Below are 72,089 nucleotides of genomic sequence, written 5' to 3'. Positions count from 1 at the left end.
GTAAATGGGCCTGTCTCTAAAGCACTTTCATTCAAATTCTGTTAAAATGTGCTACAGGCTACACATAAAATAGATGTGACAGTCAACACAAAAAGGTTCCGGCATTGTTCATAGTGCATGTTTGATGTGTTTTTTGTGTTTTTCATTAAAAAACTAGTATTTTACACATATCGCTGAGCTGCATTTTGATTTTAGAGGATAGAAACACAGCTGCATCAATATGATGTCAATTGAAATCGGTACTATCGGTATTTGGATCAATCTTCCCCGTGGAGTGTTTAATGCTCTGGTGCGATACATATAACATGCACGAAGGAGCTTTTTAAACTTCTTTTGTGGCAAATTCAGCAAACTTTTTAGGCATTTTTAATCAGATTTGATTGGTGATTCACCACATGCGTTTTTTTCAGGTTCCACAGACTATTGAAATTAAAGTTATGCCTCTCTCATTGTTCATTTTGATAGAGGATTGGTCTTGGAAACCCACAATAACTGCTCAGGCATTGTCAAGATGACCTCTGAAAAGCAGGACATGCTTCTAAAGGAAGTTTGGTTAATTCATTCTAATTTATTCATATAGCGTCTGTTGCAAACATTGAAGCATCACTAAGGCATTTGACTTAAATCACTCATACAGTTTGTATGAGGCTTAGGCCTTTGGAGAATATTTGTACTTTTAAACTAGCATCTTCCTGGGTCATTATGCTACAGGTGAAAATAAAAAGGAAATTTTTTATTGGCCATTTCTAGAGGCACATTGTGTAAAGACTCTGTGATACTGGCCTGTGCAATGTTTCTGAGTACACTGGCAGATGGAGAACAGAGCCTGGAAGGGAAGCAGAATCAGATGTTATCGGATTAATAGACAAATATTACATCTTTCCCCAACTTGTATGCGGCGTGCACTTCAAAAGTTTGATTTCCTGGCACTTGATGCGAAGAACGTAATCATCAAACAAAAAAAAAGGTTTTTAAAAAGTCCCACACACGTGACATGAACCGCTAATTCTCATTATAAATGTATTAGATATTCTGTAACATTAGAGTATTAGTGTGTGAGCAACATGTAGAAATGGCTGTCAGATTTCTGAGACATGCTTTATGTCTCACAGTGTGAATTCACACTCAGCTGCAGCCATTTCTTAAGGTGGCAGAAAAAAAAGTGTCATTTCCACAGTCACATGGGCAAGTTGGAACAAAAGTTGCTGTGTGTGTGTGTGTGTGTTTGTGTGGTGTGATGGTGAATGTCGATTTGTGTGTGTGTGTGTGAGAGTAGGGGGGATCCGAATGAACCAATGCTAAAAGCATGTCTGTCCAAGAAAGTCAACCACCTACACATTCTAGCATCCACACACACACACACACACACTCACAATAAAGACAAAGGAAGAGAAAAATGCACACATGAACAATCTGTTAATCAAAGTCAGTCTTGTTCACTCAACCCCCACCACACACACACACACACACGCACAAAAGACAAAACAGGAAGGAAGTAAGGAAAGTTGGAGCATTCAGTTTAGGCTTGGACCCCCTACAACAGTTTCTCTTTAGTGGTTTTCACTTTGTGGCATGCATTGTCCCGTGTGTGTGTGTGGTGCCTTGTGTCCTGCACGTACGTCAGTGTGAATGGATGAATAGGGGAGGTGCGACCAAGGACAAAGTGGGCGGCGCTGGACACACAACAGCCTTGCTCTTTGTCTTTTTTCCTTTTTTTTGTATCATTATCCCGCTCCTCTCACTCTGTCTGTCACCTTTAATTATCGTGCGTTCACATTTCTGGCTTTCATCTCTGTATTTTGTGTCTTTATTTCATCTGTTTATTCATTCACAGTTCCCCCTTTTTGTTCTTGCTGTCTTTTTTTCCAGAAAGCTCAGTGGTCACACTGCTTCAGTCATTATTTCTACTCCCACTGGGGCTACAAATGGACAAAGTCTTATTCCAGCAGCCACCAGCCAATCAAAGAAATGCCTGGAGCGTGCGAGCGCCGCCAGCAGACACACACACAACAGGCTGTGCCTGGAACTGTGTAGGGTGTTCTGTAGTTTCTAGTTTCATGCAGGGATGAATAATTAGCTAAAAATATCCATAAATGCTGGAGTGCATGTTAGTGAGCAATTCTGATCTGTAAAACTGGGGGTGGTGACATAAGATGTGAACTCCCTATTATGTAAAATCCCCTACTATGCCTAAATGAATTATACAGCCAGGATTTGCCAACAAGGAATTTTATTCAGTGTAAAATCGTAAAATCAAGAATATTTTTTCCTTTTTATATTGTAATGAAGTTTGTATAAATTCCTGCTGAGAAAATGAGTAAATGATAGACTGTGAATTGGTGTGTGATTATTTGCATTCTACATATTGGCTTTGTTCATCAGAGCATCAATATACTAATTGGTGGCTGTGAGGAAAAAGCTTCAGAATGAGGCCAGGTACCACTTGAAAACACAATAGATTATTTAGAAATCCACTAATTAAATGGTGAACCTTCTTTAAAAAGGAAACCCTACCCAAATTAAAAAGCTTACATTCAAAGCTCCTAAAGCACCAGATCCAGATGTAGCTGAGCAAGGTTGGCCATATTAAAGCAAACAAATATTAAACAGCATATCCAAGCACACGGACACACTTTAGTACCTTTAGTTCCCTCCCTCATTAACGTCATGAAAGTGTGAAGACATATGGTCTCCCCAGATGGTCCCTCAGTTTTACTCTTCAAGGTGAAAGACAGATTTAAGATTTATGTGGCCAGGCAAGTTCATTATTCTTTCTTAAACATAATTTCTGGTAAATATTCATTTTGTTAAAAAATAATCAGCCAACTTTATTTCTTAGAAAGCAACAGGGGAACCATGCATGGGATAGCTGAGCCATTAAATACATTATTATCATATTTCTGAATGCCACTTGACAGTTTATCTATTCTACAGCTGCATATATTTGAAGTTCTAAAGCTGGATCTAATACTGTATTTTTAGCAATGCTAATATAGTGGTTTAAACATTAACTGAACACGGTTAATGCTGCTCCCCAGTTCAAGAACAGAAGGTGACAAAAACCTCTTGGGGGTTGCATGAGGAAGGGCATCCGGCGTAAAAATCTGTCAAATCAAATATGCAGAGCTACATGCTGTGGCGAGCCCTTGTGAATAAGAAAGCTGCCAAAAGAAGCTTCTTCTAATTTTGTCTCTATTCATTAGGGCTGCACGATTAATCGTTAGAAAATCGCGATCTCGATTCATACTTATGTGCGATCTCATTTCCAAATGACAACGATTAAAAAAAAAAAAAAAAAAGACGACGACGATTGTACCGCATTTTGATCCGGGACATAATCTGCATGAAAACAAGCGCTCACTCTTCCTGCTAAACAAATGACAAGGGTGGAGCCTTATACCACGTGATACAGAAGCTGTGCGATGCTAAAATTAGCAGGGAAAAAACAATGAAGAGCACGTCAGGGATGACGAGAAAGTGACAGGAGAAAATCTGTCCCGGTCAACCACCCAAACATCAATAACGGGAACCTTATACAGCGCTTCCCTATACCCGTCGAACTCCCGCAGGCACAAAGAAATTACGGAGGCTATCACTTATCACCTGACCAAAGATATGGCTCCCATCAACACTGTGCAAAACGAGGGATTTAGGAAAATGATCAACACCCTAGACAAACGCTACACAGTGCTGTCCCGCAACTATTTTCTATTGTTGCACTACTTGCTCTATACACGCAGTGTCGAGCAACGGTGGAGACGGAATTTCAAGCAGTACAACATTTTGCGGCAACAACAAAACGTGAGACATTTGTTGTTTTTATGTTTATTTATTGTTTTTATGTTCAGTTTCAACTGTTACGAAGTTGATGTGCAGTTAGATAAGTGCAATAAATATTTATACTGGAAAAGAGAATCGTGAGAGAATCGTGATCTCAATTCTAAGCCAAAAAATCGTGATTCTCATTTTATGCAAAATCGTGCAGCCCTACTATTCATAGTTTCATGCCACATGATCAGTACTGGAGGCCTTCAACATGCCAGCCAACAATGGACACTCCATCAAACTACAGAACAGGTTGGTCATTATTTTCTCTGTTGCATGGCTTGAAAATTTACCACACAAAAGAAGAAAAACAAAGATATGTGACTGAGTATTGGGAACTTGCAATCTCACTTTAAGAAACCAGCTATAGTATTAATATAGTACTAAAAACACTAAAGGACTATCACAGCATGCAAATTAAGGATAGCTACCCATATTTTTCTGCCATTTGGGAGATGCGGATGAAGAAGGCCTCAATTATGGTAAATGGCCTGTATTTGTATAGCACTTTACTTAGTCCCTATGGACCCCAAAGCGCTTTACACTACATTCAGTCATCCACCCATTCACACACAAATTCACACACTGGTGATGGCAAGCTACATTGTAGCCACAGCCGCCCTGGGGCGCACTGACAGAGGCGAGGATGCCAGACACTGGCGCCACCGGGCCCTCTGACCACCACCAGTAGTCAACGGGTGAAGTGTCTTGCCCAAGGACACAACCACCGAGACTGTCGGAGCCAGCGCTCGAACTGGCAACCTTCCGATTACAAGGCGACCTCCCAACTCTTGAGCCACGATTGCCCCGTATTATGGGAAAAGAAAGTGCTAATCAGCAAACATTAGATACCTGATGTTGATCCATTGGGTTAGTTTCTATCCTATTTCAGCAACAGCTCACCAAAGCAGAGAATCTGTGTTTCAAAAAGTGCTTATAGTTATAAGTCAGCTGCTTTTCTATTATGATTAGGAGCTTCTCATGCTATCCTCTAAACACTTTTCAAGCACCACAAGCTTCAGTGTTAGGGCATTTATTATTTGCTTTGTATATAATCTTTTGAGGGCTTATTTTACAAAAAAAAGTATTATTTTGCTGTTATGCTGATAATACACTGATATCTCCCTTTGATTCCTGAAGACTCGACCCAAGTGGGAATGTCTGAGTGAATTTAGTACTTTGGTGCACCTGAAATATCTCAAAAAATAAGGATAGCCATGGCATTTTGTGCTGGAATTCTTAATCATAAGTCATTATGATTAAGAGATTAATCATATTGAAATTCTATGAAATTTGAAATCAATAGACCTTAGCTCTTCAAAAAATCCTTCATCACTTCAAAATTTCCATTTGCTGTCAATCTGTGCATGTATCCATAAGAACACTGCCAAAGCCATCTGCAGGGATGATTTTCAAGTTGGTTGACGTTGGATTTCAAGTAATTTCTGATAAGCATATGGCCTGGACGTACTATAAATGGTTTTGTTCCAGAGTGAAGCTTCAAATTTGGAGCACTTTAAACATTAAAGCTCAATTCTCACTGAAGATATCTGGAATAAAAGTGAAGTAAATCACAAGCTTCGGTTGAATTCAGGAGTCATTTCATGATGGTAGTGGAGGAGTACAGGGAACAGAACAGAAGAGCGGCTCATTTTGTTTTTGACAACTAAACATGTAAGTTTCTGGTTGAGAATTGTCTCCGTCCTTCAGCAGATACGACAGAGCCCTCTCTGCACTGACAGGTTAAAGACTGTAGCATGTCTCATTTGGGTCATGTTCACAAAATTTCCAGAAGCCTGAAAGCCTGGCTGTAAAGGTTTCACTGTCTGATGTGCCCTTTTGTCTTACATCCCACCTAGGCAACAGACAAAGTGAGTCATCTTCAGTCTTTTAATAACACAGAATCTCCTTTAGGAAAAAGAAAAGACTTCTACACATGCACAACTATCTTTTTTTTTAAATGTGACACACAGTGGATAGAGCAGTTTACCTTTGAAGTTTACATGAAGATGTATAATTTCTTCGCAGTGCCTGAACCTTACATGCTAAAAACAAGTCTGACAGTTACATGAAAAAGTATATGTTGCATTCAATTCATTGCTTAGTAAAATCCGCTTCAGTGTTTAGTATCAAGTGAAAAAACATTTTTGATCACAAGTTTATTTTGTTTTCCAAAAAATAATTCAGCAGCATCTATTCAAATTGTTATGTATTTAATTATTTATACACTGTTCCTGTAATGAAGTCATAATAAAATATGTGTTGTCAGTTCAAAGCCAGTAGAATTATAAGGATCATTTTAAAAATAATACATGTTAGGAAAGTTTGACCTTGAAAAAGAGGTCAAAGGTCCAAAGTCTATATGCCTTCTAGCTGTCAGTGCAAACAATGGCAGTAAGAAACTGTTTTGTAAAGCTCTATAAAGCATTATTATTGTTTTAACATTTACATCAATCTGTTGACCTTGAAGGAAAGATCAGACATGACGTCGAATATTACATATTTTAAATATTATACTGTACTTTCTATATGTTGACAATAAACACCACACTTGTTTTCATCCATTTTAAACCAATAAATAATCAATTTGACCTTGATTGTTAACATGACCCCACTCTACACCCCTACAGAATTTTATCAGAATTCATGGTTTATGTCCATGATTAAAGACAGAATGCTACCAAAACATAATCTGTAATAAATGCTGGTGTCAGAAACACTGACAACATTAAGACTCAAAAATATATATTCATTTTAAAATTAACCAATTTTAAGATTTACAGATTGGCTATAACACTGTTTTGCATCAGATTAAATGTAGATAGATAGATAGATAGATAGATAGATAGATAGATAGATAGATAGATAGATAGATAGATAGATAGATAGATAGATAGATAGATAGAAACCACTGTCAGGTGACATAAATAACACAGATCATTTTGTTACAGTGCAGTCTACTAATTAAAAAAAATCTTGGGACCTGGCAATCTGGTATATATTAGTTTGGAATGTACCACACACCTGCAGCAGCAAGCTTGATCCATGGAGCTGCACACCATAACCCAGATGTCACACACCTCGGCACACACCCCGGCACACACCCGGAGGTCCTTTGTCCTTCCAAACACAATTCAGAGACACCTTGGGAGGCTGAACAGTATTAAGAGAGTGTTTTAATATTGCATCTGAACTGTTTTGCCATTTTATACCCCTTTTTGAACAGGCATAAAGTCTTACATGTCCGCAGTCCTCACTGCAAAGTACCACAAAGCTATATTTCAGTATCTGTGTTTTGAAATCTACTAGTTTAACACCATAGTAGTAAAAGAAAGCCTTCACAGGTTTAGAAATACACCTTAATAAGAGACATGGGTTCAAATATAATTAGAACTTTATTTTAAAAAACATCTTAATTGTCAAAAACAAATGGGAAGAAAAAAAAAACAATGTGGCACATTATCTATAGGTCTAAATGCTGCCCTGAAGATTAAAAAGGCAATCGGATGGGACCTACCAGCAGTGCAGAGACTGTGAAAGTAGGGGGGGGGGAAACGACACACACACACTGCACACCAAATTTTCTACCCAAGGTGCTGTAAAATAAGGAGGATTGTGAAAAAGAACCACCACCAAGACGGTAGCACTACAACTAGTTGTCTACCCCAGTCCCATCCAGCAACAGGGAAAAAACATGATTAGTTATCAGCTGAATTCAGTGGTTTATGATTTCATGCATGACAGATAATAATAAAAATAGCCCTCATAACACAGGAGAGAAAGGTACATATCTGCACAGCAGTAGCCACAATAAAATGTCAAAATGTGTATCATTGCCAAAGCTAAAGATGATGCCAGCTAAACCAACACTTATCTGTTAAAGCAAACCACCCCACTGGAGAAATGGCCGACTGCGTTACAGAGGGGCAGGTGAAACAATAACCCAGTTCAAGTCCACCATTAAAACGCCAGGTATATTCACCACACGGGACAGTTTCAGGCCAGACAGCAGCAGGCACGCTACGTCAGACAAGACAATGGCTGGCAAACCCACATGAGGCAAGACAGCAGATCTTTGGGGAAGTCAAGCCGCAAGTATAATGGCCAGTGAAGAGTTCTACAACCTTGGATGAGTGCAACCACAAGCCTGAAGGCATGAATGAAACACTGACTGAGGCGTGGCGTAACGGCAAGCAGAGACCTAGAAATTAAATTTACGTATTAGATAAAATGTAGCAGGCTGCACAAAGTAGGCAAAGTGCCTCCAAAATCAGCTCACCTCAGAATAAGTGGACGTCTTATTGCAGTGGTATGTGTCTGCTTCCTCTGCAACAGCCAGGGAAAAAATAGCCGGCCACAGGTTGGTGAATATCATACTACTGTCAGCTTACAAAGGCTGGCTATGAGTAGGACAGGATATGTAGCATACCTTGTTGTTGTATGTAAATGCGATTAAAATCACGTTAGATTGCACTGAAATTTACCCAGTCACGTGACCACCAACCACTCGATGTTAACTTGTCCACCAGATTAAATGTGCAACAATGTAAGGTCAAGTGAATAAGATTAACCAAAGCAATCGCAGGGAGGGTTTTGGTGTAAAACCATCATTGTCACAGATCTTACACACTGACAGCCACCAAGCTCAAGAAACCACTCGCCAGCCATTGACGGATTACAAATTTTTCCCTTGCAACTGATTGTTGTATCATGTGCAATGTGGCCACAATATCATGCGAAAAACGTTCATTCTCCACCTTATAAACTTACCTCGGAAAAAAAAAAAGGAATAGCATGGAGCGATGTATGCCTCACTTTTAAATATATGACCCTGTGTTATTGCAGTCTGATTGGGTGTAGATTCTGTCTCGATTTTTGCAAAAAACAGTGTGTGTGCTCATGAGATAAAAGTAATTTCATAATGCATGTATATTATTTGAAGATGGAATTTGTGTTCGTGCACATGTATTTGTGTGACAGAGAAAGGACAAACCAATACAACATGTTAAAATTAAAGGTCACAAATCCACAATTTTCAGAGGTGTTCACAACAGGCTCCACTTACAATATTTAGTCGTAGGCTGGTGGTGTGTGTATGTCCCAAAGCAGTGTAACAGTAACAAAGACACAGTCTGAGAGGGCACAGCTAAGCGTATGTGTGTGTCTGTGTAGAGTTGATGAGCTCTCAGCCCAGGTATAATTACATGGAGACGTGCTGAATCTGGCTGCATTTATCAGGAATTTATCACATTCATTTAGCCGTCATTGCCATAGTAACCAAAAAGCCTCTTTTCGAACATTATTCTTCAAATGATTCCACGCTACCGAAACCAACGTCATCAGATCTCCTTATAGACCAGAAAGGGAGTGACTGTGTGCGCCAGTGCCAGTATACCTGCATGTGTGCATGTAAATTAATCTCCAGTATACCCGGTCACAGCATGGGTGGGAGAGTTGGAAGAGAGACAGGCAATGAGAGAGGAGAGGGGGCAGATTTGAGAGAAGAAGAAAAAAAGAGTGAGAGAGAGCATACTGTGCAAGAGTGCAATGCTGTTGCTAGGTGGAGCAGGGCTGGTGCTTTGAAGCAGAGATGTTTTTGACTGCACTTAAAAAATCCCTCTTTCAAATGCGCAAAGATGTGCACAACATTTTTTTTTTTTTTAAACGGAAAACACACTTTTCCATACACTCACTGCCACTGCATTCCTAAAACTAAATAACACAAATACACAGTGGCTTGTGGAAGTTAGAGCTCGCGTAGAGAGACACAAAATACCAGAACATGAGATGAGGTTTGGAAAAATAGATGAGCAACAGAGCCAATAAAATGCTAGAAGGCAACAATAAGCATAGATAGAAAGATTATGTTAAAGTAGACAAGCCATGTTAGTTGATTTGGGGCAAAGATAAAAATAGAGGGAGCATGCTAGGAGATGGTCACAAAACAGGCAAAAGAAAAAAGTACTGGGGAACAAAAGACTAAAATGAGATTAACAGAGTAAAGGGAGATGAATGGGTTCAGTAGCAGCGCCACTGTACAGCTGCTCTCACTCCATTATAGCAAGGAAGTAGAGACACGTAAAATTGAATTTGCAGCTATACACGCTAACATTTGCATGGCACTGGTGGGAAACACAGGGTCAACACCCAACTGTTTTACTGCTGGTCAGAACAGTGATAGCAACAAGATGTTTAACCCTTTGTCAAAGAGCATGGACACCGCATCCATGGCTGTCCTTCTGCCTCATACATTCTTTGGAAGAGCTGCTATGGACTGTTAGCAAACAAGCTAGGCCAACTAGTCTTTAGCTATGTCCCAATTCAGGGGCTGCATACTTCGGAGGACCCAGCCTTCTCGGCCTACGTCCTTCGAAGACCGAGAAGGCCGGAAGTGCGAGGCTCTGAACTGGGACAGTCCAGCCTTCAGATTTCCATCACCAGCTGTTCTCGGTGGAGTTTAATAAACTCATCCTGCTCCTTGTTCCCTAAAATATGACAGGACATTGGAGTAAATTGTCTACCATCAGTTTTCTGTTTGACGTTTATTCGGCCGATTTACTCAGGAACAAATAAAACACTGCAAAAAGCTAAACAATAACATTTTTTAAGTTATGTAAGTGACTTACATATCTTGTTTAATCTGAGACTAAGACTGCGATGTGCCGGGAGTTTGCTGTTCTTGCCGGCTCTAGTGAGCCTTGACCACCCGGTCAGCTATTGAGCTAGTGGGGTGACAGACGTCTCTGAAAACGTCGAAGCACTTTTGTAAATATGTCTTGATAAACCGAGCAGATATTTGAAGTTTACGCAGCTACATTCTCGCCTGAAAATGTAGCTGGCCACATTTGGAGCAGTCATCAAATTGGGATAGCCTTTGTCGCCTAGCTGTGATGTAATCAGCCTTCAAATGCAGCATCTGAAGGATGCAGCTCCTGAATTGGAACATAAGCTAGTTAGGGTGAATGTTCTGGTATTGACAGTGAATCTTACTAAATACTAACTAGTCGTAGAAATATAGCTTAAAATCAATCTTAAAAATGTTACATATTAACTCATTTTCAGATTCGTTCAATTATTTTTCTTTGCACTTTTAAACATATTTATGTATTTGTGCTAACCATTTCATTTTAGGTAAGTTACCTACCACATCTTTCTGAGCTGGAGTAATAGTGAAGAAATGCATTTTGTGTGTAAAACTGTTTTAATTCTTGATGCATTTGATTAAATCTGAACATGTACAACCCATTACTTGAGCTTTTTTTTTATTTTCCAATTATTACTGACCTCTTGTATTTGGTGAGTTTTATTATTTTAGGCATCCTCAAAATATTCAGGCATGGCCAGCCTCTGCTTGATATCTTCGGTTATGCTTTTCCTAAGCACCTCAAAGTAATTCTGGGTGTTTGTTGATAATGCATAAGCTCACTGTGTTCTCTTATCTGAACAGAAGAACAGATGCAGGACAGGCGTGTAAAGAAAATCCTTAACCTTCAGAACAGGGATGCCCATACCTGCTTCACGTGTTTGTTCTCATTTCTTATCGTTTATATCAAGTGTTTACCTTATAAAGGTATCTTTATTTTTATGTTTGTCTGAATGCAGAAATCATAACTCACTGTCTCAGTTAATAATAAAATATTTACTCTAAAATTATATACACTTATGGGCTATTTTTAATTTATGATAATTACCTCTTTGTGATGTGAATTTAACAAGGAGCTGGAAACATTCCTTAGAGATTTTGGTTCATATTAGTATGATAGCATGAGACATTTACCTGCTGTACATCCATGATGCAAATCTGGTGACTGTGGAGGCCATTTGAATACAGTGAACTCACTGTTAGGCCATTAGAAGATGGGTACTTTATTAGCATAAAGGGATAAACAAGGTCAGTGACAATACTTAGCTAGGTTGTGGTGTTTAAACAATGCTCACTTGGGAATAAGCAGCCCAAAGTATGCCGATAAATATCCCCAAACCATTATAACACCACCAGCTTGAACCAAATCAAAATCAAATCAAATCACTTTTATTGTCACATCACATGTGCAGGTACATTGGTACAGTACATGTGAGTGAAATTCTTGTGTGCGAGCTTCACAAGCAACAGAGTTGTGCAAAATACAATAATGTAAACAAGCAAAATACAAGAATGGCTACATCTGAAACTAATAAATATATGTACAATATATAATAGTATATGCATTTCTGGATGTGTATGCTAAATATTTTTCTACGTGTGTGTGTGTGTGTGTGTGTGTGTGTGTGTGTGTGTGTGTGTGTGTACACATATTATACAAATTAAATACAGTAAACAATAAATAAAATATATAAAAATAAAAAATATAAAAATATACAGAGTTGATACTGATACTGAACCACTGGTGCTAGGCAGGATAGATCCATTTGTTTAATGTTGTTTATTCAAAATTCTGACACATATATTTCACAGCAAAAATCCAGAATCATTAGACCAGGCAATATTTTTCCAGTCTTCTCTGGACTCTGGAGTGGCACCCAGCATGGTCTGCTGCTGTAGCCCATCTGCTTTGTTTCCATGTGTTGCATATTCAGAGATGCTCCTAGGCATACCTTAGTTGTAACAAGTGGTTATTTGAATTACTTCTGCCTTCCTAGCTGAAAGAAGTCTGGGCATTCTCCTCTGACCTCTGGCAGCAACTGGTATTTTCGCCCAGAGAACTGCGGCTCACTAGATATTTTCTCTTTTTCAGACCATTCTCTGTTAACCCTAGACATTGTTGTGTGGGATAATCCCAGTAGATTAGCAGTTTCTGAAATACTCAGACCAACCTGCCTTGTACCGACAACCATGCCACACTTAAAGCCTCTTAAATCACCTTTCTGCCCCATTCTGATGCTCAGTTTGAACCTCAGTGTGTTGTCTTGACCTGTCTACATGCCTACACATTTGGTTGCTGTTGTGTGATTGGCTGAGTAGATACGCCAGATGTGCTAATTTGAAAGTCGTGCATCAAAATTTTCTTTTTTTAAAGAAAATAATTGGCAGTCAATAGTAGCTTGTGAGTACTGAAATATTGATCTGAAGTGAGATGATGGCTCTCTGAAATGATGAATCAGTGAAAAATTATCATGATTGTCTGATTGTGCCACACTTTGGTGAGAAACTATTTAACAGCCACTTCTTCGAGCTCATTTCCTGATAACAGCTGTAATTGGTCACATGGTAGAACATACAGGTTTTGCTTTACTGGGGGTTTTTTCATACCATGCTTTTCATAAGAGCCTGTGAAGAGATATTATTTGAAAAGTGTCCAGAAGAAGGTTGGAGAGACAGGGAGAAGCATCTGGATGACAAAGCGCTTGACTAAAAGAGGACAAGGACCTCTTCCTCCCACCATCTCTGTGAGTCATCGTACCCCTCCTCCCACATCTGTCTCAATGCTTAATCTCAGAGGACACGTGCCCTCAATAAAACACAGACTCTCATGCTGTGCACACATACACGCACACCTATAATGTGTCCACATACACATGCAGGAATGGCCACACAAAGAGCTACATAATATCCTGATATATCAACATGCATTTACATGTAAAGACACACGTGCTTGCATATAAACATGTTTGTTTTTTTAAAGCAGAGCAGGAAGTTGCACACATAGAAAGACACACATAATGTGCACTTGCTGTAGGCCAAAGGAGTTCACCATGGCAACAGGAGAGTGGGGCAGCAGCATGGAGTCTGTGGCTGACACAGGTGTGTGAACAGATAACAAGTGCATGTACATACACACACATAAACACACATGAAATGCATATCCACAAATACACAAGCTTCATGAGAGGTATTAACTCCCAGCTGCAGCATCAGCTCCCAGTATCTGAACAGCAAAAGCCTTTTTTTAATGCTTTTTTGTTTGTTTTATTCTGAGTTACAACCAAGTGGCCACCCCTTGGGCTGAAAAATAAGGCCAAAAATAGAAGTGCCAAAGCCTGTTCCTCAAGTGGCCACTTGAGGCTGGGACAAAAGTGAATCGTCTAAGTTTAAACATTCAGCTTTTGAGCAGAAAGAAAACAAGTTTACAGCCTGGTGCCGAGCACAGTCATCATCACTATAGTTAATTTCCATCTTCATAAAAACTGCACGTAAGTGGTGTTTTTTTATACTTTACTAATGCTTTTAATTGAGTGCACTGCTGCTTTGATTACCAGGTAGATGCTAAGCTTCAACTGTGCTCACATTCACACCTATGGGCAATTTGGATTAATCAGTTTTAACCTATCCCCAAAAACTGCATGTCTTTGGATGTTGGGAGGAAGCCGGAGAACCCGGAGGAGGAAGCTGAAGTAAACCCACACAAACACAGGGAGAACATAAAAACTCCACACAGAAAGACCCCGGCCTGATGGTGGAATTGAACTCAGGACCTTCTTGCTGTGCAGCAACAGTGCTAACCACCGTGCTGCCAGAATGCTTGTTTGGTGCGTCGAGCTAATTAGCAGGTATCAGTGTCTGTGGAATCTAGCTGTGTCATTTATGGGTCCAGCTTGTTGGCCGGGGTTGTTATGTTAGCTGATAAGTGAGTGCTTCACCTTCTCATACAAATATGGGCACGTCTGGTTCTAAACAGCATAGTGGTGTCCAGAATGTAAAACAACAATTGATGTCCTATTGGCTAGGCACATCTTTTATATACAGTCTATGGTTAAAATCATTAAAATGGCTTGTTCTGAGACGCAGGTATATGGCCCAAATAAGCATGTCTGCCACATGCAGTGAGCAAGTTTTTACTAAAAATACATTACAGCCATAAAGCTTCTGTTCATGAGTGTGTGCTGCCAATCAGGAGCCTGTGAGCTATAAATGTCCCACAACACAACGTCACAGATACGTAGCAGAGCTGTGTATTGGCTTGCATCCAAAATCATCCATACTGAACCGATTGTGCTGTCACTCTGAAGCCATCTATCAAATTCGTGGAAGATTATTTGTTTCATATGTGAGGGAGAGCTCAGTGAAGATAAAAGGAGCAGTCTGAAAGTCAAATTTACATCATTTAAAACAGGGAATATGATTTTTTTTTTAACTGTTCCATACTCTTGTGTTGGATGCTGTGATTTTGCGCACAGAAGAAAATGGAATAAATGCACGTGCTTTAAATAGTTCAAGAAAATTATGGTGCATTCTAAAGGGATAGTCTGTGAGAGCTGCCAAGGAAATGATGCTGACTTCAGCTCCTTTTTGGTAGGATTCTTCCTGCAGTCACTTAAGTAAAGAGTATGAATCCATGTTAGTGGCATTATTTTTTCTCACCACAGCTGGAAGTTCAGAAGAAAATAAGTTCACTAATATAAAGTACCTAGGTGTGTTTTCCAATTCTCTTTCTATTAAGGAACACTCCTCAGAGGAGAGCGTTCACTTCAGAATTTATTATCCCTGAGGTATTAACAGTAATACGATAAGATAAGCTTAAATTAATGGAACCTGTAGTAAATATGATTGAGAAAGAAACAGAAAATACTGTTTGGTCACGTTGCTGTGAGGGGGAAATGGATGTTAAAGTGTTGGCACTGCATGAATAAGGTATTCGTGTACTGCTTGGACATTACATTAAGCATCTGTTTAAAATAAAGCCTTGTGGAAGTATTTGCTAGTTATGGTGATGGATGTGTTGGCACGTTTGTAACTGTGGATGCATGAAACATAATTTTGAAGCATGTTGCAAAAAACAACAACACTAAATTCTGAATTTTTTACTTTTCACATATATACTGTATATATGTACACACCAAGGGTAAAAAACGCAAAATGTCAGTGGTGCAGTTTGATGTCTTTTAGGCAAATTTGGGACTATGTCTGAGAAGTCAGAGCTGACTGACCTGGAGAGGCATCTAGCTGTGTGTCTGAAGCAAAATAGTATTATTTCGCATTTGTTGTCAAATGGAGTCTGATTGGTCAGATCTGTTTATTCAATGTGAAAAATCAGAAAAATTGAGCTTGAGCTGAAAAAATAAATGTCTCTGTGGCAGCATTAAATTTGTCATGAGAAAATACACAGTCGATGTGAAGCACCACATTAAAAGTGGGTGAATATGAAAAAATATTTCCAACACACAAAACATTTGCACAGATCATCCGGGGTGTAAAGGCCTTAAGTTGTAGCTCTAACTGGCTCCTGATGGGAGGTGTCACAGCCACAGTCATTGATTGAACTGTCCTTGGTAAGAAGAACGCCGTGTGCACATTCAATTGAGTGGCGTTCCACTGAAATGCAGACAGGAAGATGGGATATGATGACAGAGGGAATCCATTACAACCACAGAATGACTCGGAGACGCACTCAAAAAATTGGGTCACCGGCTAATTGGACAGGAATACATCACACACACACACACACACTTACTGTTCACAGACCCATATCTGTTAAAACGTATTATATTTGCGTATAGATGCAGAGCAAACACACATTCAAACAAACACACACACCAAAGAATGGCTGTATAGACAGCATGTATAATCGTAGATCATCATAAAGTAACCATTTAATCAATTACACCCAATCACAACGGGGAAGTCCAGACAAGACCGAGGGATTTTCATTATGCATGACCAAGTGTGGCACACAGAAAGCCTCTCATGCATACAAAGGTACTCACATCGATTATGACCACGTGTGCACACACAATGGAGAGGGCCAGCACACATGCAGAACATATCTAGGCACTTCGACTTACAGTACAGTAAGTGAAGGTGGCTATAAATAGAGTGTAGCATTGTGAAGCTGAGTAAACTGCTCAGTCTCGATTTTTTTTCTCTGTTGCTGGGTGCAAAATAGAGGTTTGGATGGACTGTAGAGAGCTACAGAGCAGAAAGCAGAAGAGAAAGGAGGAATAAATAAGGGATGAAGGGAATGGTTTGAGGCATTTTGCATTTTTTGCTGTATCATGGACTGAAGAAGTAGGTGGATGGTTGGAAGGAGAGAGAAACGAGAGTGGGCGCACACGCATGCACACAGACTCACGCTTAAGCCTTGATTTCATCTCCAGGTAACAAACAGGAGATGAGAGAATGATACTTTGATTTATCAGATTTCTGAGGCTTGTAAGATTATAAGCATGGCTGCTGGAGAGACATTGAAAATGGGATCACCCTTTTTTCTGTCTTGTCTGAATTTTTTTCTTACATTCTTCATCCTGTTTTCCCTTCTTGCTTCTCCTTTGTCTCCTTCCATCCAGACATAGCATTGATAATCAATTCAGAGCACAATAATATTCTTTGAGGCGAGAAATAATATTTATTGCAGTTAGAGTTAGATACGATTTTTTCTAAAACAATAGAACTTTAACGGAATTTAGATACTCATGTTTCTGTGAACAGACTGAATAAGCTATTTATATTTTTTAATGTGAATATTACCAATGCTCTATTTAAACCCTAAAAGCAGGTGAGGTTAACAAAATGAAGTGCAAATGTTTCTTTATAAATTTTCTTTATGAAATGAAAATGAAAGAAAAGTGAATAAAGGGGTAAAAAGATAACAAAGCAAGCCTATGGAAGCAGTTGTGGCATATTAGCGTTAGCTTAGCTGTGAGTAGTTTTGCTACTATGTCAACAGACCTCTATAACAATTAGTTAGTACATTTTCATTATATCATACAGGCCTGCTTTGCAATATTTGATAACAATATTCAAAATTGTTATGACAATGTGACAAATAATGACCTGTAACTACAGCCGCCTTTATTTTAAGAAGATTTCTTTGCTAAGGCTCCAGTCACACAGTTGAACTGGTTAACCATCGGTTGCTAGCGACAAATATAAATTCCCTGACCAGTTGGCAAACGTCAGCTGCCAGTCATTAGAAGAAATGACCAGTAGATGGTATATAGTGCTGAAAAACGTCTTGTGATTGCTTTGGTTGCTAGAAAGTTGTCACAGTCACGTGTATTTTGTTAAAAAAAAAACTATGCCAACTTTTCTGCAAACACTTGCTAAGCACTTGCAAGTGGTAATAAAACTTTGAAGTGTAAAGTCAAAGTAGAAAGTAATTGCCATTAAAAATGAAAATTGTCTTTTACCGCTTTTAAACCAATACATTTCAAAAGGTGCAACTCTTACTTTGAAGGCAAATGCTCTCAGTTCCCGATTTTCGTCACACTTTTTTCAAGTATCACTACCACACAGTGCTTGGTTAGTAACTCTTTACAGATAATTGAGCATCTTCCAAGTATGGGTGACCATGACAATCCAATCGACCAAACCAATGACCAGGTGGTTTTAGGTCTAGCGCCTTCTAAATGGCATAAAGGTCAGATTATAATAACACATTATCAGATGTTAAGTGTAAACTAGAAGAAGAAAAAGCATTTATATAACAATATATATGGACACCAATGCGAAATATGAAAAGATAGCTCTCTAAATTAATTCTTCTGCTAATTTGTCTTACTAGAAAAAACACATAACTTATTTCTGGCTCTAATCAAATGAATAGGGATAAGGATACCAGAAGTTAACTCATTTGTACCAAAGAAGAAGAAACCTAAAGAAGGAAAATGGCAGACAAGACAGCATAAACAACAGAATAAATCAAAGTGTTATTGAATTAAAGGAACTCATCATAAAAATGGAAAAAAAAATGCTATAAAACACATACTGAATTTGCAAACAGCCGTGGTTTCCTATCCAGTATTAAAGTTTTGTGACCTCTTTTTATTGAATTGATATTAATTATGGTGTTCCCTCTGTGTTAGATTTCTTATCTTCCCTTTTTCCCGCTTCCCATTTTATTTTGAAAATTACTTGTTTCCCATAAATTCTGATTGTCTCTCCTAACCCTTTACTTGTGTTTAGATGCTGCTTTTTGGAATTGTCTTATCAAACTGTCTGTTTGGTTGTCATGAGCACACACAGCTAATCGTGATAACATTGTATCGAATCGTGCGTTACTCTCATTCCCACCCATGATTGACACTGTTGTGACTGCACAGTATCTTTAAATAGCATCATTTTTCCTATCCTTTCCACCTTTGTCAGTCTTCTGTGACATGCGTGTCACACAGCCAGGTCTCCTTTCTTTGTGGCTCACTTTCCAGACCACTCAATTATGCATCTTTAAAGCCTCAATGAAGAACTTTCGAGGAGAGAAAAGTGTTTCCTTGCTTCTCATCTATGCATGAGAGAGGGAGATGGTAAAAAGTCAGGTGGAGGCATGAAAGCAAAACAGAGGAAAAGAGATGTGGAAAAAGATGAAGCAGAAAAAGAGAGTAAGATAAAAGAGAGCAGATAAGGGGGGTCAAAGAGACAGCAGGAAAAAAAAGATGCAAGTACAAAACAAGAAGGGCAGCCGAGATATCTGCAGTTTTTTTCTTTCTTTTTGGCATGTCTGGTACAAATTATCAACATGGTTTGTCAGCACACACCCGGCGCCACTGGGAAGGCAAATTTACGTATGTGTGTGTGTGCATGAACCAGACTGAATTATTCACTGAGCAAACATTAAGCCGACATAGAAACGCAGATGAGCACACAAACTCCTGCTCGTTTTCAGTGAGAACCTCCCCTCCTCTGGGTCATGCAGACAGATGGGACGGGAAGTGTGTCACTGGGTCAACCTCAAGACTGTTGCGGGCGGCCATCTTGGAACAAATGGGAGGCTTCCAGTTCTCCTGCATTTGTGGTGAAGTGATGACAAACGGAATCTGATGAAGCGTGTTTAATCGAGATCAGCACTTGCCATCAAGAGCAATCGCTATTGATGTGGAGAGGATTCACTGGCTTGAATTTGAACCGACTTTCAGAGTTATGAGGGCGAAGTCAACAAGACATATACGGATTTTGAGCGAAGAAGCAAAACTGTAATAAATGTGCCCTCCTCTACTTTACTTGGCAATGTGAGGCTAATTAGGGACATGGTGTACTGTTCTTCACAGCCTATTAATAATGACTTTTACCAAAGGAATTGTTCAGCGTTACAGAAAATACACCTGGTGGTTTATTTGCTGAGATTTAGATGAGAAGATTCAAAACCAATTCTCTGCACATCACGTAAAGCCAGCGCCAGGAGGAAAAATTACTTTAGAGTAAAGACAGCCAGCCTTGCACTCCACTCCAACATCTCTAAAGCACACTAATTAATTTCTTTATCACATTTGGTTTAAAAAAAAAAAGAGAGAAAAAAACAGCAATTTGTGGTTTGAGAGTGAGTTGGCAGTTTTACAGTTTGTTTTTGTGCGGTGCAACCACATCGTGACGGCAAGACCCTGGGAAGTCTTTGCTGCTTTCACTAGGAAATATACGCTTCTCTAATGCAACAAATTATTTTCACGTTTCTGTTTGGGATTAGGGAAATGAGACATAACAACTTAATTAGCGAGCTTTAAAGTGACTGCAAGGTGTATTTAAAGAACTTTGTACCGAATACATTTTTGCCTTAGTGGTAAATTGTTCTTTTAAGAAAAATGTGAGCCCAAATAATCAGGGTGTGGAGAACTGGCAATTGACAATCAGTGCGTGGGGGCTAATAAAAGCAATGGAAAGCAAGATTTCTTTCATTTTTAGAACCGTCTCCAAACTTTTTTGACTTCGAGAGAGCATGAAGGACAAAAATTATTTTATTACTGGACTAATGCATTCATGCACTAAAAACCTATTACAGACATGATTCATCTTAAAAACATGGTCTGCATGTTTCATAATGACTCATGAACCATGAACTGGCATAGCATATGACTGTTTGCTATAGAGGTTCTCGATGATTTGTGAAATGATACTTCCTTGTTGAAGTTGTGTATCAACATGTTTATGTTCATGAATTTCATTGTGTTTTGAGCCAAGATTTGGCGAAATGAGCAGCTTACAGGGATGAGAGTGAGAGTTTTAAACAAAGCCTTAATATATGCTTTAATTCTTCCTTCGTGCATGAGTGCAGCAAAAAATGAACACCGTCGCCAACAGTGGAGTGCATTTTTCGTTGACCATTTTCCGAGGAATGTTTGTTTATTTGGTTCTTTGTTAACCACTTAAAACTTGCTTGTTAATGATTAAAAAAATAAAAGTGCCTAAATCCACAGATCCACGGTTGAGTCTACACATATCAGATAACTTAGCAATGAAGCAATTTTAAATTGTATATTTGGGCAGTTTGTTGCTAGTATAGTGTCCCAAAAACACATATTTAGTTTCTTTAATTATGAGAAATGTAAAAAAAAAAAAAAAACACCACAGTTGGCAGGGATATGATAATAATTTTGGATCAAGAAGGTACTAAAAACTTGGACCTTGGTGTGTAGTGTATCTTATAAAATTTGAGGAAACTGAAAAAGTTTCCTCAAATTTGTCGCATTTGTTCTCAGATGATGAGAACAAATGCGACAAAGACCTGAAAACAGGACTTGAGCGATGCAGCTGGACCTCCAGTCGAGTCGTCTACTGTTCACTGAAACTGCATCAGAAATCGGTGGAAGGGGGTCAAGAAGTCAGGGAAACAGAGAGAAAAGGCTGAAGTATGCAAAATTACACAAGAACCAGACTGTAGATCAGACTTAACAGGTCTCATGGAGTGATGAATTCAGATCTGAAATCAACAGAGAAGCTCAAGAGAGAGGTGCAGCAGGGAGTGTCTACAGACATCTGTAAAGCACGATGGAGGCTCGATGGAGGTTTGAAGCTGTCAGTCAGTAGTGATAGAATTTATGAACACAGACTCAAACATCATGTTATACCATGTTCACCATGACAGTGTTCCCAAAAGGTTTATAGACTCTTTTTTTGCCTGCATATTGTATGTCCATTTACGTTTGCACATGTTTTGATAAATTCATTCACCTATTTCCCATTTTTCTAGCAAAAAAGAAAGCACTCTGAGAGTGCAAACCTTCAGCGAGGCAGCTCAAAATCTGCCTTGGTGAAGGTTTAAGGGGATAGTATTGTATTTTGTAAATAGTCTTGTTTCTTTGTTCTTTTAAAAATACTTTAAGGAGTTTTTAGTGCAGTAAAAAATCAAATAGCTAGGCAGCTCGTTTTTGTTCTCTTGACAATACTTTCTTTATAAAGATAAAACACATTTTTGGGGAAAGAAATGCAGTGGTAGGTAAAAGTGAGGTCAGAGCTCAATTGTGACATCATATTTGGATGTAAACTATCATGTGATGTTTATAATCTTTATATAACAGTGTCATTTCATATGCTTATCACTTTGACCTTCAGATCAGTCTATTGACCTTGAAGGAGAGGTCAAAGGTCAAATGTGACATGACATTTTAAGTCTTAATACGGTACTTTTCGCATGTTGACAATACACACTTTACTTGTAATAACCATCATGTAAGTTATATGGCTTTTTTTGTTAATTTTCCACCAGTAATTCATTAAGGTGACCTTTTTATTGGACTGTTAACATGACCCCACTCTACACGCCTACAAAGTTTTATCAGAACTCATTCAAAGTGTTTTGCAATATCATATTTACAGACAGACAGAATGACACACATACAAATGCTGAAAAAGAAAAAGATAACTTGTCAGCTTGAGTAGTGACTCAAGATTTTTGCACATTACTGTGTGCGCTTATAAACCAGAATTAACATTTTGATTTATTTGCAATGTATTATCCTGTAATAATTATTTTTGTTCCTTCCACTGTTTGTCTTTTAATTTTACATGATCTCAATTTAATCGTTCACTTCACAGCTCGAGTTTTCCTTCCAGAATTTGTTTGACTCCAAGGATCAATCATCAGCGCTTCTTTATCCCTCGTTTCTTGCATTCTACTTCTCCTGCATGTTTGTTTGCTCCGCTCTGTCGGTGGAGCAGCGGAACACGGGATAGCTGTCTAACCCCCCGTCACCTGTCGAGATATGCTGGATGAACGCACCCCGTGGAAATTAACGGCAGGATTATGCAAATCCAAATTGAACTGTGAAGTTAAGAGGCTCGGCCCAGTGACCTCGTCATCTCGAGCAGGCAGGGAACGGGTATGCAGACAGATCGACGTGCGGTATGCGCTCCCGTACTCATACTAATGCATGTGCACACACGCGCACTCACAAACATGGGCGAACACTGAGTCGCACAGTTATATCTGAGTGTGCGTACGCTTCTGAGACCATGTGCCTCTCCTGCCTGTGTGCATGAGCTGAATTATAATTTAGTCATTAGAGCTGTCCTAAATTACCACCCACAAACAGATGCATTCATGCAGAGGCCACTGGCTTCTCCAGCTGTGACTGCTGAGTCTACTTTTCTTTGTTGGAGAGGAGCTCCTGTTCCAGAAACCCAGACTCAAACCTTAAATCATTTAATGAGGGATTTCTAGCTTAAAGTAACGTACATCTAGGTATTACAGACGTTTGTTAAATATCTGCCAGAATTCCCATTTTCCAAAGTTTGTGCTGTATTTCATGGTCATCTCCTGGTGCTTCAGCTATTGTGTTTTTCCACAGTAATTTTCAACTGAAATCTGGCAAGTCACAATGCAGTTGTGTAATGCACCTATAAAAAGCTCATATGTGTTTGCAAATTTTTACACTTGGAATAAATCCTGCAGAATCACCAGTGGCCTGATTCTGGCTTCAGCACATTTTCCTATCTACCTGTTTTCTTGTTTGCTGCCTCGACATTCACTCCCTGCGGCAGTTATCTCAGCTGCAGTATTTTTAGCATTCGTTTTTTTACTGTCTGACTTACCTGGCTGTTGCTCCAGTTCTTTGTGGTTTGGCAGAAGAAGCGGCTGAAGGTGAAACCTGCTGATATAAGAGGCTCAAGGAAAAGGGGGCAATAACATTGCAGGAATTAATGTGTGGCATATAGATATAGTCAACATATGCTACTGAAGTTCAAACCAAGCATCAGAAGGGGGAAGAAAGGTGAGTTAAGTGACTTTGAAGGTGGCATAGCTGTTGGTGTGAGTATTTCAGCCACTTCTGGTCTGTTGGTACTTTTCTGCCAACCCAACTGCAGAGTTTACAGAGAATAGTCTGAAAAATATAAACTACCCAGCCAGTCGCAATTCTCTAGGAAGAAAAATGCCTTGTTGATGTCAGAAGTCAGAGGAGAATGGCCAGATGGCTTAGCAACATCGGCTTGTTGCAAAAACATCTGGAGAAGAGCATCTCTGAACCGTGAAGAAGATGGGCTACAGCAGTAGAAGACCACAGCAGCTAAGAACAGGAAACTGAGGCTACACCTCATATAGGCTTGCCAAAATTGGACAACAGAAGATTGGAAAAACGTTACCTGGTCTGATGAGTTTGTATTTTTGCTTCAAATGGTAGGGTCAGAACTTGGCATCAATCCATTTCACCTTGGATCAGCCATTCAGGCTGCTGGTGGTGTAATGGTGTGGAGGATATTTTCTTAGCAAACTTTGGACACTTTAGTACAAACTGAGCATCATTTGAAATGGCAGAGCTCACCCGAGTGTCGCTGCTGACCACAGTGTACCCTTCTTCGGATGGATAGCATTGTGTAAGAAATGTGCCATCCGCCTGCCTTCATTGTGATTGCATTAGCAATAGAAGAACACTTCCCATCCTGCTATGATGCAAATATCTTAAACAAATTAATTCCAGAATCTAAATTATCTTTATGACTAATTTCTCAAGAAGACAGATCCTCACTAGTAAAAAGGTTTACCGGTTGTTCTGGTTTCCCCGGCAGTGAAACATTAGAGCAATCAGATTTATTTTACACCTGTGACATGCACTGGATCATTTCCAGTTTATCAGCTGTCACATGTCAAGAAGCGAGAGCCAAGGCAGATGGAGATCAGAAGACACTTAGCACACGTTATTCATGACAGTGCTTATATTTTTTAATCAATAATAAGATTTAATTGTCTACCAACTTGAAATTTAATATAGTATGAACGTCAAATAACATAACATCTAAAAATACTTCATTGGATACAGTATATGTGCATTCCCACCTTATAAAATGGTTGTGCTACACACAGATGTTTTATCTCTGTCGCATGAAAAACTAAAATAACTCTGTGGATCTGTCCCTACATTTTGAAGTTTTACGATCTACTGATTGCACAGAGGGCAACATGATGACACCACTCTGGTAATTTTGGTATATCAAACAAGAATGCAGATTTCTCAGCGCATTCTTTTCTTTTCTTTGAAGCAGGGCATCACCTGGGGAAATACTGAAATAAAGAATCATTCTGACCATTTGAAAGGAGGAAAAGAAAAAAAAAGAAAAAGATGAGTTCAGGGACTCAACACATCTTTTGTTTCTCATCTCTTCATCCAACATTGCGTCCTTCTGCCTCTGACCTCCATGACAAATATGATAGATGATGGATGGCAGATATTAATATACACATAATACATTCATACATCCACACACCCATGGGCATTTTCTCACAGGCACAAACAGACACACACACATGCATCCTTATCATATTTTAGCTTATGTGCACACTCATATGGTCAGCCAGTTTCTGAATGCTGGTAGAATCTAATGGTTGGCATTAGCTTAGCAGTCCCCTGATATTTCACTGGAAAAGAGCTTCAGCTGCTGAAAGTGTGCGTGTGTCTGTGTGTGAATATGTGCGAGTGCTCACAGGGCCTGAACAGACAGGCAGACAGCAGTGGGTGTGGGTGGTGTGTGGGAGAGGTCGAAGCAATGCAGTAGAGGTGGCAGAGCTGGAGACGCCAAGAGGAGGGGAGAAAGAGGGAGAGTTACAGGCCGAAAGCAAAACAAAGAACCATAAAGAGCAAAGGTAGAAGTCGTGGAAGGAAAGAGGAAATTGGACACAGAGATAAAGAAGTACCTAACGTTATTCTCCCAGCAGAAGCCCCCCAGCTCTAACTGGATAAGCCAAAGGCTTCTTCATCAGCCAGGATGAATGGATTGTAATCCAGTTGCCTTCGCATGTCTTAAATATTCATTGATTCTCCTTTGTAGCCAAGTTGTGTATCTCATTAAAATATAGGTTCCAGTATTGGTGATTTTGTTTAGACTTTGCTCTATAAGTTCACTTGGTTCTGATTTTAAAATACTGGCATTTTTTTTTCAAACCTGCTGATATCAGACAGAGATTCGCAGGGTGTCCTTTGGAAGCTGCAGTGGCCATCTTAATAACAGTTCTTATTTTATCCTATGATTAAAATAACCACAGCAGAGACGGGCAAGCGACAGCAGTAAAACCACTGTGTAGCTCCACGCAGACTTTCACAATAAAATTCAACTACCTGTTGCAATTTGGTTAGGCTAAATTTAACCAAACAGCACGTGAAAGCAAAAGTAAAAAGAAATGGAAAAACAAAAGTTTCCATATGGGGCATGAGGAGAGTCTGTTGGCTGACTCCGGCTAAGGATTTGGACACTGTAAGAAAATGGACCGTGGGTTTTAAACATACAAGAATGCTGTGGCTGGGGTGTCAAGGTTCCAGTGTCAAACTACAGCTTGTGTTTGTCAGAAGCTCCAGGCTTCACTGAGTTAAAGTGTATTTGATGCCCTGAAACCATAGTACAATGACCCTAAGAGGTCAAACACACACACACACTGCAGTTTAAGAAAACACCAACAATCAGAAATATGTTGCAAAAGCGTACAAAACACAGCTGACATTTTCTCCCTAATAACACTTCTGTTGTGTTTTGGGAGGATTTTTACCTCTGCCAAAGCTGTTATGTGTTTAGTAGTGATTGCATGTTTGCGTGTGTCATTTTTTTCTGCTTGTAAACTCAATAGCTCAAAATTTTTGGGGAAAAATCTGGCAAAACTTTGAAGGGGTGTACAGTGGGATCTTGTTAAAAATCCAATAAAATCTGGCTAACACCCTCCAAGGTCTTTAGAGTCAACGTAATCAAATTTTCGTCAAAACTGACAAAAAGCCTTACAACTTAGAAACTCTGACATTTACAAATGTGGTGTGTATTGTCAACATATAGAAAGTACCATATAAAAATTTTGTACACGTGTATATCATGTCACTTTTGACCTCTGACCCCTCCTTTAACTTCAATAGATTGATCTGAAGGTCAAAATGATAATAATCGTCTAGAGAGCTAATCAAAACTTTGTTTCTTACTGCCATTGTTTGTACATAAAAGAAGAATCCATTTCTTTTATCTTTAGAACTGTGCTTAAAACACTCCTACTTTTGAAGTTTGTGATCCCAGATACTGATGTTTTCTTACGTTGCAGTGCATTTGACCTTGTAGGACCACTATATATCCTTTCATCCTAATTTTCTTCTTCTTTTTCTTCTTTTTTTCTTTTTTTTTTCACCCTTACCCGTTTGGTTCTTTTGCCATCAGAATTATTGTCTAAAGGCCAAGAAAGATGCCCAATGGATTTACTTTACCAAATGCCATCCCAGCCTTGCTGTATTGGTCCATTTGATTGACCTTTGTTTTTATTGTTTATTTTATTTTATTTTCACTTGCTACACACGGGACAGACATGACTCAGGGAAAGAAAAGGGAGAAAGAAAGAGAGATAGGGAAAGAAAAACAGCAGGGAAGAGGAACGGTGATAAAGGGCAAAAAACAGACAAAAAATACATATATCAGTCACCTGGATCACCTGTTGAGAAAGAAAAAAGAGAAAACAAGCAAGAAAAGAGAGCAATATAATAAACAATATCATCGCAATAATCTATGTGAATATAACAGTAAATACTAAATATTAAATATTATTGTGCAGCACGTAGGATCGACAGCGCACAGTGTGCTCTGAGGTAGGAGCCAAAAAGGGTGTAGTTTGTGTCTGTGAGCACTCGTGTGTACACCTGTGAGCATGAGCGCGCTCGTATTCAAAAGGTTCCTTCATGTAATGATCTGCTAGAGGGTGTGGGGAGCCACAGCCCCATCATGAAGCAGGTATGGAGGAGATCCGGCTCGAGACATCCAGAGACCCTCCTACTCATCCTACTTTTTAAAGGGGATTTATTGCTCTGTGTTAAACTGATACCATGAGAAACCAGCAAACTCATCTGAATTCTTACAGTAAAAGCTGATGTCCGCATTCTTAGAATGGAACTACACATCACATCGACGCAGCTACCATCGATTATGATTGGCCTGTTAGGTACCATCATATCCTCCTATGCATGGCAGGCCATATAAAACTCTAGGACACAACCACGAGGTAATTAACACATACATGTAATTGCTATAACAGTCCAGCATGGCAGGAAAAGGGGTGATGTAAAAAGCCAGATTTTCAAAATGCATGTTAATTAAAAGCAAATGTGACTGAGACTGAGATCTGACGTATAAAGCTTTTTTTTTAAAAGACGCAACAATCTGTGCAAAAATTGTGCCAGTTTTCTTCTCGGGGGATTTATGTATATTTTCTGAAGCTCGTTCTGTCACTGTCTAGGACTCCCTGTGTTTGTCTGCCTTTTTCTGTCATACCTCATATGGAAGCTCCCTCTTTCTCCACTCTAACATATCTGCTGTTTCTCCTCCTCCCCCCACTACTTCCTTTCACCCTTCATTTTCCAGTGACACAGAGGATCATATCCTCTCTCAGGGGAAAAGGATGGAACTTAATGCGGGTCAGGGATACACATTGAAATGCCCTGTACCCACCCCTAACCCACTTAGTCACTGAGATTGTAGTGAGCGTGGTGCTTTGGGTGGGATGGGGGTGGAGGGGGTCGGTGTATCAATATACTGTATGCATGCTAGAATCTATATGATTCCTACCAACCCCCCCAGCAACAATCATGGGTAGTGCTGTCCTCACAGTTGTCTCTTGCAGCACGATAACAGGGCCATTATGGCTTAAATGCACTTGCAGACCTCTACTGCACTTCTTTAAATTCTCACAATAATGACAGGAATGATTATGATAATGAAAGCTTCCCACTTCTTTAGCATTTGGAATGAGAACATTTCTAATTCATTATGTCAACAAAAAACAACACGACCTTGTCGGTGTTCTTCACAGGGGTCAGGGCTTTGTGCAGAGCAGCTGAGCAGGCTGATGACTTTTCCTATTAAGACACGTCCCACTTACCTGAAGGTAATTGATTGGTATATGAATTATATTTTAATATTTTTTCTCCTTTGGGTCGCTTGTGTCATTTTGTGCTAGAGGCACAACACCATGCAGCCACTGCATCACTGGCCTGCATCGATAGTGGGTGCCAATCAATCAGCGTAATCAGTGTAAATCCCAACCGTATCATTCCTATATTTCCATTGTTTCTTGTTTTATTTTGAAAGCCTGTTTCAGTCTTTACGCTGTGCTCCTGCTATTTTAATATCAGTCAGCCAGTTGCTATATTTAATTTTTTTGTTTGTTGTTGTTGTTTTATTCCACAGCAGTCACTTCAAGATAAAGTATAAAGATGGGGAGAAAAGCCAGTAATCCGCGAGTCCCTTGTGAGCAAGCAGTGGCAATAGTGGGAAGGAAGACCTCTCTTTTGACAGGAAGACACCAGGCTCAGGGAGGGACAGCCATCTATACTGACCTCTCAGTCATTTCTTGTGTTTTTTGTATATTTTAATTAAATAATAAAGATATTTATTTATGGTGAAAGTTGGGAAATTACTGAAAAAATAATAAAATGGGAAACAAAACATATGCAGCCAAAGATCTTCCGTGAGTATGTTTATCTCCAGTTGTTGAGAAATTGTACCTTCCTATACACAGATTTTACTTGTTCAAGCACTTTTCTTCAAATGTTTTTGCCACACTCTATGGCCCCTGGACAAAGGCTTGTCACATTTTTCCTCAAATTGGATTCAAAAACATTCTCAAATGACAAACTCCAGTTTTATAGTTCTTGTTGTAAAGCAAGGGCGAGTTTTCTCGGAAGAGGTAATATCCTCAAGAGGAAGATTTCTCAGCAGGAGCTCTGCCAGAGAAGAGTGAATATGTTACAGTAGGAGTTGACCTTGGTGAGTATGAAGAAATAATGCTGAATTTGCAACTTGATTCAAAGGCCTTACTTGTCTTTTTGGGCGGAGGCTCCATAGGAGTTATTAGCAGTCAGGTGGAATTTCAAAATGGCTGGAAGTTCAACGGTGGAGAGTGGGCAGGAGGATACGTTTCAGGTAAGCATTCTCCTTTGCAGGTATGGAGATCAGCAGTTAGGCTCAGGTAAGAGTAGCTGGTTAATGTAAAACTCCTCAGAGAAACTGGATCCAAGAGAACAGGCTTGTCAAACTGGCTTCAGATGGGTAAAAAGGAAAGCAGATGGAGAAAGAGAGTTACAGAACGAAAAGCACAAAAACCTGCTGGTTTCAAAGTGGTCCTGATTACCACCATATTGGCACTAACAATCTGGCAGAGAGCAGTAGCACAAGCCAGCTTTTAAATATCATGAGCCTGGAAAGTTAATCAGAGTAGTTACTGGAAGGAAATCCTGGGAAGGAGAAGCTCTGCCCACAGGCAGATCAGTGAGAAAATGCCAATCCATGACTTCACCTGAAACTCTGTGATAGGCTTCAGAGGGAAAGAAAAAAAGATAAAAGAAAAACAAAGGAGGAAAAAAATGCCAGGGATACCAGAGTTTTGGACTTTTGGATTGTGATTTACTGTGGGTGCTTTTTTTGTGCTTAGACTACAGATGTGTTTTTTTTCCTCATTGATAAAAACAGCTAACAAAGAGATAGCTAAGCCTGCCTTTAAGCATTTCCTGAACTTTTCTCTTAGCCTAAACATTTTATCCAGTCTGTCAAGCTTCAACAAATGAGGATGTCATATGGAAAAGTGTGCTAATTACTGTTTTGCCTCAGCTGGAGTGGCCGCAGGCTGAGACTGCGGCCAGAGGTCAAGTAACCATCTGGGGAAGTTTTTCACAGAAGGCTGGTCAATGAGTTCAGCAACATATTTTTTATATCAGTACTGTAGCATAGCAACATGTCAGTGCTGTCAGTGGAGAGGCCATAAGTTCATCTTTCTGGTTAAGAAAACTTTTCACATATTTTCACATGCTACATTAACAGGGATTTTTCCTGCATTCATATGCTTATCCACTGGTTTCCTTGTTTCCTTCGCAGACAAGGAAACCAGTGGAACAGCACTAAGCTGGGAGCTTAGTGCTGTGCTGTTGTGTTTAATGAAGCAATCAAGTTAATGGGTCTGTTATCATTTTATCATCATCAACATAAGATGTTTGGATATTGTGCATTATGAGCTGCTCACCGCATGTTTAATCTCATTCATGAGCATTAAACATGCCGGAGGCTACACTTGAGGAGCCTCCTCAAGTGTAGCCTGCGGTCACCCTCCAATCAGAGCGTTTGGTCATATTTTGGTGAGTTGCTACATTACCACCTGGTGGCGTTGCAACAACATTGCTCATTACTCACAAAGTAATCTGATCTTGTATTGATCTAACTATGACTCAGTATGTTTCAAATGTAATACTAATGAAAAACAATGTAAAATATTATATTGTTTGAAATGTCAAGCGGTCCCCTTTAAGGAGATACATGTAGAAGGCCCTGTAGTATAACTACCTTCTGATGTAGACTGAAGTCAGGCTGGACGCCCTTTTGCCTTAAGAATTTCCTTAATTCTTCATGGCTTACATTCAACAAGGTGCTGGAAGCATTTATTCATTTTGGTCCATATTAACATGATAGCATTGCACAGTGGCTACAGATTCGTACACCGTGCATCCATACAGAGGCTCCTGTTTCTCCACAATCCAAAGGTGCCCGTTTGGATTGAGGTCTAGTCACTGTTGGAGGCGATTTGAGTCCAGCGAACTCAATATCATGTTCAAGAAACCAGATTCACATTTGTGAAATGGTCTGTATCCAGCTGGAAGCAGGAAGAAGATGACCAGCAATAATGCTCAGGTACACTGTGGCATTTAAATTATCATTGGGTACTAATGTGCCCAAAGTGTGCCAAGAAACTCTACCTCACATTATTACGCTGCCAGCAGCTGTCTATATATGTTTGGACCGTCTGAATGTCGCAAGAAAAATCGAAACTCATCAGACTGGAGTAATGTTTTGCAGGCAACATTAATGAGTGGTTATTTGAGTGACTGTGAGTGATGGCCTGGCCATTCTCTCCTAAACATCAAGAAGGAATTTTTACCTGAGAACTGCTACTCACTGGATATTTTCTCTTTTTTTCCAATCTCTGCAAAGCCTAGAGATGATTGCATGGTAAAATCCCAGCAGATCAGCAGTTTCTGAAATATACAGGCTTGGCTTTGAGCACCGATAACTATGGTCCATTCAAAGTCACATAAATCATCTTTCTTCCCCATTCTGATGTTCGCTTTGAACTTCTGTCAGAAGTGTTGGTCATGTCCATGTGCCTAACTGAATTGCTACCAAGTAATTAGCAGATTACACATTTGTGTTAACAGGCAGTTGAACGGGTGGACTTAATAAAGCAGCTCGTGAGTGTACGACCAGCTGTGTCTATCACTGATAAAAGTTTGACCTGAAAAAAGGAAGAAAAAATTGGAGTGCGATGTGTTGATTTGTTACCTTTTCGTCTTCTCTTTCTGCAACTCTAAATTTGGATAAGCAGAAGAGAATGGGTAGATGGATGGACATTTAATTAAAAAAGCAACATCACAAGGCAAAAGAAATAAAAAAGAGATTTTTTTTTAATTGATGACGCCCATACAAATTGTATGCAAATACAGTCATGCAGCATTTGCATCTTCTTAAACATTCATCTTCTCTGGAGGAAACAGTAACAAAGGGGAGGCTGAATTTCACAGCTGACCCTCAGGAGCAAGAGAGGGAGCGAGTGACAGAGCAATAAGCAGAATGAAGAGAAAAACAGACACAGTGGGAGAGGTGGGGGTGGTGATTGAGGAGTTGTTGGTATCTGACAGAAGAAAGAAGGGTGACTGGAGGCAGAAGGAAAGAAAGACAGATGAGGAAATGAGTGTGCTTCTCACAGGCAGATACATTGCATAAACATTAGCTCCTTGGGAACAGGGAACGCTCAAGACACGTCACGCTGATTATCTGTAAAGTGGCAGACTCCTTCAGGAAATCACCTGTAAGGAAACACATTAGAGTGCAGCTTGCGTGATTTACATTCACTTTGAAGCAATCATTTTAATGACAATCATTTTGTTATACCAGAAGTAATGATTGGCCCCAGCGATTCATCTGAAAAAGCTTGGTCATTTGTGAATAATATTAATACAATGAGGCGCTGTTGGAGTCTTGCCTGCAGCTGCACATTGCTTTTAATCAGACAAGAAGTCAATTTAAATGAATGGGAAGTCAATAGAAATATACTATAAAGAGTTTTCCGGTTTACTGATTTATTTATGTTAAAGTAAATCAAAAGATTTTCTTCCCTGTTTTTTAATTGACCTAAAATATCAATGTATGATCATATCATTTAGTAACCATAGTAAATAACTAGTATATTAAGGTATAGAGGTCTATAGGAATATGACCTCTTTCTAACCCCCTTTATGGTTGCTCCTGCTAAACAAATGAAGTGTAAAGCATTCAAGTTTCAGGGTGAAACATTCAAGAAAACCCACTGGAGACTTCCTTTTGTTAACCCATGTAGGCAGGCCACCGTGGGACCTCATTAAGGGGGAAAGGTTTTGTTTTTGTTTTTCCCCTCATTGAATTTTTTTTCCATCAACAGCAAAGAAGCATCTTGACAACCACCTTCATTTAAGTTTAACATCTTTATTTTAGGATTCGGAGGGATTTTGACATCGCAGAGTTGAGCACGGTGTCTTATTTCCATATCCGAGCTTTTGTTATGCTTATCAAAGACGCCAAAAATAGGCTTTACAGAGCAACAATAGAGAGAGCTTTCTCTTGAAAGGTGATTCTTAATGATAAAATGGCCTTATCTTTCACTAGACCCAGTGACTGTATCCTGTGGCATCCTGTGTAGGTGCTAAATTAGTTCTGTCAAGAAAAAAAGCGCATTAGTACAACATAATTCGTAATTCGGTAAAGTTACATTTTTTGTAATATATTGTGCCAAATCATAACAATTCATTCATATTCATTTTGTGGCATTTTTTATTTAAAGACCTCACACTGCTATAAATGGAAATTGATAATGCTACACTCACTGGCTCTCCTCCTTTCATCAGCTTCTATAGAGATATAAAAGTTGAGGTCATCTGTGACATCTTTGCTCTTAAGAGCTCAGACTGACGTGCTTGCTGCAGAGGATGCTGAATGTTTTTGTTCTGCAGTCAAGGCTGGCCTCATTGACATCTGAGCCTTCGGTTTGTTCCAACAAAAGCTTTGTGTTACTAAAGGTGTGTTTAGAACAACACAGGAAAGGTGAGGCTAATTTGGAGTGATGCACATCCAGCAGCACCTGCAGGTCTGCCACCAACTTTACTTTATTATTGTACTTTATTGAGCCCCGTGGGGAAATTGCTCTCTGCATTTAACCCATTCACTCAGTGAAGCAGTGGGCAGCCATTGGGCGCCCGGGGAGCAGTGTGTAGGGACGGTACCTTGCTCAGGGGTACCTCAGGGTAGCTGTTAAGGGGAATCGAACCCCTGACCTTCCGATCATGGGGCAACCACTCTACCTACTGAGCTATCCCTGCCCCAACTTCAATCACAAGCTGGCTCCCCAAATGAGCACAAAAACTTTGAGAACTCCCTTTGTCTCCAAACCTGTTTTTGATCTTTGTGGAGAGGCATAGCAAGGGTAAGAAGGGTCTCCACTTTGGGAACTTGAGAATAGCATCCCTGTGTTTTGCGGTAGTTCTCTTGGTTTCTTTAGAGTTTGCGCTTCAGCACTCACTGGAGCGGGATGAGAGTCCCTACCTCCAAGTATGAGGTCATTGTTCTCTTCTGGAAAACAATGGAATGCTTCCTCTAGGCTGGGGCGGAGAGTCTGCCTCAAGCAAAGTTCAAGTACTTATTCACAAGTGATGGGAAGATGGAGATGTGAGTGGGGCCAACGGATTGGTGCTGAGTCAAAAAACTGCCACATGAAATCTTAGTTATGACTGAAAAAGTGATGTTGTAGGTACAAGTGGCTAAAATGAGTTTGTTTCGTAGGTTGACTGGGCTCAGCCTCAGGGTTAGGGTGAGGAGCTCAGACTCTGAGATACCTCTCAGAGCAGAGCTGCTGCTCATGCGTATTGGTTACGATGCCTCCTGGGTGCCCAACCTTTGAAGGTTTTCTGGGCACGCCCAACTGGGAGTAGATTCAAAATACAATGGAGAGATTATGCTCTATATCTATCTGTATATCGGGAGCACTTTGGAATCCGCCAGGAGGAACTGGAAACTGGCTGAATAGGACACCTGGAGTAACCTCCTTAGCCTGCTGCCACTGTGACCTGACTCTGGTTTAAGAGGATGGATGGATGGATGGATGGATGGATGGATGGATGAGTAAGGACTCTCAAAAAAACCCTGTTACCGGCGTTAACACCAGTTATACAGTATACGGAGTATGTTCATAACCTCCAATCAGGCTTTAGCAAGGTTTTAGTCTGAGGTGGCCAAGGACAACCCTAGTCACCTGTTATCATCTCTTAGCTCCATTGCCAGGTCAAAGAACATGGAAACTCCATAAAGAACAGCTCATGCTGAATTAGGTCATATAGGCCAGAGGTCATCTATGTCCTGGCAGACAAGCCACCTGCGGCTTTCTCCTGTTTACCTTCTGGTGCCATAGCTAATAAAAAACATCCTACACTCTGCTTTTTCACTGCACATCCACACACAAGCACTGACCCGACAGCTCCCTCTTGTACTCTAGCGCTCTTATATCTTTATTTATTCTCTCTCATGTGATCACTCAGTCCCTGCCTGTCTCACTCTGTCTGTCTGTATGTGGATAACAGCACAGGCAGGGATAGCGCTGTCTGTAAACACAGCTGAGAAGCAGGCTTGGCTGAGGATTCAGACAAAGGCAAAACCAAAGGACTTGGAGAGTGACACAAAAGGAGCTTCATAAATGATCCATATCTATTCTACTGCAGGTCTAATACATGCCTCAGCTGGTGGAAGGCTAGACCAATCAGAGCATGACATACATTCATAGAGTCTCAGTATCCCATGGCTGCAATTTTCCAGACCTCCCCTGTGGCTTACAGAGGATGGTAAACAAAATTGACAGGATTCACACAGGCTTACAATACGTAATACATAACAGAGTCTGTCTGTCCATTACTATCCATCCTCCTTCTTTTGTTCCATCCCTGAAAATAACCACAGAAGTAGTCCCACCAACAGCCTGAGCTCTTTCCCCGGGCAGCTAAAATTAAATCATGCCATCCGATTCTGCCCTGGCTGTCTAGACAAAGAAAGAGAAACACAGAAAGAGTTGGAGAAGTCCGGATAAAAAACCAGAGGAACACAGAGCAGAGACTGTTTGGTACTCATTATAAGTAATAATGAGGATGAGCAAAGGTCAAAGGAAGGATGAAAAGACTTGTAACTGTATTGTATTGTATTGTATTGTATCTTTATTTGTTTCAGACATATAAAACAAAAAACAATATATACACACTACATATATTTTCATTTACAGATACGAATATATATGTAGATATACACACACACACGTATGTGTTCAGATAAACAAAAAATGTATAATGAAATAAAACAAAATCGTCTGACATAATGTAACAATGTTTGGTCTGAAAAGGAGTAGGAAGAAGTATGAACATACTTATTAATTCCTACCCCTGCTCAACATCTTATTGATCCCACATAATTCACCTAATTCCCATCATCACATACTCCACACGATACACGAGGAGAACCTATATAAACTTGGCTACCGTGATTGATATAATTTGGATATAATTTGATATTTTTATACATACAATGGGTGATCATCTTTATCGGTATCATATTCTTCCAAAATCAGTTTTCGAAGTATTTTCATGAACTTACTAATTCCTGAGCATTGCTGTAGATCTATAGTAAAACTATTCCACAGTTTTACCCCATAAATAGTGACACAAAAGGTTTTAACCTTTGACCGTGCTTTAAGAATCCTTAGATTCAATTTCCCCTTAATTCATAGTCTCCTTCTCTGTCATAGAACATCCTCTGTATATTTCCTGGTAACATATTGTATCTGGCCTTGTACATAATTTTTGCAGTTTTATATTTTATAAGATCCATAAACTTCAGTATTTTTAATTTCAAAAACATGATGTTAGTATGGTCTCTAAATCCTGCTTTATTAATCATCCTGATTGCTTTTTTTTTAATTTTACATATTGGTTGAAATGCAGTTTTATATGTGTTTCCCCAAATTTCCACACAGTATTCCAAATATGGCAATATAAGTGAACAATAAAGTACCCGGAGTGATTTGGAAGGCAAAAAATATTTAACTTTACTTAGTACGGAGATGCTTCTTGACAGTTTGGCTTGTATATGCTTTATGTGAGGTTTCCAGCAGATTTTGTTATCTATTATCACACCCAGAAATTTTGTATCCGAAACTTGCTCTATTTCAACATTGTTTACTAATAATTTTGCTCCTGCATCTTTTTTACAATTTCCGAATAACATAAATGTAGTTTTTTCCAAATTTAATGATAGCTTATTTCTATCAAACCATGTTTTCAGTTTAATCATTTCTTGTGTGACAATTTCCAAAAGCTGCTGTAAGTTCTCTCCAGTACAAAAAATATTTGTATCATCTGCAAATAGAATAAACTGTAGTATATCTGATGTTCTGCATATATCATTGATATAGAGGATAAACAACTTTGGTCCCAATACTGACCCCTGCGGAACTCCACAAACAATGTCCATACACTCTGATTGATATTCCCCAATTTTCACAAATTGCTGCCTGTCTCTCAAATAACTCTTTACCCATTCTAACACCACTCCTCTAATGCCGTAGTACTCCAGTTTATCAAGTAATATGTCATGATTAATTGTGTCAAAAGCTTTTTTTAGGTCAATGAATACACTAACTATACATTGTCTTTTATCTATATTGTTGGTGATATTTTCGATCAGTTCCATTAATGCCAATGATGTTGATCTATTTGATCTGAAACCATACTGACTATCCATTATTATTTTGTGTTTATCTATAAATTTGTCAAGTCTATTACTAAAGACTTTTTCCAGTATTTTTGAAAATTGAGAAAGTAGAGAGACAGGCCTATAATTTGTGAATTGGTGTCTGTCACCATTTTTAAACAGTGGTGTTACTTTAGCTGTTTTCATTTGTTTTGGGAATGTACCAGTTTGTAAGGACAAATTGCAAATGTGTGTTAAGGGTTTGGAAATGCCCTCTATCACTCTCTTAACGATTTCCATATCAATGTCGTCAGAGTCTGTAGAGTTTTTTGTTTGTGATTTCCCAACAATATCAATGATTTCCATTTCTTCCACCACCTTTAAGAACATTGAATGAGGATTGCGGTCAATGAGTCTAGTTTCTTTCTCTACAGAATCTGTTATATCAGGAATTGTTTCAGCCAAGTCTGGCCCAACACTTACAAAGAATTTGTTGAAATCATTTACCACATCGCTCATATTAGTAATATTTCTATCATTATTTGCAAAATACGAAGGATAGTCTGCCTGCCCCGAGCCCTTTTTGATGATGGTATTTAATGTTTTCCAGATCCCTTTAATATTATTTTTATTCATAATCAGTAATTTTTCATAGTATTCCTTTTTACATGACCTTAAAATACTCGTTAATTTATTTTTATATTTCTTGTATTTATTTTCAGCTTCTGTACTTTTGTTCATTATAAATTCTCTGTATAAGGTATTTTTCTTCTTACATGCATTTTGCAATCCTTTTGTAATCCATGGGCACTCTGCATATTTTTGTTTTTTACTATATTTCTTTACTGGGCAATGACTATTATATAACAGTTTAAATTTTCCTAAAAAAATCTCATAAGCTTTATCAATATTTTTTTCCTTATACAGCATCTCCCATTCTTGCTTGAGTAAATCACTTTTGAATGCGTTTATTGACTCTTCTGTTCTCACTCGTTTGTATTTTATTGTGTTTTGCTGTTTAACCTTCCTGTAATTGCTGTTATACACTATAAAAACAGGTAGATGATCACTGATGTCATTAATTAGGACACCACTTATGGTTCTATTTTCTATTTCATTAGTAAATATATTGTCTATTAGGGTTGCCGACTGTGCTGTAATCCTGCTGGGCTTAGTGATCACTGGAAAAAGTCCCAAGCTATACATTGTATTAATAAATTCCTCTGTCGCTCTCTGCTTGTTTGGATTTAGTAGATCTATGTTAAAATCCCCACAAATGAACATGACTTTTTGATTTGTCCTAATGAATGTTTTATCTACCCACTCCTTAAAAATTTCAATATTAGAACCTGGTGTTCTATATATACAGCTTACAATGACATTTTTCTCTTTTCCCATACTAATTTCTATTGTTACACACTCTAATATATTATCTACTGCCATCGTCATTTTTTCTACCACCTTGTATTTTAAATTTTTATCCACAAACAAGGCCACACCACCGCCATTCTTATTCTTTCTATTTGTAAGATTTAATTCATATCCATCTATTACAAAGTCCTCTCCTTTCTGTTTATTAATCCATGTTTCAGATACTGCAATCACACTGAATGGATGTGTAAATTTGCTTAAATATTCCCTTATTTTGTGAAAATTTGCATATAAACTTCTACTATTAAAGTGGATTATAGATATTTTGCCGTCGACCTTGACAGTTTTGTTGAATTGTTCTTCAGTATGATAGTAGCAGGTATTTTTGATGTTAAAAAAGTTCAGTTCTGGATCAATGTCCTGCTCTGTGAAGTGTGTTTTGTATTCCGTGTTTACTGGTGAATTTATCTCCTGATTAGCAATCCTTTGTGGTAGCAATGTATAATTCCCAGATAATGAATTAATTGATTGTTTCATCCTTGAATACGTTACGCTTTAGCTTCCGTTGTTGTCTTCTATTACCTGCTTTGATGACTGTAGATTGTTTGTCCCGCCCCTTGCCTTTGTAGTCAAGTGACCTGTTAATATTTTTCCAGATCCTGGATGCATTTGATGACCAGCACCTTGGCTTCCTCCGGTGTACCGTTGAGCTTTATAAATATTTTACAGTTTGCAGTCCAGGTGTTCTGAATTTTACCCAGTTTCTTTAGGTATCGTGCTTTCTTCGCTATGTCAGCATTGGATTTGGTTAGATGGTCATTCATGTAGATGTTCGATCCTTTTAGTTTCCTCCCCTGCTTCAGCAGTGCATTCTTGTGTTTCCTGTTTACAAATCTTATGATGATAGCTGGTTTATCACTAGCATTTCTCCTGGGCAAGGGGTGGCATGCCTCGATGTTATTACAGTCCAGGTCGATCCCTTTCGACTGCAAGAAACCAGCTACTTGTTGCTCCGCAGAGCTCCCATCCAGATCTCCTTGCTCCTCTTTACTGCCAGCAGTCACAGCCCGAGCATATGACTGGCGTTTTATGTACAGCCCTGTGATGATCACGTCGTTCATTCTGGTATATTGCTCCAGGTCCGCGACCCTGCTCTCCAGATAGACGATCCGTTTCTCCTTCTCTGCATTCTGGTTACGTAGCGACCTTATTTCCTCGACTAAGTCTAGGATATATTTCTGTTGTAGCTTGATAGCCGATGTTTCCTCAGTTAGAAAGTCCAATGACTTTTTGATGTCCTCAATTTCATCGGCGCTCGGTGTTCTCTTAGGCCCCATTGAGCTTGTTGTCTTGCTCGCTCCGTTCACCGTCTTGTCACTGTTGATTTACTTGTTGGTGCCTTGCTAGAGGATCCTGGGCCCAGTGGCTGCTGGAGGATCCTGGGCCTGGTGGAGCAGTAGGATCCTGGGCCTAGTGGCTGCTGGAAGAGCCTGGGCCTGGTGGCTGCTGGAGGATCCTGGGCCTGGTGGAGCAGTAGGATCCTGGGCCTAGTGACTGCTGGAAGAGCCTGGGCCTGGTGGAGCAGTAGGATCCTGGGCCTAGTGACTGCTGGAAGAGCCTGGGCCTGGTGGAGCAGTAGGATCCTGGGCCTAGTGACTGCTGGAAGAGCCTGGGCCTGGTGGAGCAGTAGGATCCTGGGCCTAGTGACTGCTGGAAGAGCCTGGGCCTGGTGGAGCAGTAGGATCCTGGGCCTAGTGGCTGCTGGAAGAGCCTGGGCCTGTCAGAGTGAGTCAACAGATATGCAAAGAGCAGGTAGGAAAAAAGAGATATAGCAGTGTGAAAAATATGCGTAAGAGTAGGTAATGTGGGCTACTCTTGTTTGTGTGTATGATGTTACTTATCCTTTAGCTTAGCCTCTGCCAACAATATAACAGAAGGGATGGGTATCGAAAACCGGTTCTTGTTGAGAACCGGTTCCCACTGTTTCAATTCCTTGGAATTGTTTGCCATTTTTGCAAACGATTCCCTTATCGATTCCAGTCGCCCCGAATGACGTCACCACGTTGCGGAGCGTCATTTACCTGGCAGGAAACACGGCGCGTAAGCAGCTCAAACGCTCAAAAGTTTGATTATACTTTACGAGAACGGATGACAACAGGGCAACTTGCAATACTTGCAAAGTGGATATTTCATTTACGAATATGCAAAAGCATTTGCTCACAAAACACGCGATGACCTTAAATGAATGTCGTGTTTTTAATTCCGCTCCGGACTCGTGAATCTCAACCCAGCAGCAGCGGTAACGTTTGCACGTCCTCTCCCGTTAATGCGGCAGGTAAATAATCAACTAACAGTGCATATTATGTTAGCGCGATCTGCCTTATTACAAAACCTGCTATTACTGTGCATTTAGGTGACCATGATGAGAGAGACAGATGGAGTCTGGCTGGCTCAGATGCTGCAGTCTACCGGTAGCGTCTCCTTTCAGGCCAGGATAGACGAATGTCACCGAGCAGTGTCACCGAGGAGAAGTCAAAGTCTGAAATAGAGTTTGGGCAATAAGAAATGATGTTTACATTTTTAAGTTAGCATTGAGACGAAGTATGAGAGGTTGCTGTTGCTATGCTATGAAAGGTGCATACTGAACTTTAGAGAGGCTGTTTCTGTCTTTCATATTTAACCCTATGACCCTATATTGCAGGAGGAAGCTGGAGTACTTGGAGGAAAACCACTCCAGATACTCTGTATGGCATCTGTTCCTTATGTGCACCACATATGATCACTTCTAAGCTTTGTATTTGTATCATGCTCATTGCATGATACAAATACAAATACAAATACTGGCCATTTACCATGATCCTCCAGATCCCATCAGGCGACCACATCTGTAGGAACCTGAGCAAATGTGGTTGAAGCACAGACAGTTTTTGTGATTGAATCAAGGTCCCCTTGAATCCTGCCACCACTTTCTCATAGAAAATGCACAAAGACATTTCCTTAAAAACACAATTTCCTTTGAATTGACTGATGCTGGTGCATCTAAAATCCACTGCAATACTTGTGAATCAAATTTGACCCAGAACAGCATGTACAACTGTTTAAAACCTTAAAATATTTTGATTTTTGTGGGCTTTTTTGGGTCACTATAAGAAAAGCATTAAAGTTTCAGACTAAAAGAAAAGAAATTTAGACTATTTTTGCTGCTGTCAAATGTCAAACCAGGTCAAACTGAATCTGCAACAATACATAAGGGTTACGGCAAAGTCACAAGTCTTTGTAAAAGATTCAACTGGGATGAGGGGGAAAACAACTGCAGTGTTTTGGAAAGAAAACGAGACAAAGAAGCAAGAGGTTTATCAACATTTTAAAACAGCTTACATAAGTGTGGCTGTAGGAAAAACACACACATACACACACATACACACGCATACGCAAAACCTGGTCTGCAGGTCAACAGAAGGAGTGAGCCAAACAAGCAAGCGCTCCTTTCCACAGAAAGGAGTGGGCAGCTTAAACTCTGGCAAAAACAATGGTCCACTGACATCAGCCGTGCCCCCTCTCTGCTGAGCTGATGGCTGAGTGGAGTCAGCTGGACCTGAACCACCAGCACCATGAGACACAAGAGAGAAAGACAGAGGAAGAGGGGGGGAAACAACCCACTTCACATAGGCCATAACATGTTTATTGATTTCAAAGCAAAGCACTCAAGGTTGAAAATGTTACTATGAGTGCTGAGCGAGTTTTTGAAGGGACTTTTGAAATGTCACCCAAAAAAAGAAAAAAATGGGAGACGAAGAACATGCAGCAGTCGGGTTGACAAAAGAGAATCTTAGACTATAATGCTTGTAAAGAAAGAAGTGTTTGTGTTTCATCCATCCAACCATTTCGTTAAATCCAATTCAGGGTCGTGCATGGCTGGAGCTTATCCCAGCTTTCATGGAGCGAGAGGTGGGGTAAACCCCACACAGATCACCAGTCTATCGCAGGGCTAACACAAAGACACAGACGTATGTTCATGTTTTTCAAATCACACACTGCAAATTCAGTATATTGTCACAGTAGAGCTCTAAGCTAAATGCTAATATCAGCAAGCTCACAATGACAGTGATAACAGCTTTATACTCTGAAAGCTGTGCACACTGGAAGAGAAAATAGTTGCCCCCATATGAGTAGAAATGGGTCAGGGAGCACAAATATGATATGAATAAGGTAAAGTTTTTGTATTTGTAAAAGCCCAGAAATTTTTGACCACACTTTGTATGTGTTAGCAAGCTACAGTAGTTATCGTAGGAAGTTGTAAAAAGAAGAAAAGCACACTCCGAATTTCCTAAATCTCTGAGTAAATCTTTCCAAAGCTTAACAGATCTCAACTCAGTAGAGCACCTTTGGGATGTGGCAGATTTGCCTCATCGATGTACAGCCGGCAAATCTGTTGCAACTGCATGATGCTGTCATGTCAGTATATGGAACAAAATCTCTGTGTAATGTTTCCATTGCTTTATGGAATCTGTGCTAAGAAGAATGCATTCAATTCAATTTTGTTTGTTTTTATTTTAAGGCAAAGACCCTACAATCATACAAAGAAAACAGGAAAAAACAACAGTTATATTAACCATTTTGGTAACAGTGGAAAGGAAAAACTCTCTTTTAACAGGAAGAAACCTCTGGCAAACCAGGAGGGAGGCGAAACCATCTGCCACAACTGGTTGAGGGTAAGGGGACAAGAGGAATTAAAACAGCTCTGAAGCCCAAAAGGGATCCAAACTAGTACTATGAAGGTGCAGCTAATGAAGTGGTGGGTAATTAGCCTAAAACCTACAAATGTGGACATAACAGGATCAGGATTGTCACAGTTGTGCGATTCGTCCTGCTGATGTCTCATCTTTATCAGCTTTTGCCTAACTAAAAAGATTTACCTTGTAGCAGTGCTGCTTTTACATCTTTCTTTGTCTTTTCTTTACTTCTTTGACGAATAGAAAGACATGAAAAATATATATAATGTAAGTAGAGAGCCACAATTTACAGTGTTATCCTGACAGCGAGGAGCACTTGTTTGCACTCTGTCTATGACAGCAAGGGAAGAAAAATCCTGATGAGGAGAAGAGGTAACAAGCACTGCCACAGTCAGTAGAATATCAGTCTAACAAACATGAAAGAAGAAAAGAGCAATGTGAAATGCAAAAGCTATGCACAGGTAACAAAAAAAGGAAAACAAAGGTTAGGATGAGGTTAAGGGTGGAAAAGGGTGGAGGGAGGCTATTTAAGACAAGGGTAAAGGAGGGGTCACTAAGGTTACAGCAGGGGGAGAGGCGGGGCAGAGAGAGGAGGAGAGGGTGAGCAGGAAAATGAGATGTGTGATGATGGTTAGGAAGCACAGATTAATTATACTAGGAAATCTACTGGGAGTTACTCAGAAGAGAAGAGAAGAGAAGAGAAGAGAAGAGAAGAGAAGAGAAGAGAAGAGAAGAGAAGAGAAGAGAAGAGAAGAGAAGAGAAGGCAAAAATAAAGGAAGCTTGGAAGAGAAGGTGAGGAAAGCTGAAAGTCTCCAACAATAGAATTATGTAGCAAGTGTTAAATGAATATTTAAATAATATTGCCCATCGTCCTTGGAGAAGATGTGGTTCATAAAATTGTAGCGGAGGAGAAGCAATCAGTGAATACCAGTTGGGCGAGTGTGAGTCAGTCACAAATGAATTAGAATATCAAAAGCAGAGGAGAGGAGCGAGCATTCAGAGGCAGATGCAGCAAGAGCAGAGAGGTATAAAGCAAGGTGACACAGGGTGAGTCAGGTTGTTATGTTGCTGTGTGACCAGGTGAGGCCCGGAGGGTCTCAGGGTTGCACAGAATTTCAAATGAGGAAGAAACTGCAAACAAAAGCTGCCACGACATTCGGGAACGGTGCAAACCTCCAATCAGTTAGATGATCTTTATCACCTCCTTTCTCCCCCTTCTCCCAACTCCGTAAGGAGCACTACTAATTCCCATGTACTCATGCAGATTTCCACATTTAAGCGACAGGCACAGGCCTGCTTTTGAAATCTCGAGATGAGAAAAGTATAAAAGGAAAAATGCACATGCATGTGCAGGCTAGATACACAAACACATCACTATACCCAACCTGACCATGTGAGACAATATGAGAACATAGGGCCAGCAGTCCATTCAATAACAGCTCAAATTGGAGGAAATGGGTTCTGAAATTACATTTTCAGGTTCTCATTTTAAGTGCATGACTGGAGATTCGCATTCATTTCCTGTGGGACAGAGGCGGAGGTGTGGGTAGGAGATGGGGTCAAGCGTCACATCAATCAGGCGTAGCGCAGTTTCATCTTACAGCCATTCACAACCTGTAACGAACTTAACGGGACGAGAAAATGGTTTTTTTTTTCTGCCCAATTGAAGAGAGGCTATCAAACACCTGGTGTGTCCATTTTGTTCATTTACAAGCGCCTTTTTCATGTGAAGCGAGTGTGCTAGAAATGTCCTGTGATGGACTAAACGTATTTGGATTGTGTGCCTCAAATGGAGTGACGTCCTGTACGATGACAGCAGGAGCAGAATGATTCCAGCCAGCACAGTGCGGTGAGCGTTTGGCCATTATTTGAGCCATACGTGCCCAGGAGGGTGAACATCATGTTTTGTTTTGGGGTTGTTGTTTTTTTTTTGTTTTTTTTTTTTGGGGGGGGGGGGGGTTTTAAAAGAAAAACATTTTGGTGTCAGAGGGGCCCACCCAACCCATGGGAGTCTGTGTCGCACTGCTGCCATCTAGTGTGTGTAATTCCAAAGAGACAATATTTTGAAGCAGCACAAAGAGGATAGGGATATATACATATATATGTACAGGTATTGCATTGGTGGTGCTGCATTTTGGTATTATATTGGTTACAATAATAGACAAGTTATTGTTCATGACATGCATGCATGTTGTTGCTTGTGTGTCATTTAAATACTTGAAATCTCTGAACATTAGTAAAGTCAAGTCAAGTCAAAGTTAAGTTATAAATGTACATTACACATAACAGTCACTAAATCCACAATAAATATGCACTTTAAAAGGTAAGGTGTGATGGAAAACAGCAGCAGAGCGAAGGATCTCATGTGGCATTAAGAGAGAGGAAATGCATTCTGAAATTAAGATGCAGTTAGGGCCCTTAAATTGGGACAGGGACAGCTTTTTCTGTTTGTGGTTCTGTACATTACCACAATGAATTTTAAATCAAACAACTCAGACGTATTTGAAGCACAGACTTTCAGTTTAATTCAGTGGTCTGAACAAAAAGATTGCATAAAACTATGAGGAAATAAATTGTTTTTAACACAATTCCTTCATTTCAGGGGCTCAAAAGTTAATTCAATCAGTGATAAATAGACTGGTTCTGTGGCACTTTTCTACTCCGAGCACTCAAAGTGCTTTGCACAACTGAAAATAAAATGTTAATTTCTAATACTTGGTTGAAAACCCTTTGCTGGCAATGACAGCCTGAAGTCTTGAACTTATGGACAGCCCCAGATTCTGCGCTTCCTTCTTTTTTAATGCTCTGCCAGGCCTTTACTGCAGCAGCTTTCAGTTGCTGTTTTTTGTGGGCATTTTTGTCCAAGGTTTACTCTTTAACAAGTGAATTGCTCAGTTCTGTTAAGATTAAGTGACTGACTTGGCCATTCAAGAATATTCCTCGTCTTTGCTTTACTAAAGTCCTGGGTTGTTTTGACTAAACGTTTTGGGTCGTTGTGCATCTGTATTATGGAACACCGCCCAATCAATTTGACTGCATTTAGCTGGATTTGAGTATGTCTCTGAACACCTCAGAATTCATCTGGCTGCTTCTGTCCTGTGTCACATCATCAGCAAACACTAGTGTCCCAGCGTCACCGGCAGCCATGCACACCCAAACCATCACACTGCCTCCACCCTGTTTTACAGATGATGCGGTTGCTATGGATCATGAGATGTTTCACGCCTCCTCCATACTTTCTTCTTGCCATCATTCTGATAGAGGTTGATCTTGTGTTCGTCTGTCCAAAGAATGTTTTTCCAGAACTCTGCTGGCATATGTAGATGTTTTTTTAGCTAAGTCCAATCTAGCCTTTCTATTCTTGAGGCTTATGAATGGTTTACAACTTTCAGTGAACCCTCTGTATTTATTTTCAGTCTTGGTAGACTTGGATATCAATACGCCTACCTCTGGTTTTTTATTTGGTTGGCTTTTGTGGAAGGCTTTCTCTTCACCATGGAAATGATTCTGTGATCACCCGCCACTGTTTTCTTTTGTGGACGTCCAGGTCTTTTGCATTGCTGAATTCACCAGTGCTTGCTTTCTTTCTCACGATGTACCAAGCTGTAGATTTTGCCACTCGTAATATTGTAGCAACTTCTCAGATTTGAGTTTTCTGTTTTTGCAGCTGAAGGATGGCTTGTTTCATTCTTTAGCCGCATGTTGTCTGTTCACAGCAAAATCTTCCAAATGCAAGCACCACACCTCAGATCAACTCCAGGCCTTTAATCTGCTTAATTGATTAATGACATAACAAAGGAATTACCCATACCTGCTCATAATATAGCCTTTGAGTTAATTGTCCAATTATTTTTGGTCCCTTTTAAAAGAGGATGGCACATGTTAAGGATCTGAAATTCCTAAACCCTTCATCTAATTTAAATATGGATACCCTCAAATGAAAGCTGAGAGCCTACACATTATGTCCGTGTCCATCATACATCTATAACTGGAATATGTTTCATTAAACAGGCAAAAAACCACACAACTTGTGTCAGATTCTAGAGTCAGCATGACAGGCTATATTTATGTTTTGTGCTGACACACCCTTTTATAATCATATTCATTATACTTTCTACATCATTTCCTCTGTCTTCCTTTTTATTTAATTATTATTATCTTACTAGGATTCTCCTGAAAAAGCATTAAAATGCACCACATTTACAAAAGAGACAAGACTGACAGACTGTAGGACATAAGCTCAAGGTCTACAGAGTTTTAAACACGGACACGCTGGACATCAGACACGCTGATAGGTCACTGAAGGACAGGCTGAAGTGTGGTAATGGTTGCATGAAGCATCCAGATCAAAGGCATTTCACTCACTTCTTTTAAGTCTCATAAATCTGCAGGAATTTGTTTTGCTGGACTGATTTTAAATGACAACTGCTCATGAGGGAAAGAAGCCAGCTTTATTGTTTGACTCCTCAGTGAAGTATGGCACTGAATAGTTTATGTGCATGATTATAATAACCAAGGCATTGTGAAACGTCAAATGTGCTGGAGCTGTAATAAATGAGGATTACTCAAAATAATTTTGCAACACCCTGAGATCATTTACAACCCCACAAAAACATTTTTTATCTGGATTAGTAATGAACTTTCATCTATTTTTTTTCTTCTCATGATAGAACAAATATTTGCTTTTCTGTGTTCTCTGATAAATGAAATTAAACTGTAAAATATGAGTGAGAGCATGGAGAAATACAAAGAAATCCAATATAGGAGGCAGTGCTGGCGTTTTCTATCTCTTTTGTGGACTCAGATGAGATCAAATGGAAGCTTCACTACACAGAATAATATTCGAAAATCCAGAAATGATATGAAGAAAATCATTTTCAGTTTGATTTCTATTACCAGGATCTTTCGCACTGAGGTTTACAATATAATACAGTATCATGCTGAGCCTTTGGCTTATATATAACCTTGTTAATTAAAGAATGGTCCGTATATTTGTAATATACTGCCTGCAAACACAAAGTCTACTGAATAAAAAACTTTTCAGTCTGTCAAAAGCCAAGACTTGTTAAAAACTAGTGTAAATCAGAATGGATTTTGAGTCTTTTTTTCTTTTCTTTTCTTTTTTTACATAGTCGCTAAGTTTATACAGCAATCTGTTACTGAGCTGCACCTACCAAGTTAGTTAAATGTAGCATCAAGATTCAGAGCAGAGATCAATGCAAGTGCCTATTTAATCAATAAATATCTCTAATTTTCTTCATGCACTGAAGGCGCACTGCACTCTTTCTACTTATTCTGTCTGTCAGGATGTGCATGACTAGCTGACTAGCCGACTAATCGTTGTTGCTGTCACTAGTCGGTACTGGACTTGCTAGGCCAGGGGTGCCCAATCCCGGTCCTCGAGAGCTACTATCCTGCAGCTTTTAGATGCATCCCTACTCCAACACAGCTGAATCAAATGGTTTGATCTCTTCAGCATGCCATCATGTTTGGCAAAGGCCTGATAACAAGCCATTCATTTGATTCAGGTGTGTGGGAACAAGGATGCATCTAAAAGCTGCAGGACGGTAGCTCTCGAGGACCGGGATTGGGCACCCCTGTGCTAGGCATTTAATCTAATTGTTAGAATTTTAATTGATGCCCAGGGCTGGTAAATTATAATTAACTTCCTCCAAAAGGTGATTGGGCTCTCCCTAGCCATAGGGTGAGGAGTTCAGTAATTATGGAGCGGTCCAGAGTTGAGCAGCTAGTCCTCTACATTGAAAGGAAACGGCTAAAGGTGTTGCCTATTGGTTAAAGTGTTCCAGCTGAGTATGTCCTACTGTGAGGAGGCCCTAGCATAGAGCCAGGGCATGCTGGAGATATTACATTCATTGGCTGGCCTGGGAAAGGGTTGAGGTTTCCCCATATAAATATAACCTGAGAAGGATGAAGAGCAAGAAGAGGCGCCATCATGGAAGGACAAGGCCCTACACGGTATGTACCACCAGCAGATAGAAGAAGTGGCTGATGTCAAGCAATCTTACCAGTGGCTGGACAAAGCTGGATTGAATGACAATCCAGCAGATAATAGGTAAGAGAAAAATCTGTGTATGACCTGGAAGTCCTGAGGTCAAAATGGGAAACACCGACTAGGGTGATGGAGAATGACCAAGCTAAGATCCTGTGGACTTCAGATAAGTGGTGGACGAGCAGAGGAAGCCCGCATAGCAAGCTGGTCTGGCCCAGATCTGGTATCAAGCCGGCACTGCTGGCTGACTTCTGGCATGGTAAGTGGTATGTCATCCAGATATGGGCCAGGCCTGGAATAGATAGCACTGTCTATGTTCCTATTTTCCTATTTTAGTTAGAAGATCCAAATGCCATGTTGCAATACTATACTGCTATGGTAGCCAACCTTTCAAATGCAGGTTTGACAGGTTTGTGAGTGTGCACTTTATCCAAAACCTAGTGACGGTTTACTCACCTTTGCCGGTGGATGGCTGTAGCTCAGGAGGTAGAGCAGGGCACCTACTAATCAGGTTAGTGGTTCGATCCATGGCTCCTCCAGTCTACATGTCAAGAGTAAGAATGTGTGTGGCTGTAGTTAAGAAGCGCTCAATTTAGAGAAAGTGTATAAATGTGGCATGTTGTATAGAGCACTCTGAGTAATCCGGGAGAGTAGAAAAGTGCTATATGAGAATCAGTCCATTCAGTGTCTAAACAGAGTTTCATCATGTTACTTTTGCACTATCATGTTCCATCGCATGTTGTTATTACATGGCTTGATTAAGGTACACATTAGGCTGACATCTGGGGCCAGAGCTGAAACTGTTCTGGGCCAGAGCTGAAACTGTTCTGGGCCAGCACAGGGCCAGCAGTGTGTCTGCAACTGGCCTTGTGCTGGCCCATGTGTGGGCCACATCATCAGATCTGGGCCACCAAAGGGCCGTCATTCTTTGCGGTATGTGGGCCATCTGTAAGCACATTGTGTGGGCCAGATCCAGGCCATACCAATTTTGCTATGTGGAAGACGGCCGTATAGTGATAGATGTAGCTATAGCAAGTGATAGCAACGTGAAAGAAGGAACAAGAGAAGCTCGAGAAGTATCAAGCACCAGAAGGAGCACAAGCGGTGAACCTCCTAGGACCTGGCATCCACATATGTGGACATCACATTTTGGGTTATTTAGACCAAAATACTCAATTTTGCTTTACAAGGGCCTGATATCCACTTACGAGGACATTATACTGCTACTGTTATATCAAATATTTAAACGAATATCCTCATATGTGGCTCTTATTTTTCTTAAAAACAAAAATAAGGTAAAAAAAAAATCTGGTAATTCTTTGTTTTGACGTTCTTGGGCCCCAATATGCCCAAATATCAAAGAGAAATTAAAAATGCATACCGTGGAAGAGTTCGGGTCTTAGGAGGTTAATACTAATAACTAATGATTAAATGCAGAGTGTTGTGTAAGCAAATAGTGAATGGAAAAAAAGGTGAGTGTAGACGAAAAACCAAGAGCATCATTCCACTGCAGCCTAGACCTATTGCAGGTCTAGGCTGCAATAGGTCCAGCAGCCTAGATCTATTGCAGCATAACTAAGGAGGGTTTGAAGTCACCTGATCCAGCCCTGACTGTATGCTTTATTAAAAAGGAAAGATTTAAGCCTAATCTTAAAAGTAGAGAGGGTGTCTGTCTCCTGAATCCAAACTGAGAGCTAGCTCCATAGAAGAATGGTCTGAAAGCTGGCGGCTCCCATTCTACACATAAAGTTAGGAGGGTGTGTTACTGTTAAAGAAGAGGTAATGGAGTGAGGTATGTAATAGAGGGAGTGATATCGCTCTGCTGGCATATATATTTGACCCAGACTATTTGAAATGTGTTCTGCTTTCTCGCCTCTAAATCTGCTGTCACTATTCTGTGACTGAGATAATACTAAGCCAGCAGAGGAGCGCCGTTATCTCCGTGCCCCAAAAAGACCACTGATATCTCTATTTCCTGTGCGGGTGCGTGCGCACAAATACACACACACACATGCATAAACAGATACACTTCTTTCCCAGAAGTGCAACCTACAGATGCATGCCGACACTCCCAGAAATCACTCAGCACAAACAACTTGCGCTGAATCTTTTTTTTTTTTTTTTTTTCATTTTCTGTCTGTGAAACCATGACTGCTGAAATAGGTGGAATATAAACAGTGGCATATTCATTCTGTCTCAGCAGGCGCACACACACACAAACACACACAGACGTCCTCTGAGTAAAGCAACCCAGGCAGAAACAGTCAGGGCTCAAATGAAAACACACATCTCGAGAAGAGATAAGCGAGCCGCGGCATCTTTCACGAGAGACTTTTTGTAGTTGCGTCAACAATTGTTGCACCGTGTCACCCACACCGCCTGGATTCACATCAAAGCCTGCGATGAAAATGCACTCAGTTCTCTTTAGTGAACATGAGCTCCACAGTAACATGCTCAGCAGTGCCCCCGTGTGGTCATACAGGGACACCGAGCACATTATTGCATTGTATATGACCATAAGACCAAAATAATGCATTGTACAACACTGAAGGCTTTGCAAGGGATTGCGATTTAAAGTTGTCTCGCTAACATTTTACACAAGTCTCTGAGAATTGAAGCCTCTCTGCTGGACACACTATGTGATCACACCATTTTTAAATCACCCAAGGATCTTTTCCTGCATTAAAAAAATGTCATCAAATGTAATTTTGGCCAGCATATAGACCAGTCGTGGGTGCTGGCTACATGTAGGATTAGTGCAGTCTGCGTCTGGCCTGTACAGCGTGGTTAAATGCGACTCATAAACTCAAGTTTCACTTCCTGATCGAAAAGTTGAAAGCCTAAAATGCTTTCTCACTGTGCGCGAAGCTCTTGCAAAGGCTGTGGGCATTTCGACAGCATAGTGCAGGCTGAGAGCGTATATTTTTGTGTCTACTGGTTATCACGTAGCCTATTGCTCATATTTCCACTAAGTTCAGTTATAAAATCATTGTGGTCACTATCACGTTTGCTATGTCGTGAGTCTAACTGTTGCTGGAGTAGTGGGTGATAATTCGATTTAATCTATTCCTCTGAACGACTGAGAAAGACGTTTTTAACCCATCTTTTTATCGATTAAAGATCACGACAGTGCAGCAGTAACAGTGAAGGAAACCTCAAGAGGAAGTAGAGAAACATCATGGTTAGTCTGCATGCAGACTGAATCTAATGACTGCATTTTTGTTTTGTTTTCTTACTCTAATGTAAGAATAAATAAATACATAAAACAAATTTGAACACGTGATTTAGGATTAAGGTTATCCCTCAATCCCTCAATACACTGCTTTACTGTGTGGCTTTTACAAATGAGTTTAGTTAGCCTAGCATAACAGCAGAGTAATCGGCTGTAATTATCATTAATGAGTCGTAATTATACAGCGTCAGGACGTCGCAGGGGGACGTGAGCTCAATTACTAACCACGTCTGCAGCCATGCTGCCTTCTCTATCAGCTCGTGTTGCGTTCAGCTGCTATTGGAAATGTGCAAAATCAGCACTGTGTTTCTTCACTGACATCAGTGGCTGCGCATCAAACTGCGTGATCATCATATTTATAATTTCTAGCATGACTGTGGGTTGTAGCGTTTTTGTTGCATACAGTTGGTTTCATATTTTATTCTATTATTGTTCAAATGGAGTGTTGTGCAAAAGTCTTGGATCACCCCTCATTTCTCTAAAAGTGATCTTGAGCAACAGTCTAATGGCAGGGGTAGGGAACTCCAGGCCTCGAGAGCCGGTGTTCTGCAGGTTTTAGATGTGTCCTTGATCCAACACAGCTGATTTAAATGGCTAAATTAGCTCCTCAACATGTCTTGAAGTTCTCCAGAGGCCTGGTAATGAACTAATCATTTGATTCAGGTGTGGTGACCCAGGGTGAGATCTAAAACCTGCAGGACACCAGCTCTCGAGGACTAACGTTTCCTACCCCTGGCCTAATGGTCTTTCAAAGTTTGTGTCTGGACACTTCTTTTATAAGGCTCTAAACACTGATGTGTGAATTGATCAGCTATTAAGCAACAAAGTCAAGCGATGAGACAGTGTTTTATCTAGACATAAAGGACTTAGCTGTCTGTCACAGAAACATGTAATTTATTACATTTTTTTTAGATAAACCTTGAAAAGTGACACATTTTACAGACGTAAATTAGTATTTTTGAACCAACAAGAAGCTGCAAATCTGCCATTTCTTGCACATGTTCTTTTTCTTGCACATGTTCTTTTTCAGCTATTTATTAATAAGTGACTTTTATGTATATATATGCCTGTATATATTGTGTTATTCTTAGTTAGGGTATTGTCTGTCTTTGTTAATGTTTGTTTATAATGGAGCACTGTAACAAAAAATAATTTCCCCTAGGGATCAATAAAGTATTCTGATTCTGATTTCTTGGCATTGTTTGTATTTTGGCCTTTAAAAAAATGAGGAAACTGAAACAAGTGGAAAACAAAAATAAGAAGTGGGAGGCCTAAACATAACAAATGGGGGCATCTTAAATTACAAGGAACCTTGCCTATGAGAGTTCAGGGTATGTTGAAGAATAAACGTGGTCATGGTGACTTTAAAGCTCATTAGAATTGTACAAAATCCGCTTTTGTTTTGTTCGGGTTTTTTTTAATTTATTTGTTTTTTGCCTTATAGACTGTATTTCTATGTATGTTTGTACCTGTTTTAATAAATGTCTGGAATCGTTTCCTATTTTCCTTGCAAAATATTGGAAAATGTGGGTTCTTCATGACATTTTCAGTGTTGCATTGTAGTGAATGTGAATGTACACCTGTACATTTTTTCACATCTCTTTTAAACAGTTTGTAAATTAAAGCAACCAATGCATTCCTTTGAAAATGTAGGCCTACTGTGACATATTTTCATAAGTGGGTACATGTTTTATTCGTGCTGTAACAACAGAAAGAACACACATCGAGGACATACATCCCACCACTGGCTTCATTCTGGTCTGTAATTCAGCTGTCGTTTATGTACTATGCTGAAAAATATCACTGTGCCCACAAAGGAAAGGAGAAGACTGGCGGGTAATTAACATGTATAAACAATTCAGTTTCAAAGTTGAATTTGCAAATGCCTTATCGGGAAGGAAATCCGCTAAACAAATTAGTTAAACCTCAAGTACAGCCCGCGGAAAGGGCGTCTTGATGAGAAAAAGTAAGCGTAAACAGCACATTTATGGTACGTAGGAAAACTAAAACCCTGTCAAAGTGTACTCAGAAAACTGTTTCTTCTGGGGAGCACGTGAACGCAGCATCCCGTACTCTTGCAGGAGATGCTTTTAGTCGCAGCTCGCTCACTGCGCGTCTGCAGCACAACATAAAAGAAAACAATGCACAGGAAGGGGACAGCTGGAGCTCTCCGCACAGAGTGATCATGGCCGGTCGGTGGCGCGACGGTGCTCGCGTGTGTTCGGGAGAGCAGGACGGTGGCCTCAAACCGGCACGAAAGCTCCGCCAGCAGCAAGAACCGGGCTCAGACACCGGGGACGCGACGGAGCCGCCGCGAGGACTGCCGCGATGGATGCGGCTTTACTTCTACGGGATGCACGGCGTGACTCTGGATGTCCTGCTGTCATCCTTACAGGGGCTTTTGCACTCACGGGACCCTAAGCTGATGGGCTTTTCCTCTCCGTATCTTTGCATCATGCATTCGCTGACCCATTTTGCGCTGGAAAAGATCTACTCACAGAAGAGGTGCTTCCTAGGTCGGCCTGTGGTGTTTCATCTTGTTTTCTACCCGTCCATCTACATCGGGCTGCAGATTCTGATCGGGAACATTAACACTTTGGCCGAGCAAGTGAGGGTGGTTTCTGGGACTCAGCTGGTAGTGCATTACATCCTGGCTCTCTACTTCTCTCAGGTGTTTCACAGAGAGCTGTCACATCTACAGTATCGCCCATCATTCTCCGCTGACCTCCAGCTGGAAGGCAGACCCCCGCACGGTCTTCCCGGCTTTGCGCGCTTCTTATTCTTCGGGATGCACGGCTTTCTGGACGAGGTCCTTTTCACCTCTCTGTTCAACCTGGTGGAGAAGTCTGACAGGACCCTCAGCGGTCACACGTCCCTGTGGTCTTTCCTGATGTACGGAAGCTGCAGCTTCGTGGTGGAGAAGCTCTACCTTTACCTGCACTTCAGCCTGGGCTGGGGGTCCTGGCGACGACTCCCCATCTACATCTGCTTCATCTACACGTGGGAATTCTCGTGGGGTCTGGTCCTGAGGCAGTTTAACGCTTGCTCGTGGGATTACTCCCACTATCCTCACAACTTCATGGGACTTATCACCCTGCTCTACCTGCCCGGGTGGATCTGCTTGAGTCTCTATCAGGACGTGCTGTCCAATGTCCTGCTGAGAATCAAGTGCACCAAAGATGTGCATGATTTAAGTGAAGAGAATGGAGACGTCAATGGACAACTGGAGCCAAACAAAAAGCAACTTTAATTCTAAGTTTGATGGTTGTAAACTAATATATAAGTGAGGAAGAAATACAACTAATTTAATAAGGGACATCTATTTATTATCAGGCAGTAAACAACAAAAATCAGAGTCTACGTTACACCTTCTAAAAATGAACATTTGTCCATATATCAAAATATTGGTAGCACTTTATAATACAGTCCACGATCAAGGGTGTAATAGACTTAAATGGAATTTACATGTAGACAAACTTGAATAAGAGGGTAATAATTCAACTCTTTTTTTTTTACAGGAAAGCAGAAAAATGTTCTTAAGTACTGCATTTGTAATTTAAGTAGTGCACAACATCTGGGTATTTTACAGGAAATGAGATAGAAATCAATCATTTTAAGTAGTGTATTATTTCCATCTATTTTAGTGAACAAAAAAAGATCCAAATTTTATTCTATATTTATGCTCTACTTTTTATATTGACATTGTGAATTGCATTGGTGTGCCTCAGAGTATAAGTGGGCGGATCAATCCAAATACTGTTAGATATAATACCGAAGCTAGTATTGGTGTTGGATTGATACTAGTGTGATAGGATTGAAATTTTGTTTCTAGGTTGGACTCCAAGGAAAAGTAAACACCAGCCCGATTACTCTATTGTTAAAAGATCACATGGGCCACCTGTGTGGCCTGCAGTATTTGCAACTTTTAGTTTTTTCTTCTAAGTGGGAAAGGTACTTTTTTAGGTAATATAAATGGAAAATTGAATATAATCCAGAAAAAAATGCAAAAAGTACAGCATATTTACAGTACAGGATGGTTAAACTCAGAGAAAAAGAAAATACCTGGACATAATAGACTACTTAAAATTATAATTATTTCTTCTTTCCTGTAAAAACTTGACTTTTTAGCTCTAATTCTAGTTTATCTACTGCTAAGTACTTATAGGTAAATAATTATCATTTGTGGGTTTACCACTATCATTCATGCAGTACCTAAAATTATATACAGTATAATTATTTCTTCTTCCCTGTAAAAGCTTGAATTATTACCCCTAATTCTAATGAGTCTACTACTAATTATATCTAGATTAATATAATAACATTGTCATTTCAGATAAAATACATTGGCATACCAATTCTAATTCTAGAGTTATTGCTCTCTTAGCTGCGCTCTGTATTATAAAATACTATCAGATTTTTTAATACGTTTCATTTTCTTCAGGCTGGTGAAGATTGGTGTGTTCAACAAGATTTTCTGTGGAGGTAATAACTTCTGGAAGTTACGAGTCGACCCTAACCCTCGTTACCTGTGCTTTTATTCTGCTCTGCCTGATATTTTAGGGTATAGCAAGGAATTCAAAACTTTGGACCCTAACTGTTTAAATTCAATTACTGCCGTTTTTACCCATTTAGTGGAAAATACAGTTGTAACATGAACAACTTTTACATGTCCTCATGACTTTGAAAGTGTGAAGATTCCGGTTTGTATGGATTGCAGTGACTGATTTCCCGTTCTTCACATATGGCAGATGTGTTTTGGATTTGATCGCTTACGTTATTCACCTATACATCAGCATGCTTTAAGTGTCCTATCTGCATGCTAAAATACCAGTAAAGCTTTCTTTTATTCATTAACTCACATGTATCAACTAATATTCCAAAGTCAGTATTTTTAAGACAGAGTCATCTGTTAATTTTTCACCTTTTTATTCGACTCCTTAACATTTCAAAACAAACTGCATCCACTCAGCTTGTTAACATGATCACAGAGCAATGCATGGCAATTCTTAGAGTTGATATAAACCCAGTGGTATATGTAGCAAAGGAATCCGTAGCTAAATGATTATGAGGAGACATGATGTTGCAGTTTCTTTTTCATGACCCAAACACTGATTTGCTCGAGTGCCTTCCTGCGCAAACTGAGTCCAAGCGACACAAAAAAAACTCAGCTTTTTATCTGCAAGTGCTACAATTGTGGGTCGAAAGGAAGTGCCTGACTGAAAATGGATTTTGGGGGCCAATGTCAATATTGATTTTTTTTTTATTGATATACAAAATATGTGACTTAGTGATATATGGGTTAATATAATATTGATATAATATAGGCCATACCGGTTCACCAACATACTGTAGCAGCCAGTCACCTATATGTATCACCTGTATCATCTATATTCTCTAGATATTAACCTCCTATGCTGCCTCATTAGAAGTAATATGCTTCAATGAACTGCAAAGAAATGATTCTGCTCTGTGACCTTTTTGAACACCATTAAAATATTAGAATCAGTCACTTTGCACTTAGAATTAGAAACACGATGATCTTCTCTGGGATTGATTATTTAGGTGACAAATTATTTTTTGTCTATACAAATTTAGAAGCATACTTTGCACAGGTGCTTTATTTTATTATTTTGTTTATTAACAAATATTCATATTAATTGTTTTTTTAGTTTTAAAGCCCTTTGAAATTCTACTGATATGATTAGCACTGAGAGCTGAACTGAACCCTACTCAGCCTAATACTTTGGCTACTGATTTTTTTTCCTTGTTTAACCTGGCAGCTACACTGGTGTTCTTAAACATTTACACTCTGTCCCACATGAATAACTTTGTACAACTTACAGTTTTTTTCCATGACAGAATAACTGTATTTTAATCATACTTAACTTTCGTGTTTGGCTGTGCACTTTTTGAAGATTTTAAAAAAATGACCAAACTACTTTTAAAAAGCTATAAAAAAAAAAAGAACGTTTGAAAGAAATTGCACAATAACTAAAAAAAAATATCTCTAACTTGCAATGGCATGTACTGTATGACTTAGAATTTTAAATAAAAATACAATTTTCCTGTGACGCAGCTGGTATTCCTTCATTTCTTTAACATTTGCATTATTCAGCAGAGGCGCAATTACACCATATCTATGGAAATATTTACTTCCTGTTGAAGAGTCAAGGTTAAAAGTTAAAAGCAGTCCAGGCGTAAAGTGAAAGGGTAAATCAAACCCTTATACAGAGGTTTTGCCCTGTGGAGGGTGCGGTTTCTTTTTATTTACTGACTTGGTGTTTGCATTCTGCTAAAAGGCTAGGAACAAAAAAGGTCTGCCAGACACTGGTAACTATAGGAAATACTTGTAGTTTTCCATACCACAAGCTTGAACAAATCTCAGCAGATCCAGGCACACAAGCAACAGAATCAAGACAATCTTGGTTTTATGGCTGCAAATCATTTTCTTTAGTGCATAAGATAATAGTTCCTGGCACAACCTGATAATATGTGTGTTATCTGTAATTACTGCTTTCTGGTTGAGTTAGCACTGATATAAATCAAATAAGACAGAGAAAATTGCAAAAAAGCAATGTAATTCATTTAAAATTTTAGTTATGTGATGCTGGGGTTTTTTGTATAGTTGTGTTCACTTTCTCACTCCCTCTCTTTCTCTCCGCGACACCATGGAGATCATTGTGACATAAGCAAATACGAACATTTAGACATCACACACACCACCCAGAGGACTCTGAGTGAATACACCAGTGACCTACAATATTTACTGTAAATCACAATGGGAGCAACATACACCAAGCCTCATTAACACGTTCAATCAGAAGTAATCTGTGACTGCTGTTTATAAAAATGAACATGCATTTTCAACATATCTTTTGGTATCTAATACTAGGAAGTGAAACTGAACAGTTGGCTTGATTATTATGGCAACTTCCTTTCCAACACCTGAATAATAAAACATTATAATATGGTCCTTAAAACTTTACTAGACCAGCGGGAAATTCCATTAATTGATATTTCTCTAATAGTCGCCACATTACATATCTGTTTATGTCCTCATTAATCCAAATGTCTAATCCGACAATCACATGGCAGCAGCTCAGTACATTCAGACAAGTAGACATGGTGACAGAGAGTTTAAACTGACCGTTAGAATGGGGAAGAAAGATGATTTAAGTGACTCTTTGAATGTAAGTTGTTTGTTGGTACCCGTTAGCGGCAATTCTCTGGGTGAAAATGACTTGTTGATGTCAGAGGTCAGAGGAAATGGCAAGGCTGGTTTGAGCTCATAGGAAGGCAACAATAATTCAAATAACCACTTGATTGACCACATTTTGTACCGCTCCTCAGCTAAGAACAGGAAATTGAGGCTACATTTTGCATGGACTCGCCAAAATTAGACAGTAGAAGGTTGGAAAAACATTACTTGTTCTGATGAGCTTCGAATTCTGCTTCAACATTTGATTGTAAGTTCAGAATCTGGCATAATCAATATAAAAGCATCCTGATCCAAGTACTTGCTGCTTTTTTGATCCGAGAAAGACCCTTTATGACCACCAATCTTTTGATGGCTTCTTCCAGCTGGACAACATGCTATTTCGCAAAGCTCAAATCATCTCAAAATGTTTTCTTGAACATGACAGGTGCTCTGTTGAACTGAAATGGCTTTCACAGCCACCGTATTTCAATCCAACAGCACCTCTGGAATGCGATCGAATGATAAATCTACAGCAACTCTGTGGTGCTATGTGTAATGCTGTCATAGAAGTACAGGCAACTTTCTCTGAGGAATGTTTCCAGCACTTTCCTCATTTGTCATTTATAGACTTAAATAATCCACTGCTTGTCAGACCTTTTCTCTCAAGCAATCAAAAGCCACTGACAACGATCTAAACTGGAATAAAGGTCAGTGCGTCTGGTGATTCATGTTTATTTTTCTCACACAAATTATATTCGCTATACATTTGCATACACAGACATATTTTTAAAAGAGCCGAGATAAATTAAATAAATTACTGAGAATTTAAAATGAAAAATGTTTTCATTCATTCAGTACTTTGTCATTGCAGAGAAAGAAATAAAAAACTGCTGCAGTTTTTCTTTTTTTTCCATTTGCATATGCAGTCAAATCATATTCAAATACCAACTGGCTGTAATATTGTCAGGCACAGGTGACACATCTGTGATTTGGTATTGTGCTTGTAGTTCATAGATTCTGTCAGTGGTTTTATTCATAGTACATGAAGTAGCCCTATGCTTACTGAGTCGTTTTTTACTGACACAGCAAAAGGTAGCAGTATATATATATATATATATATATATATATATATATATATATATATATATATATATATATATTGAGTTAATCGTTGACTATAAGCTCATCTTCTATGCGAGTAGAAGTTTGATTCTGGGTTCTAGACCAGACTAACAATTTAGTTTGTAACCACCAAATTTAATTGTCAGCTGCATTAAAGTTCTTATTAACTTTATCTTTAGCGGTGCTGGCCTGCTCGGTGTCATCTAATCCAACTTTTCTCAGAGTGGGGGAGTTCTGGTACTGCCCTCGCTTAACACTGAACATCAGGGCCTTGGCAAGCTCTTTGTATGTCCTAGGAGTGCATTTCAGTCCTTTGTAGCACTGACAGTTAAATCTCCTGCTTAAAGACTTCAGGTCTGCCAAGCTTGGACTTCCTAGAACAAAGTAGCGTTTCTGAGTATTCACAACCCTGAAACTTTCAGGGTTTAGGTGGAGGTAATGGCTGGACTTGTAGTTTTTTCTGACACAGCGGCCATTTCCTCGGCACAGGAAGTTGCTGCACAGCTGGGCAGCTGTCGTGACATTGGTGATGTAAGGATTCAGGGTGGAGGTGAGGTAGAAGGAGAGGGCTTCACAAGAAAGCTGGAGAGGAGAAATAGAGAGAGGAATAAATAAGATCACTATAGTTGTGGACACAAATTTACATGCACTCATCGTGGGCATGAATGTCACGGTAAGTTCAGGCTTTTTATGACTTCTTTCAACTGTTCTTTTTCCAGACTACAATAGATACATCCCCAGTAATATTTGGTAAAATATTCCTTAGCAAGTTGCACCTCAACCAGATCCTTTCAGTAGCGATCAACAAGCTTCTGGTATAATTCTTGCTGGTTATTTGACCACTCTTCTTGGCATTATTGGTAGAATTTATTTAAATTAGATGGTTTCCTGGTCCAGCTTTTAGGCAAAATAAATGTAAACTTGTGTACGCAAATTCTTGTTTTTTAACGTCACTGAACATGTATGCTGTTCTCCCTTTCCACCGTGGAAAAAGAACAGTTCAGAGAGACCATTAAAAGTTCAAAATTACAATGATATTCATGCCCGTGATGTGTGCATGTACCTTAAACTTCTGACCACAATTGTGTCGCCTAAAACAGAGGACAGCATCACAATAATTCAGTGACCGTGAATTGTATTAACATGTCCACGTGAAAAAAAAAACTGATCAATACCACTTGCATACCTATTCCTTAAAAACAAGACTAAAGCTAGCTTAGCTTTGCTTAGCTAGCCTTAATGATTACTAAATGACATTAGTGGGCTACGGTGGCGGTGGTGTTAGGTCAGTTTTGTTAAGACCAGACTGAAGACACTATATCGGTTGACGTTTATTGGAGTGGTTCAATAACATGGACAGATTAATTCTAATGAGGCATAGGATGTTATTGATTTTCTTACTTTATGTTGACTTAATGCAAAAATTTCACAAGGCTAGATCTGGCAAGTTTGTTTCTGCAGAGAATTAAGCTAAGCAGCTGCTAACTGTAGCAGCAGTGTCACTGTTTTATAAGATAAGATAAGATAAGATAAGATAACCTTTATTAGTCCCACACGTGGGAAATTTGTTTTGTCACAGCAGGAAGTGGACAGTGCAAAAGTTATGACGCAAAAATTAGAATACAATAAGAATAAATACAGTACACAGCTGTACAGAATAGAATAAAATAATATACTATATACAGTAGAATAAAATAGAATAAAAATATACAATAAAATAAAAATAGAATACGAATGCTATATACAACTGAGTAAAAATACAACGATGCCAGAAAAGATTATTGCACTTAGTGTTATTGCACATGTGTGGATGTGTGTGTTTGTTCAGTTAAAGTCTTTGTTGTGGAGTCTGACAGCAGTGGGGAGGAAAGACCTGCGAAATCTCTCCGTCCCACACCGTGGGTGCCGCAGTCTCCCACTGAAGGAGCTGCTCAGTGCTGTCACAGTCTGCTGCATGGGGTGGGAGACGTTGTCCAACAGGGATGACAGCTTAGCCGCCGTTCTCCTGTCACTCACCACCTCCACTGGGTCCAGAGGGCATCCTAGAACAGAGCTGGCCCTTCGGATCACCCTGTTCAGTCTCTTCCTGTCCCCAGCAGAGATGCTGCCGCCCCAGCAGACCACACCATAAAAGATAGCAGAAGCCACCACAGAGTCATAGAAGGTCTTCAGGAGTGGGCCCTCCACCCCAAACGACCTGAGTCTCCGCAGCAGGTACAGCCTGCTCTGCCCTTTCCTGTAGAGGGCGTCTGAGTTATGAGTCCAGTCCAGTCTGTTGTTCAGATGAACACCAAGGTACCTGTAGCTGTCCACAGCCTCAATGTCCATACCCTGGATGTTCAGTGGTTGCAGTGGAGAATGCTTGTGCCTGCGGAAGTCTACCACCAGCTCCTTGGTTTTACTGGTGTTGATCTGGAGGTAGTTCAGCTGGCACCAGTCCACAAAGTCTTGAGTCAGTCCTCTGTACTCCTTGTCGTCCCCATCAGTGATGAGGCCGACTATTGCAGAGTCATCAGAGAACTTCTGCAGGAAGCACTGGGTGGAATTGTGGGAGAAGTCTGCAGTGTAGATGGTGAAGAGGAACGGAGCCAGAACCGTTCCCTGTGGGGCCCCCGTACTGCAGACGACCCTGTCCGACACACAGCCCTGAGTCCTCACATACTGTGGTCGGTCGGTGAGGTAGTCCAAAATCCAGGTAGTGAGGTGATGGTCCACTCCAGAGTTCACCAGCTTGTCCTTTAGAACCGAGGGAAGAATAGTGTTGAAGGCACTGGAGAAATCAAAGAACATGATTCTCACAGTGCTTCCAGCGGTCTCCAGGTGAGCGAGGGAACGATGTAGGAGGTGAATGACGGCATCATCCGCGCCAATGCCAGGCTGGTAGGCAAACTGAAGTGGGTCCAGTGATGAGCTTGTTAGGCGCCGAAGCTGAGCCAGGACCAACCGCTCCAGGGTCTTCATCAGGTGGGATGTCAGAGCCACCGGCCTGTAGCTGTTGAGGTCCTTGGGGCGTGAAGTCTTTGGCACTGGTACAACACAGGAGGTTTTCCAGAGCTGTGGGACTCTTCCCAACCTCAGGCTCAGGTTGAAGAGGTGCTCCATCACCCCACACAGTTGGTCCGCGCAGGACCTGACGACCCTCGAGCTGATGCCATCTGGGCCCGCTGCCTTCTTGCCATTAATCCTCCTCAGTTCCCTCCTAACCTGGGTGGTTGAGAGAGACAGGCTGGAGCCTTGTGTTGAGTGTGTATTGGATGCTGTTGTTGGGGGTGGGGAGGAGTGAGCAGGGTGAATAGAGGAGGTGTGAAGTGTCTGAGGTGTCAGAGGTGGAACAGCAGCAGTGGGGGTGGGTGAGTCTGCAGCCGATGTTGTAGACTGTCTCATGGTTGAATCAAATCTGTTGAAGAAATGATTCAGTTCATTTGCCCACCTCACATCCCTCCCAGGCAGAGAGTTCTGCTGTTTGTGGCCTGAGATGGTTCTGAGGCCTCTCCAGACTTCACCAACGTTGTTTTGCTGAAGCTGGTTCTCCATCTTCTGCCTGTAGCTGTCCTTCCCATTCCTTATCAGTCCCCTCAACTCTCTCTGCACCCTTTTCAACTCCTCTTTGTCTTTGGATTTGAAGGCCCTCCTCTTCTGCTTGAGGACAGCTTTAATTTCTGGGGTAATCCAAGGTTTGTTGTTGGAGAAACACCGTACAGTCCTGGTAGGTACGGTGTTATCCACACAGAAATTAATATAGTCAGTAATGCATGTAGTAAGGCTGTCGATGTCCTCTCCATGGTCGTCATAGATCACCTCCCACACAGTCGACTCAAAACAGTCCTTAAGAGCCTCCTCGCTCTCCTCTGACCATCTCTGCACTGTGCGGGTGGCTGGTGGCACCCTGCGCACTAAGGGCTCATTATACATTCAAGAGCAAGCAAACTAGCCAACACGTTCTCACTCCCAAAGCATAACATTTTACGCTAGGTGCCAAATCGTCAACATATTACGTTTTCGGCTACCCACCACGTTCCTAAATGACGACTTCAGAAAAATGAGGAAATATGACAACCGTATGGACTCAATCTACACATGTTCGCTCTTTTTCTTCAAATCGCCGACAAAACGTCGGCATGTTACGCCTCGGGAGTGAGAACGGGCTGAACTAGCATACATATTATAAAATGTACTGTACAGTTGTTCCTGTGTGAGAGCACTATTTTGATAGATCTGTAATGTTACAAATCTAATATTTGTGATAAGCTAAGCAGCTGCTAACTGTATCAGTGGTATTACCTTTTGATATAATCAACAGAAAACAAACTAGCATATTTACATATTAGAAAACCAGCTATTCCTGACTGAGAGTATTGTTTTGATAGGTTTGTAATGTGTGGAGTAAGAAGTTCATTAACTGCAGAACAGGCAGAATTAACAAAAAATATCTTGCAGCTATAAAAAGCCTAATGCACTGAATAGCAGACACTAAGGACGTGTAATAAAGTTATTTAACAGCATGTAATATGTAATAAAAGGCAATTAAGATATGCAACTACAAGAATATTAATTACATGCTGAGGTCTCTGTCAGAGCAATTTAAACATCCAGTTAAATGTACCATCATTGCTTAATTTAGGCTTTGCTGTTGTGGATTAACTATTGTGGTTGCTAAACCAGCCGCCACAATCACTCAGCAGATATTGTCAGTTGCTGAAGAGATAAACCGCTTCCTGTATCGTCTAATTAAAGTCTTTGTCTTGTTCCGTCTGACTGACATCAATACATTGTTATATCTTTCAGCAGTCCAATGGAGGCCTGTGGTGTGATGTTACCTGGTCATCATAGTCACCGCTGGCTCCCCATAGCACAGCGCCAGATGCCCCCACTGCCACACTCTCCCCGACGGTGCTGATCAGATCCCCCTGGACGCAAATAGTTAATCATCTTCACTAATTGTTCGTTACACATGTAAAAAGACTGAGCCAATATTTAAAAATGTAAGATTAGCTTTGATGAATGTTGAGCTGTTTCAAAGTTAAGCAATTTTCAGTTTTTAAAGAGGTTTTAAAACACATTGAATTTTACTGTTTACCGTTTACAGAGATGTCCTTAAACCTCCCTAAAAAAGATTTTACTGGTATGAAAATTACCATTATCAAATTAGTGTTCTATATAGTACTTGATTGTTAGCAAAGCAGTCCAGGTGCTAAACTGGCCTATACCTGCCATCATTGAAAGCATTTCGGACATTATGAAATTAAAAATATGGCAAATGATGCCCAAACTGTTGAGCGCCCCAGTGTTGGTGAAAAATGCTGGAGAATTTTTGCTTTCTCTGCACTTTTTAAACTAAAAAGGTTTGCAAAGAATTGCATCATGGTTTTGAGTTGAGGTTTTTTGCAGCATGCTCACACAAATGAGAACAGAAGATAAGGATTACAACATCGTGTGGTGGTTACCACCTGAGAAGGATGTTGTTACACCAAAGAAACTGAACTCCCCTTAAAACTGGACCTCCTGGCTGGAAACACTCCACTCTAGGGATGTATAAAGTAACCTAAGATGTAAGATGTAATCTAGTCAAGTGTGCTTGCATTTACTCTCTAATGAGTTACTGGAAAAGATGCAATCTGTTTAAGCTGCAAAGTCATTTAATTTGTATGCTTAGTGCTTGTCATTTGCAAATGCCTCCCAAGAACATCCCAACCAGGTCAGAAAGTCATGCTGCAGACTATTACGTAATGTGCCTATGAATAAAGTGTTAAACAAATCCACATTTAAATAGTCTTTGTTACCTGGCTGAGGAAGCGTTTGTTGTCATCAACAAAAACAGGACGCATGTAAACGAACACGGGTGCAGTAGCACTCCATCCAGGAAGGGCAGACACCCTCAAAGCCTCCTGGACGCGGTTTCTCACCATCAGAGCGGCTTTTGGATTGTCTGCTAGAGAGGTCTGAAACAGATTCAGGGAAAATTACCGCTTAACCCTGCGCGCCACCTTTTCCATCTGCTGCCCTCAGGGAGAAGGTACAGGTCTATACAGGCCAGAACATCCAGACTGGCCAACAGCCTGTATCCACAGGCTGTGAGGCTCCTGAACTCTCTGCCCCCCTCTCACGGACAATAACCATATCCAACTTCTTAATAGCAATGAACTGGTCTGCATTGGTGCATCATATCTTTATTCTCTTCCCCCTCCTGCCCCCCCCTCTTTCTTAAATAGATAACTATCATATCTGATATCATATCTCACAGTACAATAATATTGAATGGGTTGCATTGTTGTATTTTGTCATGTTTCTCAGGTCTTTGTCTGAATTTCTACGAACATTATTGCTAAGGATTGTCTTATTGCATTGGAGTCACACTGGGTTAAATATGTACACTTGGGTTTTAAGGGGTATTTATTATTTTCTTCTTTTTTGGGGGGTTGTATGGAAGCCCCAAACGCAATTTCATTGTTCTTGACAATGACAATAAATAAATAAATACTAAATAAATAAATACTTAAAATAATAATATTAGAAGTATGTCATCCATATAGGAGAATCACCAACCTGCAAGTAAACAGAGGGGTAAAGGGCTGTGCTTGACTCCCATAGCCAGAGCAGCTCATCATTTTGCCTCCTCACCTCCTTGGAGCACTGGCCTGTGTAGTGCTGGTCCTTCCAGCCATAATTATAGCAGTTGGGGAACAAGTAGAAGCCCCAAAGATAGTTGGGTCTCATAGCTCTGCCCAAGGCCAACATCCCTGACATAAGATTACTTGCTGCCTCCTAAGAGGAAGGAAGCCAGGAGTGAAGGAATGATGGCATGAATAATTAATAGGTGCTCTGAGCTCTGTATTGTATATAATTTATCATTAAGCCTCAAGCAAAGCGCTCTGACCTGAAACTGCTGTTTGGCTTTTACTGTGGCCTGCTGTACTGAGAGGGAGAGATTAGCCTGCATTACATGGGCCACTGACAAAGTCTGGTAGATTCTTTTGGTTCCCCAATTTCTGTCCCATAGGGGGCGCCATTCCTCCCAGTCTATCACAGCCAGGCCTCGGTTTGTCCTGGAAGGAATGAGGAGGGTGATGGAGGTCAATATCAGCATTTAATGTGTCACTAGGGGCAAAGACAGTATACTCTGGCCTACTTACATGGATGGGATGTAGTAGTTAATATCTGCTCTGGCCTTTTCCAAGCTGGCTTTCAGGTTAGCTCTCTGAGGGATCCCGCCGTAGAATTCTTTCCTACTTTTGAGGTCTATGTGTGGATAAAGACCCAGTCGATCTGTGTAGAACAGAGACAGAAACTGCCCTGGAACCTGCAGCAGGAACAAGACCCAATAAACTTATCTCCACTACTCATAAATAAGTTTGCCTTTTAAGACAGTTTTATAACCTCCTAAAGGTTGTATAAAAACACAACAGCTGCTGATTATCCATCATCTTTTCACTCTTACCTTGGCAGGTGTAGCCACTCCTTTAAAGGCTGAGGTGTCCAGTGAGATGTTATACCTTTTACACACTAGATCAGGGATATTCCAAGTAACAATGAATGGCTGGTGTTCAAACAACGGGCCTACGGTGTGGGGAAGATGGGCAGGTGCAAGGCAAGGGGTTGTTGCTTCCGGAGGAGATGAAGTGGTGTTGTAGGGAAGGAGGGGTGATGTTTTAGAAAGGGCAGGCAGTGTTGTTTTGAAGGTTAAAGCTGCGGAAAGGGGTGACACTGGAAGAGGGGCCAGACGCTTTTTTAAAGCACTTTGAGGTGAGGTTGAGTTGGAAAGGGGAGACAGTGAGGCTGGTGGCAAAGGAGATTGAGTTTTAGAAGTTTTCGCAAGTTGAAGATGAACTTTTCCAGTAGAAAGAGGATACAGGCAGCTCTTGGTGTGAGGTGATTGAGAGTGTTTGTGCGAAAAAGGTGCTGTAGCTTTGTGGGACAAATTCAGATGTTTGCAGGGGTTAGATGGCAACCATGAAATTTGTTTTAGGGGTTGAACAGGATAGAAAAATGTGTGGCGACAATGGCCTGAATAAGGACTAGGAGAGACCTCTTTGCCAAACGGATGGATATTTTTAGAAGTTATAGGTGAGTTTGCAACATCTCTGTGGGGTGCTGGGTTGATGAGTTGAACTGATGTTTCAGAGGTAGAGGACTTGGCATTTGAGTCAGTCTTGATTGGGAGTTTTGACAAAGTTTGTGGGGTACGTGCAGGAGAAGAGAAGGTTGAGTAGGACTGTGATACGCTGTAAGATTTTTCCACTGAAAGAGTGGAAATGGTAGCAGGCAGGATTAAGATTGATTTGTTAATGTCAGCAGCAGGAAGTGCCACGGTTTTTGGCGCCGTCAGGGCTGCTAACGCTAATGTGAAGAAAGAGATGGGAAAGATTGACCGGGTACGAAAGAGAAGCAACAGCACACATCTTCTGCTGCTTTGTGCAACTGAAACCATCCTTTAACCTGCCTTAAAAACAGAACATAAACAAAAGAAACACTCATACCCCACAATATTAATATATAATCAGTATAGTGCATATTTCACTAAGATGCTCAGAGCACAGTTCTGTGCATAATGTCTACTTTTTTCTGAGTGGCTACTACACTTTCTTTAGTTACTGTACTGTATTCATGAATATGTCAAGGCTGTTTTTAATTCTGCACATCTATCAGTGTCAGTACTAGCATGGATCAAATTTTTTCTCTAATAACTCCAGCATAGAAGTCTCCCAAATGTTAATCCAACCCGACAAACCTGGCCTGATTTTAATCCCCTTACTTTGCTAAAAATAACCTCAAGCTGCAAAGCATGTTACTTCTATGCATGATGATTTCTGTTACATATATAAATAGACTAGTAATCACAAAATACAAGCTCAAGGCTGACTTAGACTATGTAAAGAAAAGAAGCACAGTACCTGGACATGCCTTTATCCAAATGTCCCAGCTTTGCATGTGTCTCACAGAGTGAGAACGTCCTTACAAGAAGGGCACCGATGTTATGAAGGTGGAAGACATAAACAGAAGTATGAAGGAGGCGGCGTAACATGATGAGTATCGCTGTGTACCGGGATAGACTCAGGAAAGACAAGAAAATGTGTTGACCGCCCAGTGCCAAGTTTGACCTGGAGCAGAAAGGGGGAACACCTGGGTGTGAGGTTAAGGAGCGTGCCATGTTTCATAGTGCACGCATAGTGTTTCAATGCACAGCTTAGGCTGCTTATGACCTTGAGTTAGTTATAATGAAACAATTAAAACAACAGAAACAAAGGTACATAACTCAAATATACATTTAAAACAAAAAAAATGAAAATACGCTGTCATCTCGTTTGATTTGGGGGTTTCGTCATGTGTTTTTCAGTGTGAGCTTTGTTGGTTGCATACTGTAAAGATACAGTAAAAAACTGATCCAATGCTGAGAACAGAATTGAGGCAAAGTAAAAAAGTGTTTACTGGCTTTACTTTTATTTTTACTTGTAAATATATAAGCAAGCTAGTTTAAAAAAAAACTAAAAAAGCATAACACACTAATGCTATCATGACCAGCAGCTCATTCTGTCCCTGCAGTGAGGAGACACAAAAGTTTGACACCCAAGTGCCAAGAGAAGAGTAATAAATAAATATTAGGACACATTTCTCCTAATAGGAAACACAGGCAAAAAATATATATATATATATATGGGCACAATCATTGAAGTTTACAGGAACAAATAACGAAAAATGTAACGGCTACACTGTTTTGCCTCCATGTTGCAAATGTTAACCCTGTTTACTCTGTATGTGCTCTATGTATTTATGTGTCTAGACAGACATGTGTAATACACCATTTGGTGGTAGTTATTTCACACGTTAGTGGCACAGTGTAAACACAGGTACTTCTTTGACACACATACAGATGCTATACACGCACAACGTGTGTTTTTGTTAAAGTTGTGACTTCTTTAGAGCCACATAGAGCTGAATTTGATATGACGTGGGCCTGGTCATGTTATATATATATTAGGAGTGCAACAATACTCGTATCGATATTGAACCGTTCCATACAGTGCTTTTGGTTCGGTACACATATGTATCGAACAATACAAATTTTTTTATTTATTCTATCAACTTTTCTTCTGACGATGCTGTCTGTGTTGAGTGCTCAGTGGATCTGCATTTGACTACTCCACCTAGGCTGCACTGTCGAGTGCAGATCCACTGAGCGCAGTGCAAGCTAGCAAGACAGAAGCTAAGCTCATTGCAACATGGCAACTGCCTCAACGCTACCTGAAAATGAACCTCCCCCACCCTCATTCAGATCTGGTGTTTGGAACTATTTTGGTTTTCATGTGAAGTATGACCCTGATGGTAAGCGTGTCATGGACAAAAGTAAAACAGTATGTCGGATGTGCCACGCAATGCTCAATTGGTGGGAACTAGTGCGTTAGCGCAGTTAGCTTGTTAACGTGTTGACGCCGTGCAGCCCCACGCACGGGCGATCTGCGGTAACTCGTTAACGGAGATTTGCCACGTTATGGCGTTAATGTCATTTTAATATCACGTACACATATACACATAATGTCCCTCAAGAAGACACTGAGAAAAAATAAAGAATAACATTGAGACTGTAACTTTGCCTTAAGTCATTATTGATTTTGTTTCTTCACCTTGAGTCCATCCTCTGCCAAGCTGCACCTGTGATTCTGCAGCTGCTCGCTGATGAGCTGACAGATAAGTAAATCTTTTCTTGGATATTATC

The 72,089-nt window shown here is 40.1% G+C and overlaps 3 protein-coding genes across 3 annotated transcripts; 1 reads left to right on the top strand and 2 right to left on the bottom strand.

The window, feature by feature from the left end:
• Window positions 1-37,458: 37,458 nt before the first annotated feature.
• Window positions 37,459-40,709, bottom strand: LOC147310416 (uncharacterized). The gene has a single exon (XM_086270049.1). It carries the CDS (start codon window positions 40,420-40,422, stop codon window positions 39,727-39,729), a length of 696 nt encoding a protein of 231 aa, XP_086126175.1. The 5' UTR covers window positions 40,423-40,709; the 3' UTR covers window positions 37,459-39,726.
• Window positions 40,710-55,048: 14,339 nt separating this feature from the next.
• tmem229a (transmembrane protein 229A) lies at window positions 55,049-59,125 on the top strand. Its single transcript, XM_086269365.1, has one exon. The coding sequence runs from the start codon at window positions 55,049-55,051 to the stop codon at window positions 56,309-56,311; it is 1,263 nt and encodes a 420-aa protein (XP_086125491.1). The 3' UTR covers window positions 56,312-59,125.
• Window positions 59,126-61,434: 2,309 nt separating this feature from the next.
• On the bottom strand, window positions 61,435-69,806 carry LOC147310414 (hyaluronidase PH-20-like). Its single transcript, XM_086269366.1, has 7 exons — window positions 68,817-69,806; window positions 68,512-68,678; window positions 68,256-68,424; window positions 67,925-68,143; window positions 67,162-67,320; window positions 66,199-66,288; window positions 61,435-61,963 (listed from the first exon to the last, which is right to left on the bottom strand). The coding sequence occupies exons 1-7, from the start codon at window positions 69,804-69,806 to the stop codon at window positions 61,517-61,519; spliced, it is 2,241 nt and encodes a 746-aa protein (XP_086125492.1). The 3' UTR covers window positions 61,435-61,516.
• Between the last annotated feature and the right edge of the window lie 2,283 nt (window positions 69,807-72,089).

The sequence above is a fragment of the Aulonocara sp. 'chitande type north' Nkhata Bay genome, linkage group LG17, assembly GCF_057382095.1.
Source record: "Aulonocara sp. 'chitande type north' Nkhata Bay isolate Kocher_YH1m ecotype deep benthic linkage group LG17, A_spYH_male_GT1.1, whole genome shotgun sequence".
Lineage (NCBI taxonomy): Eukaryota > Metazoa > Chordata > Actinopteri > Cichliformes > Cichlidae > Aulonocara > Aulonocara sp. 'chitande type north' Nkhata Bay.
The sequence above is the reverse complement of the archived record's forward strand: the minus strand, read 5'-3'. Positions and strand labels throughout refer to the sequence as shown.

What these genes read in the sequence shown, in the direction of transcription:
- LOC147310416 (XM_086270049.1), bottom strand. Translation starts at nt 40,422, where the DNA reads ATGGGGCCTAAGAGAACACCGAGCGCCGATGAAATTGAGGACATCAAA.
- tmem229a (XM_086269365.1), top strand. Translation starts at nt 55,049, where the DNA reads ATGGTACGTAGGAAAACTAAAACCCTGTCAAAGTGTACTCAGAAAACT.
- LOC147310414 (XM_086269366.1), bottom strand. Translation starts at nt 69,806, where the DNA reads ATGGTTTCAGTTGCACAAAGCAGCAGAAGATGTGTGCTGTTGCTTCTC. An exon ending in ACCCCTCTGTTTACTTGCAG is followed by an intron (nt 67,321 to 67,924) that starts GTTGGTGATTCT and finishes AATCTGTTTCAG; the next exon opens with ACCTCTCTAGCAGACAATCC. An exon ending in ACAAACGCTTCCTCAGCCAG is followed by an intron (nt 66,289 to 67,161) that starts GTAACAAAGACT and finishes ATTTGCGTCCAG; the next exon opens with GGGGATCTGATCAGCACCGT.